The sequence below is a fragment of the Olea europaea genome, chromosome 17 (assembly GCF_002742605.1).
Source record: "Olea europaea var. sylvestris chromosome 17, O_europaea_v1, whole genome shotgun sequence".
Taxonomy (NCBI): domain Eukaryota; kingdom Viridiplantae; phylum Streptophyta; class Magnoliopsida; order Lamiales; family Oleaceae; genus Olea; species Olea europaea.
Genome location: NC_036253.1, coordinates 9,952,348 through 10,024,436, shown reverse-complemented (window position 1 = coordinate 10,024,436; position 72,089 = coordinate 9,952,348). Strand labels below are relative to the sequence as shown.

At 32.5% G+C, this 72,089-nt stretch overlaps 3 protein-coding genes across 4 annotated transcripts; 2 read left to right on the top strand and 1 right to left on the bottom strand.

Annotated features, from left to right (window-relative positions):
- The first annotated feature begins 19,215 nt into the window (after positions 1-19,215).
- LOC111366266 (pentatricopeptide repeat-containing protein At4g33990-like) lies at positions 19,216-25,479 on the top strand. 2 transcript variants are annotated; one of them, XM_022986992.1, is made up of 4 exons: positions 19,216-19,445; positions 21,101-23,617; positions 24,806-25,012; positions 25,102-25,479. In XM_022986992.1, exons 1-2 carry the CDS (start codon positions 19,393-19,395, stop codon positions 23,553-23,555), a joined length of 2,508 nt encoding a protein of 835 aa, XP_022842760.1. In that variant the 5' UTR covers positions 19,216-19,392; the 3' UTR covers positions 23,556-23,617; positions 24,806-25,012; positions 25,102-25,479. The 2 variants fall into 2 exon arrangements, with proteins under 2 accessions (XP_022842760.1, XP_022842759.1); XM_022986991.1 differs by having other exon boundaries at positions 19,219-19,445; positions 24,801-25,012.
- A 7,772-nt stretch (positions 25,480-33,251) lies between these two features.
- LOC111366265 (sorting nexin 1-like) lies at positions 33,252-47,831 on the bottom strand. The gene is made up of 10 exons (XM_022986990.1): positions 47,659-47,831; positions 38,424-38,559; positions 37,758-37,891; positions 37,103-37,174; positions 36,425-36,584; positions 36,062-36,195; positions 35,864-35,932; positions 34,804-34,883; positions 34,060-34,120; positions 33,252-33,986 (listed from the first exon to the last, which is right to left on the bottom strand). Exons 1-10 carry the CDS (start codon positions 47,809-47,811, stop codon positions 33,783-33,785), a joined length of 1,203 nt encoding a protein of 400 aa, XP_022842758.1. The 5' UTR covers positions 47,812-47,831; the 3' UTR covers positions 33,252-33,782.
- Positions 47,832-65,320: 17,489 nt separating this feature from the next.
- On the top strand, positions 65,321-67,553 carry LOC111366263 (NAC domain-containing protein 90-like). The gene is made up of 3 exons (XM_022986989.1): positions 65,321-65,644; positions 65,729-66,018; positions 67,145-67,553. The coding sequence occupies exons 1-3, from the start codon at positions 65,488-65,490 to the stop codon at positions 67,427-67,429; spliced, it is 732 nt and encodes a 243-aa protein (XP_022842757.1). The 5' UTR covers positions 65,321-65,487; the 3' UTR covers positions 67,430-67,553.
- Positions 67,554-72,089: the final 4,536 nt, after the last annotated feature.

Here is a 72,089-nt window from a genome sequence, read left to right as displayed (position 1 = left end):
CTTTACAAAGAAGAGGCTCGAAAGAATATAATATTGGGATTTTAAAAAAAATCAATTTTGACTATATAAAGTTGACTTTGAGCGAGTCAAATCAATTTTAAACGAGTCAGATTAATCTTGATCTAATCGAGTATATTTGATGCTCTCCGTTTAAAAAAAGAAAAGAAAAGAAAAGAAAAATGAAAAAAAGAACTACTACAACAAAATATTACCAACAAGGTATTTTAAGTCCTGTTTGATGGCCATTATTAAAAAAAAAATGTTTTGAAAAGTAATTTTTATGAGAATATGGTTAAAAAGTATGAAAAAAATATGAGTTTACATGCAAAAAATTTTATTGTGTAAATGTATTATTGAAAATGAGTATGTAGAAATAAATTTCAAATAATGATTGCTAGAAGGGGCTAAATTAAAAATACTCTTTACTAGTGGTTTTTATTTATTTTACAAGGCCATTTTGAAAAATGACTAATTAAAGCTCGAAAACGACCCTGAATCCTCTGCACGCCCCCGAGTTAATTGTTTCAATGGTCACTGAATTTAGATCCATGTCTTTGATTGGTCATTGAAATTTAAAATGTCGAGTTTTGATCTCTAAACTTAAGTTCACGTCTTCGATTGCTCACTAAAATTTAAAATGTCGAATTTTTGCCACTGAAATTTGAAAAATAGTGTACGTTATTCACTAGCATAATTGTTGAACTTTAAAACATATCGAGTTTACAGTGAGTAATGTACGATAATTTTCAAAGTTTAGTAACTAAAATTCGATATTTTAAATTTCAGTAAGTAATCGAAGACGTGGACTTAAATTTAACGACCAAAATTCGAAATTTTAAAATTTAATGACCAATTAAAAATATGAACCTAATTTCATTAACCATTGTAACAATTAACTCCACGCCCCAGTTAACTTGACGCAATACCCTTCACCACGTCTTCGGATAGAAACCCTCCCTTCCATGTCAGCTTCCGCGTGGTACTTTTTAAATTAGCCAAGTCAAAATGCCATTTTTTCACTTTGATCAAAAAAATTTGCCAATCTTCAAAATGACCATTTGTTGAGTAAAAGACAAAAATATCCTTAAGTAATTTATACAATTACAAAGATAGAATTTTGTTTAAAAAGACAAAAATACCTTTAAATTACAAATTAAAAAACCTAACACTTTTCACTTTATATTTAATTATTTATTTAAAACACTTACTCAAATAAAAAAATTAATATTTAATTTAATTCTTGTTTAAATATTTAATTAATTAATTATCTTAATCGATTATGTATATTATTTATTTAATATTTAATTAATCTATTTAATTATTTATTTAATCACTTATTTAAATAAAAAAATTAATGTTTAATTTGATTTCATATTTAAATATTTCATTAACTAATTATCTTAATTGATATATGTATATTTAATTATATCTTTTAAACACTTACTCAAATAAAAAAAAATATTTAATTTGGTTTCTCTTTTAAATATTTCATTAATTAATTATCTTAATTGGTCCTTATTTAATTATTTATTTTAAACACTTACTCAAATTAAAAAATTAATATTTATTTTAATTCTTATTTAAATATTTCATTAATTAATTATCTTAATTGGTCCTTATTTAATTATTTATTTAATCACTTATTTAAATAAAAAATTAATATTTAATTTAGTTTCTCGTTTAAATATTTCTTTATTAATTACCTTAATTGGTTATGTATATTGCTCATTTAATATTTAATTACTTTATTTTAGTTATTTATTTAAATAAAAAATTAATATTTAATTTAGTTTCTCGTTTAAATATTTCTTTATTAATTACCTTAATTGGTTATGTATATTGCTCATTTAATATTTAATTACTTTATTTTAGTTATTTATTTAAATAAAAAATTAATATTTAATTTAGTTTCTCGTTTAAATATTTCTTTATTAATTACCTTAATTGGTTATGTATATTGCTCATTTAATATTTAATTACTTTATTTTAGTTATTTATTTAAATAAAAAATTAATATTTAATTTAGTTTCTCGTTTAAATATTTCTTTATTAATTACCTTAATTGGTTATGTATATTGCTCATTTAATATTTAATTACTTTATTTTAGTTATTTATTTAAATAAAAAATTAATATTTATTTTAATTCTTATTTAAATATTTCATTAATTAATTATCTTAATTAATTATGTATATTCTTTATTTAATATTTAATTAGAACATAAATCACATGGTGTATGAGAATATTTAACAGAGATGGAAGTTGAACTTTAGGCACGGTCAGATTTACAATCCATCAAACATTATTCAATAATGCCAATACTATATTTTCTCTACAAAATGAAGTCGAGTGAGAAGTTCCCGATTATGATATATTACTCTCTATCCAATGAATGTGTAATATCTATTTAAATCCTATGTACTCTCTATTTATAGTGTGTTATTGATTTCCTCAATTTTCTTTATTTATAGTGTGTTATATATGTAATTAAGAGTAATTAGTTATTTATTATATAATTACATAAACACTAAAGTATTACAAACGTTTTAAAAAAAAATGCTTACTTTTGAAATTATTACAATTACGGATCACAGTGTATATAAAAGAACGCTTGCATTTTAATGTGTATTTAGTTTATTAGCTCTACACCACGTTCAATGCTAAAAATTTAATGTACTTCAATTGGGGTTGTCAATGGATTGAATTTTGAACCGAATTCGATGAAATTAATGGGAAATGAATTTAGGGTCTCAATCTGATAACCCAATCGAGATTCGAATTCGATAATTCATTAACTAAATGAATCAATAGATTGAATTTTGATTCGAATTCGATCTAAATCCAATGAAATTAATGGAAAATGGATTTAGGGCCTTAATCCGATAATCCAATCGAGATTCAAACTCGATAAACCGTTAACTAAATGAATCAAATATGGATATAGGTCATTCCTATCTGATAAATAAATAAAATCTTTATTTTTCTAATTTTTTCAATTTCGGATCGGATACCCGATAACATAGTAAATCGGATATAGATTTAACATTCAAATATCCGTCGAATTATTGGATCGAATCAGATAGGATAATTATTATTAACGAATCGGATTGAATTTGAGCAAATCTGATCCATTTACAGCCCTAACTTAAATGCGAAAATTTCACAATCGCCCTAGTCGATTTCACAAAAGAGGTTGGGCAACGTACCGTCAACAGATGTTCTCTTCTTTACCTCGATCGTGTATGGAGAAACAATGTGTTGTGACAGCAATCTAATCTTCTTGCTAACAATTTGCTCTGGCACGTCAATAATATATTTCGTACAAAGTGCCATCCAAACTCGCGACATTATCTGTCAAGTTGGGGGTCCTTTTTGACATAGTTATGTATATTATTTATTTAATATTTAATTACGTTGTCTAATTATTTATTTAATCACTTAATTAAATTAAAAAGTAATATTTAATTTAATTTCTTATTTAGATATTTCATTTATAAATTATCTTAATTAGTTGTGTGTAGTATGTATTTAATATTTCATTACCTTATTTAAATAAATTTCACAATCTATACAATTATTTCATAAAAAAAAAAAATTCAATTATTACAATTATTTCATCCCCACCACCGACACCTTTTCCATCTCCACTGACATCTATAATGATTCTAATAAAACAACTGTGTACATCCCCACCCCTCCACCGTCACCCTCCCTGTCATCATCTCCACTACTCTCTATCACTATCTGGGACCCCTATCACCTACGTACTGATACCTCAGTGAGCAATTCAAGCTGACATATTAACATTTCACTGAGTTAATGACCATGCATCGAGATTTCCAAATGACGTACAACATAAATCACAAAATGAATAATATGTATTTCAAGATCGTCGAGGAGAGCTGATAACTGTCAGCTTTGTCCTTGGATAGTTGTTGAATGTGTCAATGTCATCAACAACCTCCAAATGAAAGACGTCGATCAACGTTTTCTTGTGATGATACCTCGGTATGCTCTCCAGTATAAACACCATCCCCAACTTCAACTTGTAAAACATATCATCGTATTTCTTGAATGCATCTCCTAAATGTACCAGAGTTACCGTCATAAGTAAGATCGGTGTAACAGGTCTGCGTGCTCCTCATCCAACAAATATAGAACTAATGCGAAGTTGGCAAAGTTATAGTTCGACGCAACTTTGTCAGCAATCTGTCTCATGGCGGTGTTCAAATGGTAATCCATCTTGTAAAATTTAAAATATTTATATTTCTTTGTTATTTATGTCAATTAATTATTTTTATTGCTTAATTAACATTTAAGTTACTTGTTTATTGAATTTATTTCAATTAGTTATTTATTATCATTTAAATAATCATTTAATTATTATTTAAATGTTCACCGAGTTAATGACCATGCATCGAAATTTCGAAATGACGTACAACATAAATCACAAATGAATAATACGTACCTCAAGATCGTTGAGGAGAGCTGATAATTGTCAGCTTTGTCCTCATGGATAGTTGTTGAATGTATCAATGTCATCAATAATTTCCAAATGAAAGACGTCGATCGACATCTTATTGTGATGACACCTCAGTATGCTCTCTAGTATAAATATCCCCAATTTCAACTTGTCAAACATATCGTCGCATTTATTGAATGCATCTCCTAACCGTGCCAAAGTTATCGTCATAAGCAGGATCGGTGTAACAGGTCTGCGCGCTCCTCATCCAATAAATCTAGAACTAATGCGAAACTGACAAAATTATAGTTCGACGTAACTTTGTCGGGAATCTATCTTATAGCGACGGCCAATTGGTAATTCATCTTGTAAAACTTAAAATATTTGGACCTTGTATAAGAGACAATAGATAGAGCATAATATTTGAAAATTAAATAGTTTATTTACTTATTTAAATTGTGTATTAAATATTTAATTGTTAACTATTTATTTAAATTGTTTATTGAATATTTATTTGTTAATTATATATTTAAATTGTTCATTTAAATTATTTATTCAATATTTAAATGTGTATTTAAATTATTTATTTTAATTTTTAATTGAATGTTTAATTGTTTATTTTGAATGTTAATTATTTATTTCAATTGTTTATTTAATATTTAATTACTTATTTTTATTATTTATATTTATGGTTCATTTAAATTATTTATTTAATACTTAAATATTAATTATTTTTTATTTAATACTTAAATGTTAATTATTTATTTCAATTGTTTATTTAAATTTTTTATTTAATATTTAATTACTTATTTAAATTACTTCTTTTTATATTTATTGTTCATTTAAAATATTTAACTAATATTTAAATTCTAATTATTTATTTCAATTGTTTATTTAATATTTAATTACATATTTAAACTAGTTTTAATTATTTATATTTATTTGTTATTTATGTTAATTAATTATTTTTATTGCTTAATTAACATTTAAGTTACTTGTTTATTGAATTTATTTCAATTAGTTATTTATTATTTCAATTCATTATTTTAATTATTTTATTAATAGTTATTTAATTTATTTCAATTAGTTATTCATTTTTTATTTTAATAAACAATATACATAAATAATTAACATAATTCGTGAAATATTTAAATAAACAAATAAAGTATAAAATGAATAATTATATATTAAACAAATAATATACATAAACAATTGAAGTATTATTTGATTCATTAAATTACTTATTAAATATTTATTTAAATATCTCATTAATTACTTTAATTGGTTATGTATATTGTTTGTTTAATATTTAATTACTTATTTTAATAGTTTATTTCATATTTATTTACTTCATTTAATTATTTATATTAATTTCTCATTTATTATAATTGTTTATTGAATATTCAACTGTTTATTATATTTATTTCATTATTTTTATTTTAAATAAAATGAAATAAAAAATAATTAATTATTTTACTTAAATAAACAATTTACATAATTCATGAAATATTTATAAACAATTAAATTCAATATTAAAAAATAAAAAAATGATTAAATATTTATTTAAATTCTTTATTGATATTTATTTAAATGCTTTGCAAATAATTAATTTGATCGATATTTTAATTTTCTAATTTAATTGCTTATTTTTATTATTTTACGAATGTTTAAATATTTATTTAAATTCTTTATGTATATTACTTATTTAATATTTAATTATTTCGTTTAATTTTTTTACTAACACTTATTTTCATCATTTATTTTAATATTTTCATTGCTTATTTTAATTATTTTAATAACACTTTATTTAATTATTTATTTTTAATTAATGTTTAAATACTTTTTTTAATTCTTTATGCATATTGCTTATTTAATATTTAAAAATTTATTTTAATTGCTTTACAGAAATTTAATTTGATTAATATTTTAATTTTCTAATTTAATTGCTTATTTATTATTTTACGGATGTTTAAATATTTATTTAAGTTTTTTATGTATATTACTTATTTAATATTTAATTATTTCTTTTAATTTTTTTTACTATTACTTAACATAAAATAAGTAATTAAAACTAGATTGCCAAATAATAAATATTTAGATAAATAATAAAACATTTATATTAAGCATTTTAAAGAAATAATTTTAAATACATAATATACATTAAAATTAAACAATTCAAATAATAATTAAATATTAGACAACAAAATATAAGCAATTAAAATAAATAGTTAATTTCAAAAATTAAAGGAAATAGATAAACAAGTAATTTAAAAAAAATATATTATGGGCCTAGATAAGGGTCAGGCGACCCAATCAACTGGGCGCACAAACGACCCAGTTGACTGGGTCGTCTGGACACAGTTGAGTGGCCCAGTCAACTGGGTGCTCAGACGGCCCAAACAGCCCAGTTAACTGGGTCATATGGGTGAGTCTGGGTCGTCTGAGCATGCCTAAACGGTCCAGTCAACTGGGTTAAGCAGCTCCTTTGTGGAGATCGTCGGAAAACTTTATTTTCGACGATCTCTACTCCATTTTCCTCCTCCCAAGCTATTATTCTTATCCAAAAAATCATGTATTTTTCCAAAAATCAACACATGTATACAAAATCATGTTTTTTTTTCCAAAAATCAACATAAAAACATTAAATATGGGTCGTCTATTTTCCCTTTTTTATCAGTGCAATAATAATTTTTCTCTTTCCTTACTATCTTCTCTTTCTTCTTTAAATAGTAAGGGTAAATTTGAATTTCTCTTTATTTTTAATATTTTAAACATTTTTACTTTTTTTTCTTAATTGGTCAAAGGCTTTTTGAAAAATGGTCGGATCAACAGGCTACTAGATACTATTTCCTCCAGCTTCCGCCCATTCTTGCTCCCCCTCCTCATTTTCTATCCAATATTAATTATTTTTTCTTCACAATCCTTTTTTTAATACCTAACCACATTTTGCTAAATATTCCTCTGATTTTTTTTCAGCCAAAAATCTCTCGTCGATGTCACTTAAGCTGTTCCATGAGAATCTCGTCTCTGGCAGGTGAATTCTGTTCTCACTTTCTCTGCTCCCCGTGTGGATACGCACAATTTGAGATTATTTTTAGTTTCCTTTTTTACCGTCTTGATAATTTAGTATTGATTTTCTTTCTTTCTTTCTCTTTTCTTTGTTCATAAACATAAATAATGTGAAAATTTACTGTTAATCAAGTTTTAGATGTTTCTGCTTAGAAATGGTAATGCAATTAATCTATAAAAACAATCCAGCTTACTTCTTATATATTTTCTCATTCTTTTTTACGTGGATGAAATTTGATGTCGCTTGTGTTTATTCTAGTTTGAGAAATTGTTGGCAAATAATTGATCACAAATTCTGATCTATTACTTTTCGTGTAGATTTTAAACTGAAGAGCGAGCTTATCGGCACAATTAAATGATATATTTAAAAAACATTTGAATTAGCAGTAGTTGGTAATATTATATCCAAGGCAATAGAGAAAGATGCTTAAAAAATTTCAGCAGTTTCTCAGTGGGGAGGGAAATCACACAAGAAGAAAAATGGAGATGGAAGTATGATAGTCATGATCGGTATTAGGAACTTGGTTTGGAAGTTGATGCTTGATTCCCTAAATAGAATGCACAATGCAGTGGAAATTTTTGTGCCTAATTGTTTCCCTAGCAATCAAATGCCTGTTTTTGTACCTATCTCAAACTTACTACAAGGAGTGGTTTCATAGCACTCATTTTCAAGTCATCTTGTAAATAGAAAAGGAAAAAATATAAGAGAAAAATAAGAATGGCGAGTCGTGCCACATGGGTTTGATAATGGTTAAGATGGAACTAGGCAAGCTAACTTGCTATTAAACCTATCCTACACGTGGTTCAGTCTCCAATTCGAAAGATAAACATGTAATCCTTTTCCATTTTGACTATACACACAAGAAAATTTTATGATACTTATTCGGAAACAAATTCCCAAGCACATTCAAAAACTGTAGAAACTTTTTTTTATTTCTATTAGTGGTAAATACCTTGTAAACAAAGCAATTCCTTGTGATGCATGATAATCTGATGAACCTTAAACCAAAAGCCCAAATATGCCGGAGCAGATGTCAGCTATGTGAAGAAGCATAATGAGGAGTTTGACACTGAAATTTTGTTTGTAAATTAAACCTATATAGAACATCATAGAATTCTAAGAAAAATTGTTTGGATATCTGGTGAAGACAACATGGTAATAGACAAATCTGACATAAGAATCTAGTGGAACTCAGTGTAGCATATTAGTCATTGGTTCCGATCTGAGCTACCAATTAATTTTACTAGTTTGTGGATTGGTGACCCTGAGATTTAAGATTCGACAGATGTGATTCATTCTTTTTCTTTTGCATAGAAATGATAAACCTGGTTCCTTCTCATGAGAGAAGGGGTACACCACATCCTCCTGTTTTCTTCTTCTGTAGTTGTGGTTTAGTTTTTGCCTCTTTGGTACTTATTCCATGCATTGGAGACTTGTGCCCTCTTCCAAAAGGTGGGACACAGATTAACTGTCGTATTAGTGTCAAATATGGGTATTGCAACCCAATTGTCATATTGACCCGGTCCAAAGTAATATGATAGTACAATTACCTTTTCCCTTTATAACAGAATCAAAAGAGTCAGACCAGTTAGTTCCTTATCCAAGAAAATAATGCTTCAAGACATATTTTAATCTGCTGGCTGTTGAGAAAGTCTGTCAATTTCGATACTATTAAATAATAGTATGTAGCGATGGATGTTTAATTCAGGAATTATTAAGCATTGCTTCTTGTTTATGGGCATTTGAGTGGGTGGGTACATACTGCTGATAGAGGTTTCCTTATCAAGCACTTTTTGGTTCATTCTGTGCGTTGTAGCTCTTTTCATATCTCAACCATTATCTGCCCTTCCCTGTTTAATCTCATAGACATTAAATGTGGATATAGGAGGCCTTAAGTGTCATATATTTTTGCCTTTGCAGACAATATTCCTCCAATTCTCAAAATACCCAGTGCTGTTTGACAAATGGCGGATTCTTTAAGTGTTGTGACATTTACCCCTTCTTTCTTGTTAAATGCATTTGATGAGTGTTGACTTCCCTTCATTTTGAGCGCTGATAACCCAAAAATTTCCTCTAATACCCTTCATGAATGCAAACAAGTTCTCTGCATCTGCCTCCAGGGCACATCTCCAAGTGGTAAAAGGGGAGGGTGGAGAAATCCAGTTTTGTTTGAGGCTGCTGCGTCAAGGATTCGAATCCTGAAATATGGATTTGGCTCTTGAGTAAGTGCAAGTGTACAAGCAGCCTTCCACCCTGTACCTTTAGAGGCATAACCTGCGATTTACCTCCCTCACGATGCTCCAGGGCAGGGGTGGTGGGGGACCCTTAAGGTTAGGGTTTAACCTTTTTTTAAGTTCTCTGCATCTAAATCCTTACAAGCACTAACCATATAAATCTCACCTCTCTTAGGTTCTCCATTTCTTTGTACGGTTACTAACCCATCTATATAACCTTGTAGGCGAAATCAAAGAAGGAAGAAGATCAACCTTTGTACATTTTAGTAAGGTTTAAGCCATCTTTCCTTCTTTCCAGCACTTTACAAGAACTTCGTTGCATGTTTTCAAAATGAACCAGCAAAATCATCACAATCAACCTCCATAACCACTAATGTAGCATCTGCATTCCCCGTGGGCATCATCAACCTCATAATAATCAAGCGATCAAAATCAAAACTGGTATCAAATTTATAGTAGCCTGATTTTTCAACTGGCCATGATTTCTCAAAGAATGACACTGTGCACAAACCATCAACTCTTCGTTCGAGCCTCCTAGTTATTTTTTTCCTTCTGTCCTAAACACCCTCTTCTTTTTGCTTTCTGAAATGTCTCCTCTGTAATGTTACCGAACCCAACTCCAGCTGGATCAAAACCATCCAACTCCTTCAACTAATCATTATCTTCATCTTCCACCTCATATTCCCATTCTTCTAATACCAACTAATCCCATCATTTTTATTTTCTCTCAATTTCTTCCTCAATATTATCCGTAAACTCATTATCATCTTATTCAAACTTAATAAATTTATTATTGAATAAGTCCTTTGTATACTCCATCGTCCCCCAAATTTGTTACTACCATTTTTTTCTTCTTGTAATACCTAGGGAGATTTGGATCTTCATCTTGCATGAACAATGCACAAACAGGGCATATACGCTCCTCATCTCTTCTGTCATTGAAAATCAAACTTTTATCATTTTTTTTTTTTTTTTTTTTTTTTTTTTTTTTTTGAAACCCTTCCATTCTTTTTCGCACATTTCTAAACAGTTGCTTCACTACCTTTTACACATAAGGCAATGCACTCTTTCTTACATTTAGCCCTGCAGATGAGTAATTTGACAAGTGAGTTTTACGCGAGGTGCAAGAAAATGATAGAAATTAGGGAGAAGAAGAAGATTTACTGTACCAAGCTGAAAGCTAGATAAAGGGTTTGCTTCAATATTTCTGAGAATATTTACCGTACCAAGCTGAAAGCTAGATAAAGGGTTTGCTTCAATATTTCTGTCTAACAAAAAATATAATTTCATTGCGACAATTGTTGTTCATAGAGAGGCTGTTGACAACTTTAGCCAAAAAATCTTTGGAAAATTGTAAAACTAACTTTTACATTTTTTTGATCGTGGATAAAATAAAAAGTACTTTTATTGTAAATAAATTATGAAATTGTAAATAAATAAATAAATTCTACTCTAAATAAATATTTCAACTTAGATTATATTCCCACGATCCAATAACCTACACACTGTCAATAAAATCAGGCAAGCTAATGAAATAACGAATAAAGATTGAATTTAGATAAATGAACTACGCTCTTGTAGGTTTTAAAACATACATAAAAAAAAAAAAAACCAGAAAAGGATATGGAAACAAACTCCAAAAACACAACGAACAAACTCCAAAATAGTTGACAACAATAAAGAACAGGATAACTAGACACACCTTTAAAATCCACATAGAGAGAGATATTTGAATATTGAATATTAATGGTAGCAATTGATGCCTCTTAGGAAAATTCTAAGTCTACCGAAAATTGTTTACAGAATTTATACAGGGAGGTCTTCCTGTGATTGACTGTCTCTCCTTTCTATAAAAAAGGGGTAAATTAGATCGAATTTCTCAACCTTCCAGTTAAATTATGCCATCGTCTCCTTTCAAAAGTTTTGCTCAGTTTATCTTTTCTGCTCCACTTTCATAACACATAAGTACTGTTGCTTAGTTATAAACTAGCAATGTTGTTTTTATTAAAGATTATAATCTTTACTCCTTAATTTTATTTGCATTTCTTTGGTCATTTTTTTTAATAACGTATACTTTTTAAAGTAGTTCCTATTGATTGTCTGGACCTGATAAGTGTCCTTTTTTGATTTTTTAGTTAAGCCACTCTAGATGGCATGCTTTATCAATAGCAAAATAAATGAAGTACAACTTAAGATGGAGCTTTGCCTGACATCTTAACTAATTAAAACAAGGGTTCACGATGGTCATACTTCTTATCATGTATAAAATCGTAGTGGTTCACCTTTCATATTCTGTGCTAGATGGTGAATGTGTGAAATTATGGCCATATTGAAAATTCGAAATATCCATTTGCATCATCTACTTCACCATTGACATAACCAAAGACATCTCCATCATGATTACTAATATTCCACCATTACTTCCAGTTTTAGGGTTTCTTTTGATATATCTATGGAAAGAGAATGCGACAAACACAAGCACCTGATGCTACTGCATTCTGTGGTTGGTGCTGTGATGTTGTTTGCTAAATAATTTATTATGTATAAATGAAAATTGTTCTATAGAAAAAATTAGACGACGCCACAGTAGGATTAAGAAAAATCCCAATGTGAATTCTTGAAAAATCGGTTTAGATTTTTGTTAAGCTTCTATATTGTGTTTTATAGGATTTAGCCATTTCTTTGAGTCTCTTGGTTTTCCTTCAATAGGATTAAGAAGAATCCCGATTTGAATTCTTGAAAAATCGGTGTAGATTTATGTAAAACTTCCATATTGTGTTCTACAGGATTTGGCCATTTCTTTGAGTCTCTTGATTTTTGCAAGCCATCGGAAGACTAGAATATATGCTATAAAAGGATTTGCAATGATTATTTTGTGTACGGAGTGTTACAATCATTCACTTTTTCTCTACTAAACAATAAAAGCATGTGGCTGGCTTGGGTAATACAAGACAGTTTACAAAGAAAAAAAGATTAAATTTTGAACAAATATACTGTCCAATACTATGTACCAAATGTGTACTAAGAAGACATTATTTTGAAAGTAGGTTGATTCTTAGAAGATGGATAAAGGAAATAGAAGTTGAAAGGAAATAGGTTCGTTGCTTAACATTGTTTGAACACCCTCTTATGGACTCACTTGATCACAAATCGGAAGAATTAGAAATGTGCAAGTTTATCCGCTTCATTTGGAATGATATAATTTAGTCTCTCTGTATGCTAAATAAGGGGAATTTCATCCTAGCGTATTCATAGCAAGCATGGAATTGAGGATATAGCTCATGAGAATTTAACACAGTTAACGCACTAACATTTACTTCAAAATAACACAGTTTGTGCATTGCACGGGTAGAGAGTAGTATACATACAAAAATGGGACTACAATTTGTTTGACCTTCTAGCCTCCATTAACTTATTGATAATTTTTCCTTGGTATAACATTTGAATATAAGACAAAATGATTCTAAATTATATTCTCATTTTTTATTTTTACTTTACAATATATTTTTATCACAGTTTTTATATTTTATTCATCACACTAATATATCACAACTTTTGTTTAGTGACATACATATATGAAGATAAAATTCGGGAGAGAACTTTTATTTTCCTCACAAATAATGTATAGTAAATTGGTCTTTTTATAGTACAAGGAGAATACATGGAAAAAGAAAAAATAAATCTCCTACAATTCTTAGGGGTGGACAAAATGTCCAGACCAAACGAAACCAAATCAGAACCAGTTTGGTTGTACGAAAAAAATTAATGGTTTTGATTTTTCGAGCTGAGAACCATTTGGTTCCGGTTCTAATGCTAGAACCAAGAACCAAACATAATTTATAATTTTATTTTTTTGTATGAATCTAATTTTATATTAATGGAAGTTAGTCTAATAGCCATTATTTTTTACAGCCAACTTAACGTGTTTAGCTCATTAATTTTTTTCTCTAATAGCTATAGCCATCGTCTCACTCTGGTTATCGACGCCACCTTCCAATTCCAATTCCAATTTGTCTCTCAACATTCATCGTCTCACTCTGGTTATCGACGCCACCTTCCAATTCATCATTGTATTTGTCTCTGAGGACACTTTGAATTCTGAGGTAGTGAGGTTTGTTTGTTTATAAATACATATAATTTCTAAACGAAAGCTGACCCTTTTGTTGAAATTTCTTCATTTTTTGAATTTCTCAAAACTCACCTTCACAGTGCCTCGGTAGAGGAAGATAGGCAGTACCACCACTACTTTTCCAATTTGCACACAGACATCAACATCCCACACCAATTTTCATTTAGGCAGTGCCACTTTTCCCTATTTGTGCACGGACATCATCCCACATTTGGACAAAGGATGAAATTGAACTCGATATTATTAACTTTAATCGAGCTACAGTGTCCACAAGGATGATCGCAGGGTTGACACAACACACGCGTGGGAGTCAAGATTATTTTAGTCATGGGGAGATCCACGCCTCGACTATGAGTGCGCGGTCATCCACGCAATAACCAATGCGGGTTGAGTGGTTTAATTCTATTAACTTTTGGCAATGATTTATTCATTTATATTTTATTTGTTAGTTTAGACTTTTATAATCTTGATTATTGATAATTTGAACTTGTTAAAAGTTTGATACTTGTATGTTTTATTTAAGTACATATTACTTACTTATAGATATTGTGCAAGATTGAAAATTTTAAGTAATAGTACTAGTCTACTAGAACCAGACCAAACCAAATTAGAATTGAATGGTTCGATTCGGTTTGGTTTCACTTCTTAAAAAAAACTATTCAGTTCCATTATCAGCAAAACCATTGGTTCATGGTCCAGTTTGGTTCTCTTAGAACCAGAACCAAATGGAACTACGTCCACCGTCAATTCTAATAAATCACAATATACTATCCATGATAACTGGAATAAAATGCAATTTTTACTCAATCAATTAGGGATTTTGACACTCCCCTTCAAGTTGAATTGTAGATGTTAATCATATCCAACTTGAAAATGAAATCATCAAATTTCTGTCTAGGTAGTCCTTTGGTGAAAACATCTACAACCTATGTTTGTGTAAGAACATACATCATGCAAATGGTTCTTTCGTCAACATTTTCCTTAATAAAGTGTCAATCCACGTCTACGTGCTTTGTTTCGGTCATGCTGAACTGGATTAAGGGAAATGTTGATTTCTGCTTTACTATCACAGTAGAGTTTGATGGCCAACTTTACTACGACATTTAATTCTTCCAACAGTGTTTTCAACCACTGTACTTTGCATTGGTCCCAAATCCTTTACCTCAAATTCAGTGGCAAGGCTTCTCTTTAGTCTTTCCATTTCAACTATATTATCACCTGTCAAAATAATATCATAGACATATACTATTAGAGTCATTTTAGTACCATCTTCAAATGGTCGAAGAAACATGGTGTGATCTGACTACCCTTAGCGATATCCCTGACTTTTTAGTACTTTCGCAAACCTATCAAACCATGCTCTTGGCGACTGCTTGAGTCCATAAGGATTTTTTCAGCTTGCATACTTGATTTCTTTCATTTACCTTACAAAATTCTAGTGGTAATATCATGAATACTTCTTCTTCCAATTTCCCATTTAAGAAAACATTTTTAATAGCTAGTTGCTGAAGTGGCCAAACCAAATTTGTAGCTAGTGATAGAAGAATTCGAATTGTATTCAGTTTTACTACTGGTGCAAATATTTCTGTATAGTCAATGCCGTAAGTCTGTGTGTATCCTTTTGCAACCAACTGAGTTTTATACCGTTCTATTGTCCCATCGGCTTTGTCTTTCAAGTTAAAAACCCATTTACATCCAACGGGTATTTTTTCCTTTTGACAGATCCATCACTTTTCAGGTCTCATTTTTTTTCCAAAGCTCGCATTTCTTTCAAAACTGTTTCTCTCTATTTTGAAATTTCCAAGGTTTCCTGAATGGTTCTTGGGATCATTGTACTGTCAAGATGAGTGGTAAAAGCATGAAATCCTGTAGTTAAAGCATTATATGATAAGAATTTTGAAATATGATGTAGAGTACATGACCGTGTTTATTTTTTTGAGAGCAATGGGTAAATCCGTATCCGATATCTCTAAGGTTTTTTGAGGTTCTGGAGCTACGATCTGTTCTGACTCTTTTGATACTTCAGATGTGAGATTTTCCAAGTTATTTGATTTTGGCTTTCTTAAATAAACCAGTATATCCTTATCATTCTGTTTTTCTACATCTCCTCCTGTATTCAAGTTCCCTTCTATCATTAGCATAGTAGATTCAGATGGTAGGACAAGTTCAGGAGATGAGAGACTGAAGTCAAAGAACCAATCTTCATGCAAGGTCTCCTCCCGAAGAGAGTTGTTGGTAAAGTATGGAGTATTTTCAAAAAAAGTAACTTCAAGACTTACGAAGATTTTCTTCGTGGAAGGATCATAGCATTTGTAGCCCTTTCGTGTAGGAGAGTATCTAATCAAAACACATTTAACAGCTCGGGGATCTGGTTTACTTCGGCGATGAGAGTGAATATGAACGAATATAGTACAGCCAAACACTCTTGGGGGTAGATTAGAGCTAAGTCAAGAAGTCGGGAAGTATTTCTTAAATTTTTAGATTGGTGTCTCGAAGTTTAGGACACGACTGAGCATTGGATAGATTAAATAGGTGGATGTGAGGATAGCAAGCCCCAGAACATCTTAGGCATATTCATAATACACATCAAGGCACGGGCAACCTCTAGGAGATGTCTATTTTTGTATTCAACAATCCCATTTTGTTGAGTAACTTTGATGAATTATTTCAGGTTTTTGAAGGAAGTCACCCATGATGGTATTAAAGTATTCCATGCCATTGTCAGTATGTAAGATTTGAATTTGTGTTTGGATCATGGAATGAAAGTTGATAAACACGAGACGGACATCGGATTTATCTTTTAGTAGGTAGACCCAACTAAGTCAGATGATCATCGATAAAAGTGAAACCATTTTCTACTGGTACGATTCGGGACTCATGAGGGTCCCCATACATCGCTAGGAATCATGGTGAATGATTTTGATGGTTTGTATGAGGATTGTGGAAATGATGTGCGTTGATATTTTGTAAGTTCACAAATTTCACATAGAAAATTAACTTACTTTTTATTCTTGAAAATAGAGGGCAATACACGTTTCAAATATTGAAAGTTCAGATGACCCATTCTAAAATACCATAACATAATTTCACTATCACTAAGAGCAGATGCAAAATCACAAATTTTAAGTTCACACTGGTTACTCACATCAACCTTGTCAAAATAGTAGAGTCCTTTACTTTCTTTGGCGTTGCCAATCGTCTTCCCAGATGATGGATCCTGAAAAATACAGTGTGATGGAAAAAATTTAGCGGAGCAATGGGAAGTTTTCGTTAGCTGGCATATAGATAACAAATTGCACGATAAATCCGAAACATGAAGGACTGATTCTAAAGTTATAGAGTCAGAAATTTGAATACTTCATTTTCCTGCAACTGTCAAAAGAGAACTGTCTGCAATCTTAACTTTAAGATTACCAGCACATGGTGAATATGTAACAAACAAATTGTAAGAGTCTGTCATATAATCGGATGCCCCTGAGTCAATAATCCATGGCACTTTAGTGAGTGAGTTAAAATTTCAGGCTCTAAAGAAATTACATTTGTGAGCCAATGAACCTGTTAGATGATATGATGAAAATTAGTCCAAATAAATTTAATCCACCAAAAAGAAGAATAATACAACAACCCAAACTAACTTAGGCTCAACAAATATTGGCCCACACCCTATTAAAATAAAAGCCCAACACACACCAGAGAATTGTGGACGACTGACGAAGGAGTCGAGTTGAGCGATGCTAGATGACTGCTACACAAATATGCTCTGACCAAGACACAAAGCTAAGCAAGCCAAAAATTCGAAGAACGCACTACACAGAGGTGTCGACTCAATACCAAGAAGAAACCACGTAGAGGGGAGATCGAAACGACACAACGACGTTGCCAATGATTGGAAGAAAATGTGTTCCAACCTGCCTGGAGAGAGCTCGACCTGAGGCTTCGAGAGAAAACACCGAACAGTGCTACCAGAACCTGAAAAATGCAAACTTGAGGACGGAATCCACACAGCCACCAACAATCGAAGAGGAAGACGCCGATTACAAAAAAAGAAAAACAGAGGTCCGAGTGAAAAAAATCACAGCAAGTAAAACTTTTCCTTTGGCTCTGATACCATGAAAGATAAAACACGGAAGAGAACTTTTATCTTCTTCACAAATAATGTACAGTAAGTTGGTCTTTTTATAGTGCAAGGAGAATACATGGGAAAGGAAAAAATAAATCTCCTACAATTCTAATAAATCACAATATCTTATATATGGTAACTGGAATAAAAGACCATCTTTACTCCGTCAGTTAGGGATTTCAACAATATGTCCTCAATTCTTTTGCCGTATTCTTATGATTTACCTTCCATTATTTAACATATCTTGTCATTGATGATATTTTTGTCATAAAGTCCATTAGGAAAGCATGACAATACTTAATTGCTCTTTGTATATTAAATAAAACAAATATAAAAGTGCGGCAAAATATTTGTTCCGCATTTAAAAACACACTCACAAAATATTCAGACTGAAATGATTACAAAGACTAAATGTGCTAATAATAAAAGATTGAAGATTAGAATGCAAGAAAAAATATCAAAATGTGCTAATAATTAAATATTGAAGATTAGAATGCAACAAAAATATATAGATATAAGTGTCACGATAAATATTTAATACAATTGAAACGTGATACAATAAAATAAAAATATAGTAACAAATACAATCAGGCATCCTTTCATATATCGAAAGAGGAAAATAACCATTAAAATGACACGTGAGGTTTCTTTTGGGGACAAAAGTTGTCTAATAATGTAAATGAAAACAATAGAAGAAAAATAGGATATTATATTCACATCAGGATTTTTATTTGTTGTATTATGCTTTTTTATCTTAATCTTTCATTGATAACAGATCTAATCTTTGATAACGATTTTCATCCAAAAGGTTTGTTTGGAGGGCTTATGTGAAAGTGAGTTAAAATGTATTTCTATCATTTCAATACACAAAAACAAAAGATTTTTGACAGAAACCATCATCAAGGGTGAAATATGGTAATTAATAGAAAACAATTGTTGACCTGAACTTCAGGATTTTGCTACTTTAACATGAAAAATGTAAACAATGGATTACATAATATGATATGGATGAAAGATATTTCATGAAAAAGTTAGTTATGTTTTAAATTAGTGCATGGTGGAGTACCATGTGACATTACATAATGATGAACTACGTAAATCTTGATGTAAATGTAGTAACATACTGAACTTTATAATAAAAAAATGGTGAGGACTTAAAAGCAATTAAAATATGATGTTAATATTATATGAGAAAAGGAATAGGTCACGTCATCTTCTTCCTCAAAAGAGAGTCTCCAGCTGGCTGCCGACAACCGCCGCAGCAAATGACGTTCGAGGCCGCGCCGCCTCTGTAATCCCCCATGGCCTTCTCTCAAGATCAAGTCTGATAAGGACACAACTGATCCGGATGACCCGATTAAAGAATTTTTGAACCCCAATGTTGCTTACGCTCTTGGGCCGAGAATCAGTACATGGGACGAAGACCAAAAGGTATGGCTTCAGAAAAAAATCCTGAATTCCTAAATTATGTTAATGGCAAACCTCGGATCTTACTTGTTACTGGCTTTGAAATACCACTGGAATACGCAAAAAACTCAATAACGCCGGAATACCATTAGCACCAATTTTCATCTTCTGAGATATTCACTTTCTTCAGAACATCAATTAGGAGTCTAAAGATGGATGATATTTATTCCGTCTCCAAATTCCAATCCAATTTCTCCAATTTTGAACAGTTATTCCGACTTCATCATTTGCCCCACTGTTCAAGGATAATTACCCTCACCTTTTTGTTCGGTTTCAAAATTTGGATTGGAAATTGGTGACTGCAATGGCAGATGGTTGGGTGGTGGAAATTTGATTTCGCCATTGATGAAGAAGCCATGGTTTTTACTGCTGATAATGAGATGGTTGGGTGGGTAGGTTATTTTTGTCTTTGACAATTGACATTATAGGTGGTGTCGACGGTGGTAGTGGTGGTGCTGGTGGTGGGTGGCCACCAAACAAGGACTAAGCCTTAAAAAAACTCTCTTATCTATCTTCCCCAAAAACCCCATCGCCTGTCGAAAGCCCTTACTGGTTCACACACAGCCACCGCCATCCTCAACCTCTTCAAAACCCCACCTCCAATATTTATATGTACAGTAACACGTTTATACAGAAAGCATAGAAAAACCCAAATCCGAGTTCTTGTAGAAGAAAGATGAATTCTTGTTCCTCAAATTGATTAACCAAAACAATGGGGGGCAAAATGAGGGTTTAAGTTTGCGTTTCTCTCTCAAGACATTTTATAGGTTTGTATTATCTTTTTGAAGTATGAATTTGTTCATGTTTTGACTGAATAATTTTGCTGCAATGTTGTAAGCATCATTGTAATTCTGCTTGTCTAAAATCTGCCCAAAGAGTTTTCTGTTTTGTTTTGCTATCAATGTCTCATTTTGCATATATTTATTAAGCGTTATATCTTTATTATGTATAAACTCATCTTTCATTCTGTTCTTATGCATATTATATAAAAAAAGAAGGAAAAAAGTTATGGAATGAGACGGTGTATATCATTTAGTTTCTGTTGGCAACTTAAAATGAAAGTAAAAGGATTTGCACTAAAGAAGTTTGGCTTCACCAGTTGTGTGTACGTAATTGTAAAATATATATTGTTATACTAAAGTAGATAGGTTTTGACAGAAACTTGCACTTAAAGTTAAGTCAGTTAAGTTGAATTATTCTTATATTTGTATTAACAGCCCCACAGTCATTCTTATGGAAATAATGAAGTTTGAAAACTTGTGTGTTAGTATTAAATGCTTATTGCCAGCCAATTTTTAGGAAAGGGTTGAATGTTTAACTTTTGAACATTGTGAGATAAATATATTCTCTTGCATGCCTTGTTAAAAAAACGCTTGAATTTGAGACTATCTTTGAATTTTTTCAATTCAGATACAATTTATGTTGCAAGTAAGGTAAATTTTGCCCTTTGTCATTTTTGATGTGGTTTATTTGGTTCAAAATTTTGGGTTTGGACAATAGACTTGTGCTTTTAGTTTCAGCTACCATGCATTTCCACCTATCAGTCTCTGGTATTATCCTACAATAAAATACTAACTGATTATATTGGGTTATTAATATTTATTATTTTGTATACTCAGATTGCTGCCAACTTGCAAAAGCAACCTTTTTCCAAAGTCTCTGCTGACCTTTTCAACTCATTTCCGCTTAAATTCCACTGGTGCGAGCTGCATAGTGGCTTTATCAGATGGCATTGAGCAAAGAAACGGCAAGTTTGACTTTGAGCGTTTATTCAATAAATGCACTAAAACTGGTATTGCCAAATGCTTGCACGCCCTTCTCATCGTGTCAGGGATGGTCCAGAGTATTTTCAATGCCACCAAGCTTGTTAATATCTATGCCTATCTTGGTGATGTTTTGTTGTCTCGAGAAACTTTTGATCAAATACCGAGAAAAGATACCTATACTTGGAATTCGATGTTATCATCTTATGTCCGGAACGGCTATTACCGTGAAGCGGTGAATTGTGTGAATGAAATGTTATTGGCCTCTAATGTTCAGCCTGACTTTTATACTTTCCCTCCTGTGCTGAAAGCTTGTCGTACAATACATGATGGAACGAGACTTCATTGCTGGGTTGTCAAAATGGGTTTTCAATGGGATGTGTTTGTGGCTGCTTCTTTGGTGCATATGTACTGCCGTTTTGGCTCTTTTGATATTGCACTTAAACTTTTTAAGGACATGCCAACTCGTGATATGGGTTGTTGGAATGCTGTGATTTCTGGGTTTTGTCAAAATGGGAATGCTAATGAGGCTTTGAGTGTCGTGGATGACATGAGATTGGAGGGTGTAGATATGGATGCGGTGACTATTTCCAGTATTCTTCCAATTTGTGCACAAAAGGATGATATATTACATGGGATGTTGATCCATTTGTATGTCATAAAACATGGATTAGAGTTCGATGTGTTTGTTTCCAATGCGTTTATTAATATGTATGCCAAATTCGGTAAATTGGAGTGTGCTCGGAGGATCTTTGATCAGATGGTTGTTAGAGATTTGGTGTCGTGGAATTCAATAATTGCTGTATATGAGCAAAATGATTGCCCGCATGATGCGTTGATGTTCTTTTACGAGATGCTGGGAAATAAGTTTCAGCCTGATGTACTGACACTGGTCAGTTTGGCTTCCACTATAGCTCAAACCAGGGACTCATTGTCTGGCAAATCCATTCATGGATTCAGTATTAGAAGATGTTGGATAATGGAAGACACTATAATTGGTAATGCTGTTGTTGATATGTATGCTAAAATAGGTGCTCTTGATCCTGCGCGCAAGGTTTTTGAAGAACTTTCTTGCAAAGATGTGATCTCATGGAATACAATGATAACAGGTTATGCTCAAAATGGTCTCGCAGATGCAGCCATTGAAGTGTACCGCATGATGAAAGATTGTGAGGACTTCACTCCTAACCAAGGGACATGGGTTAGCATTCTACCCGCTTATGCTCATATTGGGGCCTTGATTGACGGGATGAGAATTCATGGGCAGGTGTTAAAGGTGGGTATTGACACGGATGTCTTCCTGGGTACTTGCCTCGTTGATCTATATGGAAAATGTGGAAGACTGGGTGATGCAATGTTTATGTTCTATGAGGTGCCAAGGGTAAGCCCTGTTCCTTGGAATGTCATAATATCATGTCATGGACTCCATGGACATGGTGAGAATTGTATGCAGCTTTTTAGAGAGATGTTGGATGAAGGGGTGATGCCTGATCATGTGACCTTTTTGTCATTATTGAGTGCTTGTAGCCATTCGGGTTTGGTTGATCAGGGCAAGTGGTGTTTTGATGTGATGCAGCACAACTATGGGATGAAACCTACTTTGAAGCACTATGGGTGCATGGTGGACCTGTTTGGTAGGGCTGGTCAATTGGATGTGGCGTATAATTTCATTGAGCGTATGCCTATGAGACCTGATGCTTCTGTATGGGGAGCTCTTCTTGGTGCTTGTAGAACCCATGGAAATGTTGAGCTGGGTAAAAAGGTCTCTGATCGCTTGTTTGAAGTTGATTCAGAAAATGTTGGATACTATGTTTTGATGTCAAATCTTTATGCAAAATTTGGTAGATGGGAGAGGGTGGATGAAGTGAGATCACTAGCTAGGGACAGAGGACTGAGGAAGACGCCTGGTTGGAGCTCGATCGACCTACACAGTAGAATAGAAGTGTTTTATACGGGCAATCGAACTCATTCGCAGCATGAAGAGATATACAAGGAGTTGGCAATTTTAAATGCCAAAATGAAGAGCTTTGGTTATACTCCAGATTATAACTTTGTATTACAGGATGTTGAGGATGACGAAAAAGAGAATATCCTCACAAGTCACAGTGAGAGGTTGGCTATTATGTACGGAATTCTGAATACTCCTCCTAGAACTCCCATTCGAATATATAAGAATTTGCGAGTATGCGGTGATTGCCACAATGTGACAAAATTCATTTCGAAGATTATGGAGAGAGAGATCATTGTCCGAGATTCTAACCGCTTTCATCATTTCAAAGATGGAATTTGCTCCTGTGGGGATTATTGGTGACTCATAGTCTGCCATTTCTTGATTGAGAAAAAGTGATGATGTCATTTCCTTCAGGTGCTGAGGTAATGAAATCAATTCTGAATTGTAGTTTTGTTTTCCTTCTGAGTCATACCTCTCTTCATGCTTTTTGGTTATGTCTAAATGTGTGTTCTTAATACGACGCGTTTCTTTAAAATACTTTAGTTTTAATGACTTCATATATTCCCAGGAAATTCCTATTTCTAGTTATTAAATAATATTCAATTCTTATATTTCTTGATCTCATTGTTCTTGAACTTTTATGGTGATTATCTTAACCTTTTTCTTTTACATGTATGACAATTTGGCCCCAAGTTCTACATAACTAACCAAGTTGATCCAATTATTCTAAATGTGGATAATACATGAGAATTCAATCTGCAAGACTTTTTATGCAAACAATGCACATTTCATTATGTCGTTAACATATTATTCTCTCAGAGATTGAATATTCTGGCCCTTCAAAAGGTTTTGCTTTTTCTTTTTTTTCGTAAATTTATTTTCTCCTCCAAACTTAATATTCTTTTCAACTTTTGAATACATTCATTACTATTTTCTTTAAAAAAAAATTTATCGTTTTTTAAATTGGGGTAATAATCTTCCTGCTCTTTTGGCTTCTTCGACTCGTCTTCCAGCTCTCTTCATGGGGCAATCAGAAAAGGAGTCTTTTTTTCTTGTAGTGCCTTCCATTCCACTATTCTGATTGAGAAAAATTCTTTTCCAAACGACCATAATGAGATTAAAAACCATATTGTCGAATATTACACTGATTTAGGAGTCAGTTTATCAAAAAGCCTATAAATTCTTGGCTGTTTGTGGGTAATTTGTTCTTGTTTTGCTTTGCATTTAAGACTTTGACTTGTTTGTCCTTCTGAGTTCTGATCTGCAATATTTAGAAGGATTTATATACCAAGCTTTATCTTCTGCAATATTTAGTTTTCATTGCGGTTAGAATATCATCTCTTATTTTAATTTCGTTTATATTTCTAAACTAAATTTGCTGCTTATGTTTGGGTGAAGTGTTTAGTGGCTTTTGTAAAACTAAAAAGTCTCATGTATCATAATATACTTCAAATGATTAGAGCTGTCATGATCTGGATGTTTGTATCCAATTATCTATATGTTCTATTACTATTGTTACTTGACTTTTTCGTCTCATTTTCATTGGAACTAGATTAGATTTTCGGTTTCGCTTAGACTGAATATGCAGGCTGAAAAATGTTTCAGGACAGATGTAATAAGCACCATTCTTATGGTGCTCAGTTGGCAAAGTCGAGTAATTGCACGGAGCCTGAAATTGGTATTCAATGGGATTAGACAGTTGGGACTTTGTCCATTTGAGACGAAAACGAAGATAAAGAGGAGTTGTGGCTCGAACTCAACACCATCAATCAATCCTGCTTCATTACTAAACCAAAGTTGTTCTTCACCAAGCCACAGTAAACTCTCACTCCCTCTCTCTCGCTTCAATGTTTCTTCCTCGAATTATCATTTTCTTTGTTCCTTTACTGATGCTCTTTCTTTTCAGGTTTGTCTTGTACAATCATGAAGTACATGACGAAGGTTTGGCTACATGGACCTCTTTTTCACTGAGGTAAAGAAGTTGACTCCTCCTAATGAATTATCTCGTGTAGTGAATGTTGGACGAATTTTGTGAATAGTGACGCCAAAATAAGTATAATGATGGTGACAAAGCCGAGGCAAGAGTTGAACTCTTTGTCCTTAAGTCGAATTTGCCCGGCAACGGTGCCTACGGATTTCGGCAATCGACTCCCAAGATACAACGGCTACACTTTTATTTGTAGCACTCCAAAACACAAGTACAACGAACTAAATTTAGGCTTATGTATTCTAAGGATGAAATGAAGGAAAATCAAAATAAATGAAATGATTTTGATTTTGGATAGAAGAGAGGATGAGAGACGTTTTGCATATCAAAATTGTGTGGAATAGGACACCCAAAGGGTTCTATTTATAGACCATGAAAGGGTGTGGACGAAATGGTTGAGGTCAAATCATGCACCCTTTCCAAACAATGCACCTTTATGAAAAGGTGTCTATTCACTAATGGTTGAGGTCAAACCATGTACCCTTTCCAAATAATGCACCTTTATGAAAAGGTGTCTATTCACTGATTTTCGTCCTTTTTCGTAATTTCTCATTCATCCGATATTGGTTTTCGAAATGCTAAATATACCCTTCAATACATGCAGAGAAATCAAAATTCTCTTTCGGGGGCGTTGCCCCCGAGCCCCCCGCGACCTGACCGGACAGGTCGATCCCCGTTTGTGCTCCCCGAAGCGGCGAAGTGGCAAACAATTTTTGCCTAAACGGATTGAGTCGAGCTTTTGAGTATTTGGCCGAAGTCGATACGAAGTCACTTTAATCGATTTTTTCAATTCTTGATTTATTTAACCAATATCCAACAGTGAAGCGTATAATTATTATACATTTCGAAATTGAGAACTTAAATAGTTCGATTTGAAGTATATATTTCAAAATGTACAATTAAATTATTTTGCAGTAAGTTCAAACAATGTCTGCTCCGTTTGACTTGAAACGGAGATAAAAATTAATGCAACTAGGATGAAAATCATTGGTGAACGGAAAAATATATTTGGAATAACGTAGAATTTTTCATTTCTACAATGTAAAAGGCTAAAGAAAAATTTAATATTGAGGGCAACACAGAATTTAAGTTAGGATGACGGATTTCACATTGCATGCTAGAATATAGAACCAAGTATAGTCTAATAATCATAACTCAAATATTTCGGTTTTGTAATGAATCATATTTTCTAGACGACAGTATTGTGGCTGAAACTTACGTTTAATCAATAAAATGAAACATTATAACATATGCAATAGGAAGACAATTTTGATAGAATTTGCATTTATATATTATTTTTCGAATTTTTCTTCCTTAGCTTACCTAATTGAACATTGAGAATAAGAGTGCTCGATTGTATCACTAAACACTGATATTGTGTTTGATTAGTTTTATTTTTCATAAAAAATATTTTTTAACTTTTGATCATGTGTTTATATTTTTCTAAAAAACAACGAAAATATTTTCTTTAAAGAGTGGTGATTTTTATTTTTTCAGATAATTCACTCTAATCTATCTTCTTTCTCATTTATCCATCAATAAAAATGGATGGGAATAATACATAACTCTTACATATAAGAATTACATTTTAAAATTAACAAACTTGTCCAACTATTTCAAAATTTTTCAAAATTTATATGTTAATTTCAATTAATATATGAGTACGTTTGAATGCCAATATTTTTCATTAAATTTTATTTTTTACTTAAATTCTTACTTTTGTGTGTTGGTTATTTTTCTACTTTTAGTCACGGAAAATATTTTTCTACTTTTAGTCACGTGATCATATTTTCTTTGAAATTAAAGAATATTTTCTTTAGGTGGAATAAGATTTTATTTTCCAGTGAATTCACTCACTTTCTCTCTCTTATCTATCCACTCTTTTTCATCTATTCACCAATAAAAATCGAACAAACATAATATTTTATAAGTTGAAAATTAAATCACTCAAACATATTTAATTGATAATTTTCATGCAAATAAGTTCTAGACAATTGAATTGCCTGAAATTTATTTTCTTTCTATGTAAATTGCTTGCAATAAAAAACACTCTTATATATAATTAATTGGAATTAATTATCCCCACCCACTTCCACCAAATTAATAACATCCCACCCCACGCACACGGATCCCACCCTACACGCCACCCCCATAATTTTTTTTTTCAAAAATTGAAAACTTTTCTCGAGATTATACCCCACGACACACTGAACCAACTTGTAAAAAATTTTCAAAAATTAAAAATCATTTATGAAGATTGCACACCACCCCAAAACCACTTACACCCACGCCACCCCCAAGAACCTCACCCGCCTCACGTGTAGAAATTTTTTAAAAATTGAGTACTTTTCTCAAGTTTACACCCCACTCTGGAGCCATACCCCACCTACACACACACCTCCGCCACTTCATCCCTAACTTGTAAAAAATTTTCAAAAATCAAAATATTTTATAAAGATTACACCTACTTTTTATAGAGATTTCACGCTACCCTCATGGAATTATCCCAGATTTGCGATTATGATATCTGTGATCATTTTTTTTTTTTTTGTGACAAGACTTGTGTTATATGTAATCAATTGTGACCAAATTTGTCTTCCGTATGACTGAACGTGATTGTTTAATTTGCGACCGTATGTAACCAAGTTACTAACTTGGTGTTATTTGTAATTCGTTGTAATCAGGTTTGTGTTCAGTGTGACTGTATAATTTGTGATATCCAACTAAGAGCATGTTTGGTTGGGATTTTAATCCAATTAACATCAATTTTTTGGCCATTATTTCACTATTCCAGCCGTCATTTTTGAATTTTTCTCTTACGAGTAGGACCCACTTTATCTGTAATGATCAAAAAATCAATTAACAAAATTCCTATCAAACAAGCACTAAGTCACTAGCATGTGTTATCTTTGATTATTTGTGACCATAATTATTTTCAGTGTGACTAACTGTGACAAGTTCAACGTGACTGTTTGTGATCATGTCAATTTTAACTGTGATGGTATGTGATAATTTCACAATCGATCACAATTAACAAAAATTGGTCACAATAAACACATACTTTGTCATAGAGTGTCACCATAAACATATATAAACACACCGCAGACTAGCACCATAATCTACCACCAATCACCACTGCCATAACCTCTAATGCACCGCCACTACTCCCTTCAACTCAAATTGATGATTATAAATACTACATTCACCTCAAATATTACCAAACATCACCAACAATTAATACCACAGTATAGAATTCTTTCTTTAAAGGCACAACTAAGAATATCTGTGAGTGTGATCGATTAGTAATTTAACATCATCTCTTCTCAATTCTTATTTTCCTTTCAACTGATAAACTAATTTTCTATCTAATAATAATCCACAAACAAATATAGTTCTGATTCTAATTTTACTTTAAACTAATTTCAATTACATCTTATAAAAAATAAAAATATTATTATCTAATTCCATACCACAACAAATAATTACAAAACAAACCGGAGAGAGAGAGAGAGAGAACTTCTAATTTTGGACAATGAGTCCAAAACAATAGTAAATTCATTCAACTATTTTAAATTTCAAAGGTCAATCAAGCACAATTGCACGGCAACATATAACACATGGTTACTTGAAATCTGCTTTGTGTAGGAAGTTGCTAGTAGAAGAGCTCATTTTCATTACAAACATTTCTTCCACATTCAAAGAACAAAAATATATATTTTGGGGTCATGGAAGACAATACAAAGGATATATGTTCTTCCAACCCACTTTCAACACAAACCCTACACACGCTACCAAAAAGTCTCCCCCATTTCCTATAATATTTCAGAAACATATAAAACGTTCACCAGCAATCTCAAAATCGAAGTTTTGTGTTCCAAAACAAAAAAAAAGAAGAAGAAGAAGAAGAAGAAGGGGGCTTGCCGAGTAACCACAACTACCTCCTCTACCAATAACCACTGTTAGCTCATCATCTCGCACCACCACCATCGCAGACATGGCGGACCCATGGGGGGTCACATGACCCCCCAACTCTTTGAGATTTTTTTTTTTTAAAATTTTTTGGTGGATAAGTCTTGTTTGATATCTATTAAAATCTAAATTTTAATCTAAATTAAATTTAACAATTAATTTTAATAACATATTTAATAAAATCCTTAACTTTTATCAAAATATACTAAAATCTGATTTTAACCTCCATTAAACAGAGGCAAATTCACAATAAATTTGAATTTTTTCTTCTTTACCCTTACTCTTTTTATTAAAACCTTAACCCTTCTAATTTTTTAAAATTTGTCTATAATTTTTCTACAAATTATCACATCTACCACAAAAATTTAACATATTCAAGTATCAAAATAATTCAAAAATCAAGAACAAAGTATTCGATTTGTCCATAATTTGATTGTGTCCCGACTAAAAATTTCTGGGTCCGCTCGCAAACACAACAATGCACCAGATACAGATTCGTGCACACCACCATACACACGTACACACCATCACACAAAGATCCGCACAACCTATTTAGCCTTCAATCGTCACCAAAGCCTTCGAATCCGTCCATCACCATCAGTAAAAAATCTCCCCAACACCCACTCACCTTTGATTGGAGGCTCAGCACCTCATGTATGCCTGCGTCCTAAAATCAGCAGCAACTATCGCATCAAACAAACCCAAAATCGATGGGAAAATGCATTCAATTTGTGTACTAATTAATGCACGATTCATGAGGAAAACACTAAAAAGAAGACAGCATAATGAAATGGGAAATTAAAATGGAATCTGGGCTTGTGGGGTGGTATGGGGTGATTTTTGGGGAAAACATGAAAAAAGGAGAGCTTAATGGAGGAGAAATTTGACTACTGAAACCTGCGCTGGACTAGGTGGGTTGGGTGGGGGGTTTGGAGGAAAGGTAGGGAAATTGATATAACGAAATTAATAAAGGTTGAATCCCAACCTTGAAAACTCCTACTATCCCGTCTTTGGAGCTTTATGAGGGAATATATGAAATTTATGTTTCTAGGGTGGGGGTAGGTAATGAATAAATCTGATTTTTGAAAAGAAATTGTTAATACCTGATTTATGAAATAGAAATTTCAAAAGAAGGGTTTGAGGTAATTTTCTCTAATAATTAAGGTGAAAGTTGCACATGGATAGGGCGTTAAATGGGCCGAGTCATGTCGCTCAACTTGTACACTGTTAGGCTCGGCTTGTTAGGCGAATCGACTCCTGCTGGCGATGTGTCAATTTCTATTTTTTAGAAAAAGTTGTATGTCATTCATCAATTTCCTGTTCATGAGCTCACAAGTGGCTTGCACGATTTTCGCTTCTCGAATCTTGCCTGCTATTTACTTTGAGCATAAGCCGAGCCAACAGACTCATGGCTCGTTGTATCCAATACCATTAGTTTAGATAAAATAATGAGGTGCTTAGAATATATACTTCATCCCTCTCATAATGATATTCTTCCCTCCACTAGCACGGATTACGAAAAATGTTATTAATATAGCTGAACATATAAATTTTACTTATATATTTTTTAAATATACTCCTACATTAAATAATTATTTAAATATGAATAGTTCTTTTTGATAAACAAAACACATAAATAAGGATATATTAGAAAATTAAGAAATTAATTATACTCTCAAATAACATATAATTTAGGATATACGAAAAAAAGAAAACAAGCTTAGGACAAATAGGGTATCAATACATTGTTTGGTGTTACATCATATACGTTTCAAATGGTGAGAGTATCATGACTATACAAAATCGTGTCCCTAAACGAAGTAAACAAAGGGGACAGTGAACACAACAGGATTAAAGCCAAATATTCTTCGTTATTCTTTACCTCAAATGTCTCCAAATCAGTGACGTTCTCCTTGAACATAGCCAATTGTTGTTCTAAAGATCTGCATTCTGTCATGTTATGAGAATACAACCTCTGCTTCAGGTACAATTTGCTTGTCAGACTTTTAATCATGTGCAATTGCTCCATTTCAACCACAACACAACTGATGTCTTCTCCTTCAATTTTGAAGAATATTGTTAGAGAGATGAAGATGAATCTGTGGAAGTGCCTTCCGATCCTTCGATTATTTCTCCTATATTTTCCAAGTTGTGGGAATTTTGTCAAATCCTAATAAACGCATCATCTAAATCTATCGCGCTAATACAGTTCGCATCTTCACTTGCCACAATGAAAATATTTTATTGCGATTCAAAAGCAAAATTTCATATTTCATAGTTGTCATTGATAACAAAAAAAAAAAAGAACCCTCAAACAAAATCACAACCAATAGCTCTGATACCACTTGTTGGGAACCGAGAGACAAGTATGGCATGATATGAAGTATTGATCTCACAAGTAAGAACAAGATTAAAGTAAGAAGAGTAACTAATAGAGGAACCAAGTAATTTTATTAATTGACAACCCAATGGAGAGAGATACAATTTCATTAATGTATAAACTGAAAGCAGAGTCAAATATATATAAGGACAATCCAAATCATAGAAACAGAGTTGTAGATGAAATAATATGCTCAAAAGTTTCCTTATATCGATATCTTTAAGTCCAATACAATTCCAACTCCCAATAAAGCTTCCAAATAGAATTTCAATTAGAATTTGTCAATAGGCTTCAAATAGAATTCGAAAAGCATTCAAATAAAATTCTTCTTGATGCGCACTTTAATTAGAATTCTCAATTATTTTTATCAAAGAATTCAGGTCCACCCAAAATTCTAACAAATAATTTCTATATATTTTCTTTCTATACAAATTTCATGCTTGAAATCAGGTGCGTTTGATTGGAAAATTTTCATGAAAAATGACATTTTTCACCCAAATTCCAACTTTTGGAAAGTTTGATTGTCATTTTTTCCATAAAAAATAAAATAGTAATAAAATAAAATTCCAACCTTTGAAAATGTCTAATTTTTCTTATTTTTGAGGAAAATATTTTCTTTGGAGGAGGTGGATTTTTTATATTTTCCTTTTTAGGAAATATTTTCCATACCAATCAAACATACCATTAATATTATGTAAATATCATCTAGATTGATGCATAACATATGAAATAACATTACTCTTTATTAAATGATTGTCGTATTCATAAACAACTTCTCATTTGATTTTCTACTTAAAAAATGAAACCATAGTCGCCGCAAAAAGTAATAAACTAACTAAACCAGAATTCTCTATAGTGCAAATAGTCTGTTAATTTATTGTATCAATATTTACAAACATGAAGGCCTTCAATTGCACGAATAGAATGCAAGAACATGGGAAAAAAAATGATATTTATTGTGAAATGTAAAACTAAATCTGTTTAAAGTATCTTCAAGAAATTTTTAATTTTTAAAAGAACATCTATAAATTTAAAGAGTATAAATTATTAAATATTTCAACTACTACTTCCGATATGTATTTATTATTTTTATCTATCCTTTACTTTCATCAACTTCCCCTCCAAATTATTATATTATTTTTCATTTTTTTTTATGTATATACTATTTAGTTGGTCAAGACATGGAGCATTGGAATTTAAAATATTTTGAATGTATTTAATTATAGAAAGTTGATTTGACACTCTAAATTTGAATAACCAAACCCACTCTCTATTTTAAAATGTTAATTTGAGTAATCTCTTGTAACATAATTTTAAAAGTTAACTATTTAAATTTGAAAATATTTCACATTCATATACTCTTTTAGAGATGCTCTAATAATGTACTAACAAAGAGTAGTTCATTCATTCACCAAAGTAGAACACTTTACCGTTAATTGATCTCCATTCTTTAAAAAATTAATTTTTCACAAACCCATTTTTAAATTTCAATAACAATTCTTTCAATAAAATAACTTTACATGTAAATCCAATTTTTTTCCCTACTTTTCAGTCACACGTTCTTCAAAAAATCCAATTACAAAATCTATTTTCTTAAAAAATGTGGTTCAAATGAACACACACTGTATTCAAAATAATAATATAGTGAACAACGAAATTCAATTAATAAAGTCTAGTCACTTGACACGGAATGTCACAATGCCCAATCTGAAAGAGTAATATCGAAATCAATTACTTCCATTTATCAAATTGCATCCTTCACCAATGTGAAAAAGGACTAGACTCGTTCAAACAAGCTTCTAACAAGAATTTTGAACAATCTTCTTTAAAAGCATGTCGCAAACTCAACCTGCACGAATGCAGTATAAGATCATCCTGGACGATGACAATCAAATCTGACTAACCAAACATGACATCATGAAAATGTGCCACGAGATTTTTGCCTCTACAAAATCAAAACATTTATTTTGTCACATTAGTAAAGCCACGAAAGACATTATATGTTCACCAAAATGAATTGAAGAGAAGGTATAATTAAGTAATCAGATCTTCACATGCAACGAGATTAGAACTTCAGCTTTCACACTCCGCTCAGGGTCTGTACAACAATTTCTAACTCAGAAATGTGCCACAATTCACAAAACTCGAGCAGCAGAACCAACTACATGAGCCGGGATTCACGTCGCGAGACATAAGACATCCACATGCTCTTCTTGGACGATTCCTTTTCTTTTAGGCATCCGGGATCTTGCTAGGAGCAAGCTTCAAGCTTGGGAAGAAGGCTTCGCCATGCTTCAGCTATACTTTTTGCTTGGTGTGCTTGGCCCTTGGCAAGTTCATGAAATGCAACACCCATATCAACAGTTTTTTGCTCTTGAAATCGAGCAATCTCTTCGTTCATTAACTTCACAATTGTCTCAAATTTTCGTTTTGACTCCTCAACATCAGCTTTTAGCTGTATCATTACAACCAATATCAGCTGGACGATTCCAGTAAGTTGCAGAACATGCCAATGCAAACTGACTCACCTGCTCATATTCGCGCTCGGCTTCAGCCAACTTCTCTGATCGCATTAATCTGAGCTTGTTCCTGCCAACTACTATGTCAGATCAAATAGAACTAGATATAAACTGCCAACTGATATTCAACTAATTAGATCTTCAATACCAAAAGCATGGAAGAAGTCAATTAATTTGTTCATTTTTATAAGGTTGTGTTTGAGCCCCATTTTTAGTAAAAATAGGTTTTGTATTAGTGATTTCTTGGAGAATATATGGTTAAAAATTAGGAAAAATGTTGGATTTACGTGCGAAAATAATGTATTGAAAGAATGTGCGGTTGAAAATGAGTTTGGGAAAAAATGAATTTAGAATGGAACTCAAACATGGGCTAAGAGAAATGGCGTCACATCATAATCCTGTACAATCTACACTAAATTAGGAAGCATTAATATCATGAACAAATATCAATTCCTTATGTGATAAGTGATGACATAACTAACTGCAATTTGTTTTACAGGAGGAAAAATATCTGTAGTGCCTTGTGACTTTTAATCGTTGGAACCATTTTTGACGTATGAAATAAAATGTGTCTTCCCGAATTCACACGATCGAGTTTCCCAAAATGATAAGATATGGCGCTACTTGTACATGTTATCCAGAGCTAAACAAATGGAGCTGAATTCGGACAAAATCAAAGCAAAAGCAAACTTAAAGAGGTTCATGTCCAAGCATGATTGAGGCCATAAGCAAAAGGTAAGGTAAGAACCATACAGATCAATTTCCTTAAACTTGATTGTTTCCGCCAGTTCACAGTGGAGCCTGAAAGCATTTGCTCTCTCTGCTATTGTTGCCTATCTCAGAAATAAGAGAGGAGCCATCAGATTCATAACGTCAAAAAGAGTGAAGGATAATACTTGCACATGTTAGAGGTGCTACTAATAACCCATCATCATTATCTTCCCGCCAAGACAATCATCCATGATTTTCTTATTTCCATTGAATGCTCATTACTGATTGTGGCCCAATTTGACCCACATTCTTTTAAAAAAAATAAAAATAAAAATAAATAAAGGTTTTAAAACAGTGATTTGACATCACTTCAATCACACATTCTTCAATAAAATAATATTACGCGCAAATCCAAACTTTTCCTTATTTTTTAACTACGAATTTCCCATCAATACACTATTAAAAAATGCAATCTTATGAAAATAATGTGGCTCAAACAAGGGCTATAAATCAATATTTTATTACTTCACACAGTAAACTTAAACTTGATTGTTTCAGCCAATTCACAGTGGTGCCTGAAAGCATTTGCTCTCTCTGCTATTGTTGCCTATCTCAGAAATAAGAGAGGAGCCATCAGATTCATAACGTCAAAAAGAGTGATGGATGATACTTGCACATATTAGAGGTGCTATTAATAACCCATCACCATTATCATTCCGCCAAGACAATCATCCATGATTTTCTTATTTCCATTGAATGCCCATTACTGATTATGGCCTTGTTTGACCCACATTCTTTTTTTAAAAAAAAAAAAAAAAAAAAAGGGTTTCTTAAACGATGATTTGGCATCATTTCAACCACACATTCTTCAATAAAATAATATTACGCGCAAAGCCAAACTTTTCCTTATTTTTTAACACACATTTCCCATCAATACACAATTAAAAAATGCAATCTTATGAAAATAATGTGGCTCAAATAAGGGCTATAAATCAATATTTTATTACTTCACAGAGTAAATTCCATCTATTGAATTCTGCAAATGATTCAACCAATAGACAACACATTTTTTCTAATTAAATAAATGAGGCATAAAACTCACCTTTATAGACTGCACAGCTCGAACATAATCTTTCAAAGGTTCTTCAAAATTCATCAAGAGGTGGTGAGCCTAATAGCATTACAGAATATGCATTTTATCGCACAACTCATCGACTTAGGAAATCTTTAAAATGCTAAACAACAGTGGATGATTAAGAGCTAGCTAAATTTAATTGCATAATTACAAAGCATAGCTTGCCTCTCTCTGCAGCTTGATGGACAACATCTCAGATTTTGCCCCAAGCTCAGAAAATGCCTTTCCAAGAGAATTTCCTTCACAGTTGCCAAGGAGCTTGACTGCCTTACCAAAGTCTGATAAAGATTGACCTAACTCTGCATTACATGTAGAAAGCCTGGTATCAGATACTAAGTTGTTAAAACATGTAGATGGAAGAAGGGTGAAACCAAACAAAAATAACGACGGCGAACAAAAAATGTGATATGATCCATTAATGCTGCCAATATCTTGGAATGTAGTGAGGAAAAGTGAGAAAACAGTAAAGGAAATTAATAATTAAAATATAAAGCATATTGGATAATAAGTAGTCAAAGTCAAAAATACCCCTGTGTCTCTTTACAAGGCGGTATGCATGCTTCTGAGCTTCAGCCAAGTGATCTTCAAGCTGAAAAATATAGTTCTTTTGTTTCTCATACTCAGGATTTGATTCTTCAACTGGTTTTTCCTTTCCAAGTACAACATCACTCACTTTAGATTGTACATCCTGTCAAATTAAAAAGACAAAAGATAGATAATCAAAGAGAATCCATTTTTAAAGGGTTATAGTCCAATAGGCATTGCTGAACTGGCTGGAGAAAATGATCAGAAAAAGATAGCAATCGACAAGGATTCTTGGTACTGTAGTCAACAATAAGGATCTCTAGATAGTAGGATATAGTTCACATTTGCTAGATGAGAAAAGGATTTTTCTTCATTACAAAACGTAGATAGTATTCTTTTGCCCAAACACAAACACAGACAATAAAAAAAACATAGAGAAAGAGAGAGAGAGATGTTGACTAGCACCGGTTAAAAATCACATTTTTTGATTGTATTAATGGGCAAAATCATGCAAAGAGTTGCTAAAGCCCCTCTTTGGTCAGAGCAAGAACAAACTGAAGTTCTTATCTGTTGGCAGAGAGTGATCACTAAACCTCAAACTAGCATCTCTTTCCCAGGTTTAGCCAACTATATCATTTATATTTCTGATTGTACAGCTTTCTCAGCCCAGTGACAGTTTACCTTGAAAATTTGCATAAAGTCTGCTGGCTTCTTGAAAATACCAGTCTCCTGAGACCTTGCTCTTTCCATCATCTACCGATTAGGCAAAAAAATTAAAATAAAATAAAAAATAAAAGTGAATCAGATGAAGTACAAAATAGTAAAACACGACAAACAAATCTAGAAAAAGAGAAGGAAAACATATTTTGAGTTGTCAACCTAGTCATGCCTCAATGTAAACAGGATCACATCAGCAAAAGCTGAGAAGTAATTTCAAATCTTTCTATAGTATGATAAAAAAGTGTAACATGTTTCCCTCTCATTCACTGTTAGAGACAAATATGATTATAGATGATAGCTATATATAAATCCTCATGATAGTTTCACTTTCCACTTTGCATACAGAAGCTTATTTGTCCAGAAATAGCATTGTGTTCAACAATTTTTGAACCAATAATGTCCACAGCTTAGCTTTGATGAAACCCTAATTCCATCAAACGCATAATTTCCCACTCCTGGCACATTGATATTCCACAATCACTGAGACACATATGGCCTTCACCTTTCCAGATCATAATTTGCTCCACCATATGTTATATGTAATATGATCAAACAATTTATTCCTGTTAAAATGTGTACAGCAGATAAATCAAGCCACTGAAAAGGGATATCCTACCTGTTCATCTTCCAACAAAAACTTTCTCAAATCCTCACTTTGCTGAAGCTCGTGATGTGAGGCTATCCGATTGATAAATACATCCAGCGCTTGACGCCTCATCTCAATGAATTCAGCACTAAATCTGAACTTCTCTGTCATATTACAAGACACCAATTTTAAACAACTCTTAAGTTTCAAAAGCTTCCAAATTATGCAATGTCTTCTATTCAAATCAGCTTCACACCGCGTGCACTCACACAAAGAATTTAACAAATGCATCCACAAAATGGAAGTTAATAGTGAATGTCTGTCCATGTACAGGAAGCTATTGGCTATATTTTAATTCTGTATAGTGTGGGCTATCACAAATGAGTTTGTTTAAATTTCATAGATTACATGAAGGTATCATCTTTCCTGTAGTACATAAACAGATGCTACAGGTAACCATAGGTCACAAAATAAACAAATAAATAAAGAAAAAGGTTATCGTCATGAATCTGTTTGACCGGATGGCAAGACATACAAAATAAAAGACGTTGATGAACCTCAAATATATCAAACAAAAATTGTATTGTCCATATCACTGGATCCTTCTATTATTAAGGAAGAAGGTAATGATTAAATAACTAAAATAAACATTTATTCAATCGCTGAGGTGAGAGGAAGGAGAATTTTCCTTATTACCTACTGTGCTTTTCTCTGGAAGGGGAGGGATGAAGATACCCTTGTACTTTTCAAAAAGGCGATCACGTAACCAAACAAAATCACTATATCGTCGGATAACAATTTTCTCAGGCCCCTGATATTCTGGAAAGTTTGTCTGCAAAACAAGTTTCTAAAATTAGTAAATATAGGTGCAAAGACAAAAACTTGAAATTAGATTAAACAATACATGCCATTGTATTGAAAATAATGGGAGGTACATTCAAAAGTCAGTACATCTAAATGATGAAAAGATATAAAACGCCACCTAAATGTGTTATATTTTGGTCTGTAGTTATAACAGATAAATCTTTCCAGAAACTAAGCCCTCGTTTGCCCCCATTATTTGGTATTATAATTTTTGGAGAATCTGTGATTGAAAAAGAAGGAAAAGTTTTTGATTTACGTGTAATATCATTTTATGAAAGACTATGTGGTTGATAATAAAAGAAAGAAAAATTATAATGTGAAATAATAAGGGCCAGATGGGGGCTAAGTGTGGGCAATTTTCAGAAAAATAACATTCATAAATGATATAATACCCCAAAAATTGTGTGTAAACGTTGAAGAGAAACCGTGGAAATCGATGACTCGCATTAACAAGATTTCAAGATATCTTTGTTGGCTACAAGTTTCAAGACAACCACTTTCCACATAAATCTGGCTCCTTGCAAGTCCAGACATCTTAAGACAAAACAATGAGTTACTTGTGTAATTGCTCCTTTATTGACCTTTTACTTTATACATTTTTTATAAGTAGATTACTTGAGTTCAAGTTCAAAGAACTAGGATGCCTTGACGTCTAAGACACAATAGTATAAGGTGGCTAATTTTTTTCCTTGGACGAATTAACTACTTCCCTGTACAAAATCATCACCAAAAGACCTTATAAATCATTTTCCATTTTTTTTTTTAATTAAACTTGTGAAGAACTATAATTGAATTTTACAAGTACTACAGCATCAGCCTCATCACTCAAGGGATGCTAAGTTTGAAACATCAAGTCACCCTTCGGCCTTCATTATATATTGACAAGTTCTTTCCATTTCATGATGATTTGATGGATTACTTCTGCTACAAAACAAAAAACAGAATTCCAATTTTGGAAAAAGAGCCTATTATCACTAAAAAAAGACTATTGACAACTCTACAGAGTGGCATATTCATTCTGACAGAACAGGTGCAACTGGAAAAAATATTGTGAATTAACATGAAATTGCTCGAAGAAACTTCATAAATTTGACACAACGATATTAAAATCAAGAAATCTAAGGGCAGTTTTGGCATGACTTTTGAGACTAAAAAGTTGCTTTTGGTCATGTTTGAATAATTTTCTGCAAGTGTTGTGTTTTGACTAATTAAAAGAACTTTTAGAGGAGGCTAGTCCAAAGTAGCTTCTTGAAAAAGTTCTTATACAAAAAGTAAAAGCAGAACCTATCCCAAATAGGTCCTAAGTCAACTTTGAAATAGAAAATCTCAATCTGTCAAGATTATTAAGCTGAGGGCACTGCCTAAAAATGCATGAAGAGTTTATTGTCTAAGGTACCTGATGCAACAAGAATAGGGCATTAAAGTAAGTTGATGATTAGTTGATTTACTAAATAAGATAAGAAATACAAGCACAAGTACACCCTAAACAAGCCTAACACCTAATTACTGATAATGGGTTTGTTCATTTACAGCCTAGGTAGAGTAACATATGTGCTACTAAGCTCAACAGAATGAGAATCCAACTCAGCTTCACAAGCCATCCATTTGCGGCTCAAAGCTTGGCCTAATTGAGCTACTGGTTAGATTCATTTGCAATCTTACCTAACCAATATATTTAGATATTTTTGCATTTAATAAGATTAAGCCCTTGTTTGAGCCCCATTCTTCTGAAAATTCAATTTTTCAAAACTCATTTTCAACCTCACATTCTTCAATAAAATAATATTACACGTAAATTCAAAATTTTTCCTTAATTTTTAACCCCACATTCTTCATCAATCTACTATTCAAAATGCATTCTTTTCTCCAAAATGGGGCTCAAACAAGGGCTTAGTCCTAAAGCATGTACTTATCTCGTTGACTGAAGTTAATATGGTATCATATCAGTCAATCATCAACTCTAGCTCTCACAAACCTGCAAATATATCACCAAATCTTAGTTTTCCAAAAACTCTAAACAACCAATAGACAGAGCCTAACCTGAGGCAAGGCCCAAGAGGCGGTCGCCTCAGGCTCATAATTTTGGGGTCCTAATTTTGTTTTGTTTTTGTTCAGTAAATTTAAAACAATAGATATTAAAAACTTTTTTTTTTTTTGATAAGTAATCAAATGTTTTATTAATCAAAAGGTAATACACAGGAAGTGTATCATACACTTAAACAAGAAATAAACGTCATGAAATTAGACAACCCATCTATGTGATTAGAAGCTACAGCATTAAACCAATTATACAATGTCAAATAAAATAATTCTCTAAATTGCTCTAAAATCTTTATCTGATCATCAAAATAGCGTCTATTTCTTTCTCTTCACACGCACCAAACAATGCAGCTTGAAATAAGATCTCAAACAAGTTTACTGTCCTTGTCACGAAACTTTCTCCTCCATGCCTTCAACATATCTTCCATACGCCGTGGCATCATCCAATCCATATGTTGAGAAGCCAGAATATTATTCCACAGCAAATGAGTGCCATCACAATGCAGGAACAAATGGTTAATCGTTTACCCATCCTTTCTACACATATTACACCAATTTGTAATATAAAACCCCCTTACTCAAAGATTGTCCGCCGTTAATACTTGTCCCCTCACTACCGTCTATATTAAAAATGCCACCCTTGGAGGCAATTTACACTTCCATACCATCTTCCAAGGGAATAAATTCTCTGCAGATCCCAAGAGGGTTCTAAAATAAGTGCCAACTGAGAAAATGTCATCCCTTGTCACCGTCTACCTGATGCGGTCACTCTCACCTACCCTAATATGCACTTCATACAAAGAGGTCAATAGCACTGCATAATCATCCACTTCCCAATCTTGTAGTCCCCTCCCAAAAACAATGTTCCAGCTGATGCTCCCGTTATGTGTATCTAATACATCATTCACCATAGCAAATGACATCACGGCAATACGATACAAAGAAAGAAATCACTTCCTTTGCGGTTGATCAGTACACCAACAATCATCCCAAAAGCTGATAGTATTGTCATTCCCCACACCGAAGGTCACTCTATTCCGAAAGTCACTCCACCCTCGTCGAATATACCGCCATAAACTTACCCCGTAGGTACCACAGCTCTCAACTGAACACCATCCACCTTCCAAAATGCCATATTTCTCTTCTATAATTTCTCTCCAGAAACTCTCCCTCTCCACCCCAAACCGCCATAACCACTTACCAAACAAGGCCTTATTAAACAATACAAGGCTCCTCATCTAAGTCCCGCAACCCTTGTGGGAGAACAAACTACACCCCAATTTACCAAATGAAATTTTCTCTCCTCTCCTAACCCTCCATAAAGGAACTCCCTTTGGATCCTCTCTAGTCTCTTAGCCACTGTAACAAGAATGGGAAACAAAGACAAGAAATAAGTGGGAAGATTCGAGAGAGTAGATTTGATAAGAGTAAGGCGACCTCCCTTTGAAAGGTACATACGCTTTCAACCCACTAATCTTCTCTCCACCCTTTCCACTATACTGTCCCAGATGTGTTTACTTTTGAACCTTGCTCCTAATGGGAGTCCAAGATACGTCATAGGCAACTACGCAACCCTACAGCCCAATGTAGCAGCCATCCTTTCCACATTATCGACCTCTCCAATAGTGATGACCTCAGATTTCCCCAAATTTATCTTCATTCCAGATACGGCTTCGAAGCATAGAAGCAAATGACGCAAGTTCTTGAAGTGCTCAACGTCTGCGTCACAAAAGATAAGAGTATCATTTGCAAATAGCAAATGAGATATCTGCAATTGACCAATCCTAAAGCCCTTTAACAAACTTTCCCCCACAGCCTTTTCAACCATTTTACTGAGTGCCTCCATTACAATAACAAATAGTAATGGAGACAAAGGATCCCCTTGTCGCAAACCCCTACTATTCCGGAAATGACCTTCAAGAGTGCCGTTTACCATAACTGAAAAAGAGACAGTAGAAATAAAAAATTGAATCCACTGACACCACTTAGCCCTGAAACCACATCGCCTGAGCATATACAATAGGAATCCCCAGTTCACGTGATCATAGGGCTTTTGAATATCAAGTTTACATAGCGTCCTTGGAGCCCCTTGACGTAGTCTTGAATCAATGCATTCATTTGCTATGAGAACTAAGTCCAAGATCTATCGCCCTTTGACAAAAGCATTCTGATATTTAGACACCACTTTTCCCAGCACCTCCTTTAATCTATTAGCCAAAACCTTTGCAATAATCTTATACACCCCACTTACTAGACTAATAGGTCGAAAGTTCTTAATATCTGCCGTCTTGATTTTTTTGGGATCAGCACAATAAATGTGGTATTAGAGCTTTTCAAGAATCTGCCACACTGGAAAAAGTAAGCAAAAACATCCACAATGTCCGATCGTATCACATCCCAACAAGCCTTGTAGAATGCGAAGGAAAATCCGTCCAGTCCTGGGACCTTGTCATCATTCATACTGACCACCACCTCCATAATCTCATCCTCCCCAAATGGTCTTTCTATCCAACTGACATCCTCCTCAGAAATAGTGGAAAACTCTAGCCCCTCAAGCTCTGGCCTCCAATCAAACTGCTCCTTATAGAGGTTTTGGTAGAAACTCACCATTTGGGTACCAATATCCTATGGGTCCTCATAAGTTACCCCATCCACCTTCAGCATAGAGATACGATTGTTGCACCTGTTGGAATTGGCCACCCTATGGAAAAACTGTATACACTTATCTCCCTCTCTCAAGCACTTGACCCTAGATTTCTGGCGCTAAGAAATCTCCTCCATCTCCACCAACCTCTCCAACTCTCCCCTTAATTTTTGACGTCGCTCCCTCTCGTCCCCTCCCAATCCTCGACTTTCCTCCTTCCTATCGAATTCTTCTATTTCTGAGGTGCATTGATTTTTACGCCAGTTAACATCCCCCACCTCCTCCTCATTCCACCTTTTGAGGTCTCCTTTTAAAGCCTTTAATTTCTGGTTCAACACATAACTGGGGGACCCCCTGAACTTGTAAGAGGCCCACCAAATCCGTACTCGCTCCCCAAAACCGTCCATTTTAAGCCACATCTTTTCAAACCTAAAAAAGCCTTCTCCTACTATATCCTACATCCCCAGACAATAAAATTGGGAAATGATCTGAATACACCCTCCCTAATCTCCTCTAAGCAACGTCCGGGTACTTAGCCTCCCACTCCGCACTAATCAAGAACCGATCAATTCTAGAATGAACAGGTAGCTCCCGATTAGATGACCAAGTAAAATCTCCCCCCATCAAAAGCATATCCACCAACATATTCTCCCTGATAAAATTTGAGAAGTCCTCCATAGCCCCTGTTAGTCTCCCGCCGCTAGACCTTTCAGTAGGAAAGCGGACCACATTAAAGTCACCCCTATGAACGTTGGGAGATTCCACCAAGCATCATACCTGCCAATTCATCCCACAATCCATCTCTACTTTCATCGACATTAGGCCCATAAACTCCTATAAGCATCCAACGAAATCTGCCCCCAATATTTGTAAATGAAAGGGATAGGGAAAATAGCCCTTCACTAACCTCCTCCAACTGAAAGACTCTAGTATCCCACATAATTAGCACCCCTCCTGAACCCCCAATAACCCCCACAAATTGATACCCAATATGCTATCCCCCCCATAAGCTACTTACAACAGCCCTCGAAACGATCTCTAACTTTGTCTCCAGTAAGCAAACAATGTCAGCCTTCCAACCCCGTAAGAGATTTCGAACACCTAACCTTTTACCAGCTTCATTAAGCCCCCTCACATTCCAGCTAACTATTTTTGGGATCATCTTGACGCACCGTCATCCCTCCCCATCAATCCTCTTCTTGACTCACCACTCCTAATGTCATAATTAACCAAGCATTCAAGCCTTTTAAGCTCACGGTCACCCTTTCTTCTTGTCTAACTTCCTGGTGTATCTATCCCTTATTCCTTGCTCGCCTCAAACTCCTCAAATAATTGCAAGAGCTTATGTTCACACCCGTCGCAGGACACCCCCACCATTTTGCTGAAGTCCAAAATTATTTGAAGAGCCTAGCTCGATGGTGGTGGTCTAATGTCAAGCTCACTCATTTCCACTATCTCCCCAAAGGAAAATTGATCATATTGTAAGTCCTCTTCCTCTCCCCGAACTACATCCCTATGTATATCCTCCTTTTTGGAGCCCTCCACCCACACAACCAACGCTTTATCACTCCCTGATCCCCCTCATTTATAGACTTAGAATATCTCCTACAGTAGGTATTCGTAACCATCGTTGCCAAACCTATTGCCCCTTGTTGTTTCTCAATTGCTACATCCAGTTTCTCCGACTCCAAATTCATCAAACTCGGTTCCCCTTCCTTGTCCCTCACTTCCACCTCCGCCCCTCTACTTTGTACTTGGGCCTCGCCACTTGACTCAGCCATCACCTCTATAGTGTGGGCCCTCTTCGATTTCAACTCCTTAGACACCTCATTAGCAACTACATTTCCATTTGCTGTATAATCATCTGAGCCCACTCCACACCCATTATAACAAGAATTTGGGAAAATTATATTTTCAAATAGTGATTTTTTAAGAATGTTTGGTTAAAAAAGAAGAAAATTTTTGGGGTTACATGTAATATTATTTTCTTGAAAACATCTGGTTGATAAGAAGAGAAAAAAGAATTATAATTTTAATGGGGCTAAACAGGGGCTATAAAACCCCAACTAGTTTTTTCATGTTCTTTTACTCAATTTTTAAAAATTTTGCATAATTAGTTCTTAATCTTTAGCACATCTTAAAATCGCTCTCCAACCTTTACAATAAACATTTCAATCCCAAAATCTTTAGTTCTATTCGGACATTTTTTCCTTTGAATATAATACCATAAAAATTAATTTCCTCACTTTAGATACAAAAGCTGTTTTTTTAATGGCGGTAAAACACTATGTTTAGCACTTAACCCAATCTTTCAACTTTTCATTTTTTTTCCTTACATTTTCAATTTCAAGTTTGAAATAAAAACCTTTCCTTTTTTACAAAAAAAATCTAACTAAGATTTGATTTAATGCAGGACTATATACTCTTGTTTAGTTCAGCTAGAAAAGTTGATTAAAATCTACGTCAAAATCAACATTTCATTTTAACCACACATTTCACCCACAACTTTTCAACTGTAATTCCATTAGTTTTTACCAAATTCCAATAAAAATTCGATTTTTATCTAAATAAGACAGGTGCATAATAAGAAAGTTGTGCAAAATACTCATAAAAGACTACTATGTATCTCATGGCAATTTGTTTGCAAGATGTAGGAATATTTGTTTGCATTACTTTTGTATTTTTGTGCATGGGGAACTATGATTCCTATTTACTTTCCTACTTTTGCAGCAAACCCTTATGAAGAAAATTTTGAATCTACACTTCGATTAAAGGACCCAACTTTTTGAATATCAAGTCCTGTTCATCATTTTATTGTTAAGTTTAAGTTAACACATTTAGTTTCATAAAACTCTAAACCAAAAAATTTGAATGCCCAAATCCTAAAGCTCGCATTAGGCTCCGAAAATCTTAGGTAGCACCCTATCTATTTATATAGTCAATGAATCTCAATGTCTAGAAATGAGATATAAGAATGACAATGGTTGACATTAGTGACATGACTTCTAAGGCCACTAATTAAAATTGTTCTATTACTTTTCCATTGCAGTCAATTAAATTTTAGGATAACAAGCATGTAACTTTAAAATAAAATCATTACCCCTTTCATCACCAATTTCCCTTACATACTGATCCTACTTGTATCCTCCTTTATGCTTACATCTACTATAGAAAGAACAGTCTACTTCACAGTTCACGACTTTAATTAGCTCATATAATAAAAAAAATAAAAAAATAAAAATAGTAGAAAGTCAAATGCAAGTTAATCTATTGAGAAGTCCAGTAAAAATTGAAACTCAAATATACTCAATGAATCAAGTCTCACCCATGTAGGATTTCATAGATATATTAATAGATTAAGGACTAGTCCTCTTATAGCGAAGACTACCTATTGCTGAATTATGGATCAACTCAACGTTTTCAAACCCTTACTTGTAACCAGCTGACTTAATAGAACTCTAACTAAAGCTAGATTAACATTGAGTTATTTGCTGAGTTGGTGATTTTTTCATCGAGAAAACCAAGTCTTCAAGCAACTCTCTAGTGGGCATATCTAAAGGACTTCAACGCATCAAATTTAAGTTATTTAACTGCATATACACTTAGACAGGAAAACTCAGTAATGCACAAAAAATTTCACTTGCAGCAAGCATCCCTTCATCATATCCTCATATTTTTAAGCCACCAGTCCATTACAATTATGTTTCAGGTTATGTGTCCAGTCATAAAAACTACTTGGGACAATGACCTTATGTGTACAATGCCATTCGTAAGTTCTTATGTATCATTTGTCAAGAACAGTGATGTTATTTGTCCAGTATATGTGAAGAGGAGGTTCAAATTCACATACAAGACTCAGGTCTTTCAGCCACATAAAGCATGAATTCAAATTAGGAGAGAATAGGAAACCATCTACTTGGCTACAGACAACAAATGAACCAGATATTTATATATTATTAACACCCTGGTTAATATACAAAGAAACTTCTGCACCACGTTGCTCATAGATTATCATGATGATGTCCAACAGCTGAAACGTGAAGACTCCAAAAGTGAGTCTCTTAGCCTTTCCTTGACTTAGTTTTGGATGATTACAGAAGCAAAATTTGTCTTGCTCTATCATCGTTGTCCATTTGCAACAACTATAGAAATCCCATTTCATGTGCTCTCTCTTGAATTACACGGTAAAAACACTTACAGGTCCAGTAGTTACATAGAATGTTCTATTTATCTAAACCAGCTGTAAGGTCAGTTCTAGTCAATATTCCAGCTCAAAAAATAAAAAGCAAAATACAATCAAAACCCCAATATCATTCAAGCCCTAATCCATCAATCCTGAAAATTGTTGATTGACATGCATGCTTGCATACACAAAAACACTACCTTGGTGATAACTTTGTAGGAGATATAAGCCTGGACGCCATTGCCCATTTTAGCTGGATCAGTGACTGATACCGTTAAATACGGCGCTTGTGGCGACGGAGATCTAGGGCTTTGCACCACTGAACCCGATCCACTTCTCTCCAGCGTATTCATCTTAATTCAAAAATTCAAGAAAAATTACATTAATTCAATCTGATTGTACAATCAAATTGTAAAATTCTTTGTAGGAGATATAAGCCTGGACGCCATTGCCCATTTTAGCTGGATCAGTGACTGATACCGTTAAATACGGCGCTTGTGACGACGGAGATCTAGGGCTTTGCACCACTGAACCCGATCCACTTCTCTCCAGCGTATTCATCTTAATTCAAAAATTCAAGAAAAATTACATTAATTCAATCTGATTGTACAATCAAATTGTAAAATCAAAGGACTCGTATTTGAAAGATTATTGAATAATTAATTTTCTTATAAACAATGGTATAATTAAGAGGGAGGAAGCATATCAGTTATTACCGTCTACTTATGGATCGAGAATTTGCCTCGCGAGAACTCTAATGCCAGTATGCTAAAGGACAGGGAGGGAAAAGGCTCCTGGGAAGGGAACACTGGATATTTACCCGCCGGGCACTGTAGATTTTCTATTGTCCGCCCAGTGCCCAAGTCAAATTATCCTTTTTCATTTTCTCCTCCTTTTTTTTTTTTTGCCTTGGTTCTGGCTTTGGTTTTGGCTTTTGGTTATAATTTAAAAGGATTAAGAACTTGTTTTGGCAATTATTCTTTCTCATATTCATTTTCAACCACACATTATTATAATAAAATATTCTTCATATATATATATATATAATTCTATCAAACAAGGGTTAAATTTGTGCACTCCCTATAACAATTGATTCCCAGTAGAATCAACCTGCTTGTATATTGATTTTGTACAACTAGATTGAAAAATGCATTGATTTGATGTAGGTAAACTCGTGAGTCTTAACACTTTTATTCATTGTATTAATTTTTTAATTTTTTTTAAAAGATTGTCCAACATACCGCATATATCATTTAATTCGTGTTTAGCCATTAGTTTAATTAGATAATTCTCTTTTCTTCAATTGGTAGTTCAAATAAAATTTATGATTGTAAATTTAAGCACATAATAACAAGATTCTTGTGGAATCTATATCATTATTTTACTGGTGATGATTCGTACACTTGCGAAATAGCAAAAAGTAATAATGATACCAACCGATTATAACATTAATTTGAATATTTTAATTTATTGAATTTATATATATATTTCCTATTCTTATCGCCTAGTGCATGACACGGACGACTACCATGAATTTAGCTCATTTTGATTCAGTAATTGAATGTACATATCATTAGACCGCAAAAACAGAAAGACAACACCACGGAGCATAAAACGGAAATTTATTACCAACATACAATAGAGGATTTCATAACTCCTACTGCTAAAAGAGCTTATTCAAGCATTGTCGCAACAAGGATAGAGGTGAATAATTCTGAAATTAAATCAAGTACGATTGGGATGCTACAGAAGAGGTAGTCGTATTGACAAAGAAGACTATTAATGTTACCCAAGCCCTAACTTACGCATGAGAGCATTGTGGATGAAATCATCCTAGCATTGATTAATTAATTTTGGGTTGAAAATTCCATTTAAGTAGTCTCCAGAACAAGTCATCTACGTGCAAAATTTTCAGCACTAGCAAGTACTTATAATCAGGCTGTGGAAACCATTTCTAGCTAGTTTTAATGCACACGTTTTGTGCGTTTTACAATTATCGATAACTTATTATCCACGTATTTCGTATAATTATTCATAATTTATAATCACTTAAATATAAACATCTGGATGAGTTTTTCTGCCATTCTTTCATTGGAATTGGGCTGGGCTTGGTTTCTCTTTGTTGGGCTTGTATGGCTTACTCTTCGGCCCCTTCTTAGTACTAATGATAAGAGTTCCGACGTAGACATTAATAGCTCATGGGAAAATTACACAAATAGGCAATTACTATGGCTATTTTTAAACTTGGTCAAAATTTGAATTTAATCACCTTTCAAACATACATAATTTTCTCTTAAATAACTGAAAGCAAAGTTCGTCACATTGTGTGCTTGTTGCTCACTCTAACACCTGATTTATAAACCCTGTTAGGTGTAACCCTGTTAGGTGTAGAATAAATGTTTGCTAAAAATTTAAGTCAAAATTGATATTTAAATTTAAATACACATTTTATAGAAACACCAACTTTTTAACTACACATTTCTTCAACTTTTATTAAAATTTACCACAAATATAATTTTTAGCTACATCAATCCTAAGGACTAGATAAACCGAAATTAATTTCCTTAATGCAAGTCTTTTTCAAAATTAATTTCCTTAATGAAAATTTTTTTAAAAAAAAAAAAAAAAAAAGTAAGACGAGGGAGAGAGTAATATTAGATTTACTCTGAATTGTCCATTCATTTTCCATATATGAAATGGTGAGGAAATAAACAGAAGGGCTAAACAAAAAGTCCTAGTAAATTAAGGGAAACTTCAGGCAAATGAAGTTGGTTGGTGTTACGCTTCTTCTAAAAAGGTCCCATGTCATCATCAACGTGACAGTCAGCTAAGCAAATTAACAAGGCCAACACTTCACGTTACCTCTTATCTGGTTGAGGTGAGGTCACATTCAAGGTAGTTGAGGCGATGCATGATTTCAACCGACCATGTCATGGTCGACATCTATGGCCTAGGCGAAGTGCCACGCGTGCTGTAGGGTAATAAAATGGACCTCCCATATCACTTCTTCCAAAGAGATAATTTTTGCAGGATTTATCTACGATTGATTGATGTGACATCTCTACAATAAGCAACTAAAATATCAAATCGTTAGTCTATATTTCAAATATTAGACTAGGCTTTAGGGTGGCTGCTCGTCAAAAGCATTAAATGTTCGCCAACCTATGATGGATGGAGTGATCCCTAGGAAAAGACCTCAACTATCAAGGTAAAGCCACGTGTCACTTCATCTAATTATTATCATTTTTTTCTTTTTCTACTACTATGAAAATTCACACATTGTGTCATTTGAAGATAATGCAACTTTAGATACTCAGAGCTATAAATTTGCTCTCTATATACTCACTTTTTACCCTCCCTAATTTAACTTCTATAGGCTTAGTGGCCCACGTCTCTAGCAAGTCTCACTTCGTCACTTAACATTGATTGACTTGATCGTCAGAGTACATGCGATTGCCTTCCCCACTTTGAATAAGACCAAGTGTGACTTATGGTTTGTCCAAGTGTAAAGAACTAAAGACATACGTGAAACGAGAGGATCTGATATCTATTAGCCATGACACCCTTACAAAAAATGAGGTCAACAGTTGAAAATGTGATTTTTAGCCCAACTTAAAAAATGAGTTGATTGATATTAGTTCTTATATATCCTTCTTTTAGAAAAATAAAAGAGAGAAAGCACGAATTTACACGATTTGACAAACTCGTTGATGTGCAGGAGAGGATGGGAATCAATTCTTTAATCAAATCTCTAGCGCCCGTCTTGTACTGATTTTAAGCAAAAATGGATTCTTAGGCGTCAAAGTGTGGACAATTAAGAAATAATTTGCATTGTGTTGCAAACCAATGATGAAATTGTTGACTTCTGGCTTATCATCTCAGCAACCAATCGTTGTTGCAATGATCCGATCGATATGCCACTTCATTATGATCATACGAGGAAATAATTAGGTAGGATTTGGAGAAATGCAAGAAGGGGCAGAATGACCATTTCGGAAGTCTACTCGGTAGAAGTCGAAAGACAAATTTAATAATGAGACATGAGAACTAAGGGTCTGTTTGATTGCAAAGATGAAATTGAATTGAATTGAAAATGAATTCCAAGAAATTGAATTACCTAGATATTGTTTTCTTGAGAATTGTAAATTATTGTGTTTGATTGGGATAATTTTTCATGTGAAAAATGTTAAAATAAAAGTATTTTTTGATCTCCGTTTGATTTTGTTTTACATGAAAATTGTCAATTAAAGGGATAGATTTTATTGGTATTAGGGATGAAATTTGTTTCCATTGCCAACACACAAAAAAATAAATAAATAAAAATTTCAAGAAAGTCATTTATCTTTTAGTGTTCGTTTGACTTTGTTTTACATGAAAATTATCATTTAAAGGAAAAAAAAATTTACAATAATTTTTGGAATTTGCTTCCATTGTCAACACACAAAAAAAAAATCGAAAAAAAAGTGCTACAATAATCAAGAATTTCAATTCTTACCATTTTTGTGAAAATTAGAATTCAAGGAAAACCAAGAAAAGTCCATATTTCAAGACAACCAAGAAAGAGAATTTCATGGAAAAAAACCTACAAACACGACAAAAAGTGAAAGTTGGAAAACGAATTTTATTTTCCATGGAATTTGAATATCTATCAAACGAACCCTAATGTCATTAAATTTATTCAGAAGAGAAATTTGGAGTTAGAAAACATACGAAACAATATGCTTGACTTCAGAAATTACTTTTTTGAGAATGTGAACAATTGACTTAAGATTGACCCATCATCAGACTTCAATCAATTCTAACCATATTTTTCTAGGAGAGCGAAGTGGGAATGACGGAATAAAATGGATTTTGATTTATTATATGGAAAGCACAATTAGAAAAGGTGAAGAAAAGAATATAGAACGTATCCTAAAGAAGAAAAATAATGATATTTACAGTCGTTCACTACAACAGTCGTCCTATGTGATATACACATGACAGATGGTTATTTGATGCATTAATAAATAAAAAACTACCACATTAATGCATCAAATAATAACATGTCATGTGTATGCCACGTAAAACGACTACCGCAGTGAGCGACTACGAATAACGTTACTCAAAAAAAAAATGTAAAGCTGTTTAATAGAGAAAAATAGTTCCTATTGCCTTGAAACTTCCTACACAATTTATAAGGTCATTGACGAACTACATGTGGACGTAGAAGAAGGTAACTTCTTAAAGGTCCGTTTGGTTGCAAATATGAAATTTGGGTGGAAAGAAAACGAATTGCAGGGAATTTAATTGCCTAGAAATTAGTTAATTGGAAATTGTCAATTATTGTGTCTGATTGGTATAGTTTTCCAAGTGGAAAATTTAAAATAAAAATATTTTTTGGTATTCATTTAGCTCTGTTTTACATGAAAATTGTCAGCTAAAGTGATAGAATTTACTGATATTGAGGATAGAATTTGTTTCCATTGACAAAAAAAAGTCAAGAGAGTCATGTATATTTTAATGTTCGTTTGACTTTATTTTACATGAAAATTGTCAATTAAAGAAAAATATATTTCTTACAATTAGGGATAAAATTTGTTTCCATTGCTAAAAAATAAAAAAATCGACAACCTACCTAGAAAACCAATTCCCACCACTTCCTTGAAAACCAAGAAAATCAACACTTCCCAAGAAAACTAAGAAAATCAATTCCATGGAAAAAAAAATGCTATCAAACAATCAAAAAGTAGAAGTTGGAATTTGAATTCCATTTTCCATGGAAAATAATGGCCAATTGGCCTTAGAATAAGTCATCGCTCTTAATAATTTTGAGTTTTGTTGTAATTGTAGACAAGGATGGTTTATTTAAATTTGAATAAATTCAAGAAATGCTCAAACATATTTATTCCTATTCTTTTGAGGTAATTCAGATTTCTATGAAAATTCTTTGCTCTATATATCCGCTTGTATTATTTATTTTTAAAACCTACATGATATCAGAGCAATTAGACTCTTGCGATCAAAATAGAGCTTCATTTCAACCAAAGCCTGATTCTAGCCTAGTTCTCCTCTTTCTTTCTTTTTTCTTTTTTGCCCTTTTTCTTTTTATCAATCAAAAACAGTGTTTTTTTTTTTCAAAGTATTATTTCAATCTTTTCAATCATTGATCTTTGAAAATATCAGATATGATCAGTGGTAGATCCAGTACTCGGAGAGCGTCGAGCGCTGGATAAATATGTTCAATTTTAGGGATTTAATGCAATTAGAAAGATTCGAACATATGGTCTTCCTTTAAATTATACAAAACATGGTTACTATGTCATCTGGTGAATGTTATTAATATATGTAACAAAATTATACACCTATTTGATCATCTTTTTATAAAATACATTTTTCGTTTTCTTCTTTTCAATCACATTTTTTTCAATAAAATAATATTTCACGCAACCCAAAAACTTTTCCTTCGTGTTTAACAACACCCCCTTCATCAATTGTCATATTTAATTTTACTTAAACAATAGGATTGAAACATGCTCTATATATGCTCAGTTTTAGCAAAATAATTGTCATATTTAATTTTTATTCTTTTATTGTGGCCGATGATTAATGGTCAATGACTGCCTATGCTCACTAAAAATCTTGGATCCGTCATTAGATATGATAATATATGGTTAGACAACCATGACAGGAGCTATGAGGAGCTATGAGGTGGACTTTGATTAAGCCACGACGATCTCCAACTCAGATCAATTCCAGCCATTACAAATATCAGTTCACAAGCTTAATGGTAAGAACTATTTCAAATGGACCCATTCCATGAAGCTTGTTATCAACGACGAGGGTAAACTTGTTTTCTTTAATAGCGAGATCGACTGTCAAATAATTTTAGCGACGTACAATCAAGTATTTTTATTTGATTTGATCAAAATTTTCAATTGTTCGAAATGACTAATTGTCAAAAAACTTTGAGACTTTTGTCTCGTAAGAGTACCCATTGAGTATTTCTTAGTTTTATTAATCGGTGGTGATATATATCATTTGCTCATACTTATCGCGCGCTTTCGCTCCTTGATCAAGAGGTTGACCAGGTAGAGCCGAGTTGGCTCACACGAAAGTAGTCGACATCCAACGTATGGACTAGTCAAAAAATTAATTTAGTTTAGCTAAATATTATTTTCAATATGACTTTGAAGGCTAGACTTTGAAAGTATATCGTTTGTCTTGGCTTAAAACTCAACAATTACAATTTGTTGAGGGGTCAAAATTACTAATGTATGTCAAAGTCTATACTTTAGAAACTACATTTCTGGACCGACCATAGTCAATCCATTAAACCATACATATGGCGACTGTGGGATAAATGTTTACTTCTGTTATTCCGAATAGCATCTCGCAAGCAACACAAAAGTGTATGCTAAACTATGGTGCATTACCGGATACATTTCTTTCTCAAACACTTCTCTGACAACTTCATCGATAGTATTTTATTAGATGTTCTCTACTTAAACTAGATTAGTTTAAACCCTCTACAATAGGGTTTATACTTCGTAACAAGACGCACTTTGATATGAAATGAATTGAAATTTTCTTCTTGTAAATTCTTTCTATTATCTCCCTCTTCTCTTTCTTCCGATTATACATCATTGGCACACCATCTAACGCACATCTATTTTACAAGTATTATCTAATGATGTACTGTTATTAATATGTTAAAGTAGTAATAGATTTTCTAATTATGTAATGTTTAGAATGCGTTGACATGTAATTGATTGTATATTGATGTTTAAAAAAATGAGGAAAGCTAGAAGAAAATATGAGAAATAACATGGAAACTTCAATGACAATTACATAGAGTTTTAGTGCCTTTTTGATTCCTTTCCATTGGATGGAAAATGAGTCTTGAATAATATTTATAGGAGAACGTGTGGTTAAAAAGTGAGAAAAGTTTTGAAAGAATATAAAGAATATTTTATTTGTGAATATGTGATTAAAAATGATCCTATTACAAACCATAAAATAAATTAATGGGAATCAAACGTGCCCTTAATTTGTTTTATGAGCCGTTGAAATTTCTTTTACGAAATTGATAGATTCCAATACATTTTGACATTTATAGTTTTGTTTGTTTATATTAACAATTAGGGTAATTAACACATAACGTCTTTACCTTTTATTATTATCATGGAAAACGTCATTATCTTTCATTTTTTTGATATTTTCACCCTTATTTCAGCTTTTGTTTAGGAAAAAGGTTATTTTCATCCATTTTTTCAATTAAAAGCTGTGAAATGACTAATTTATAATTCTATTTAAATGAAATAAAAAAAGAAAAAACTAAGGTAGTATTTGATTCACCCAATTCCATGGAAATGGGTGGAAAACATTTTCCACCCAAAATGTAGTGTTTGATTTACAAGATTTTCCATGGAATTGGTTTCTAGTTTTTATTGGAAGTTGTGCTATTCCTTGATTTGGTAGAATTCCAATTCTCACCATATATGGTGAGAATTGGAATTCCTGGCTACTGTAACGATTTTTTTTTCGTTTTTTTTAGGCAATAGAAACTAATTCTAAGAATTATTGTAAAAAAAAAATATTTCTCTTTCATTGATAATGTTCATGTAAAACAAAGCCAAACGAATACTAAAAAATAGATGATTTTTTTGAATTTTTTATTTTTTATTATTATTATTATTATTATTATTATTTTTTTTTTTTTGCTTTTTGGCAATGGAAACCAATGTCATCCTCAATACCAGTAAATTCTATTCTTTTAATTGATAATTTTTATATAAAACAAAGTCAAACGAATATCAAAAAACACTTTTATTTCAACATTTTTCACGTGAAAAATTATACCAATCAAACACAATAATTTAAAATTTTTATGAAAACAATTCTAGACAATTCAATTCCCTGAAATTCGTTTTCCACATAATTCAATTCCATCTTTACAATCAAACGGACCCTAATCATAACTATAGTCTTAAAATTTTTAAAAAAGTGCAAACAAGTCCCAAATAAATTAGTAAAATGATAATTAGCACATAAAGTCTCTACCTTTCATTATTATTGTGAAAAACGGGCATACTTTTCATATTTTGGCATTTTCAACCTTAATTACATCTTTGATTTTGCAAACCATCATTTCTATTAAAAAATTAAAAATCGAAAAAAAAAGCACAAATGAGTCCCAATTAAATTGTTAAAAAATTAGAAATTAAAAAAAATTCTTTTTTATTAAAATAGGAGGGTATATTCATCATTTCGTTGCTTTTATTGAGAAATTGGATGAAAATTGATAGAAATGATGATTTACGCAATTAAATGTCCAATTAAGGGTGAAAATGTTAAAAAAATAAAAGGTATGGACATTTTTCACATTAATAGTGAAATGTATGGACATTATGTGCTAATGACCCTTTTAATAATTTATTTGAGACTTGTTAGAACATTTAAAATTTTTTTGGAAATATGATTGTTTAGTTCTTTTTTTTTATTTAAATAAAAAGGTATATTCGTCATTTCATAGCTTTTGATTGAGAAAATGGATGAAAATGATCTTTTGTGCAATGAAATGTGGAAAATAATGGCGAAAATGTCAAAAAAAAAAAAAAAAATGATAAAAACGTTTTCCACAATAATAGTGAAATGTAAGGACATTATATTCTAATTACCCTTAACGGGTAATATTTGCATGTACTTTTTGGTCAAAAAAATAATGTTTTATATTTTTTTAAATAGGTGATAAGTAGAAAATATCTCTACATTTCAATATTATTATGCAGAACGTTCTTATATTTTCATTTTTCTTCATATTTTCACCCTCGTTTCCACATTTCATTACCAAAAAGGTCCTCCCATCCTCTTACCGTCAATTGCTCCATTAATTCAATACAAAAAAACAGTTTTCTTTTCAAACACCAAAGGTAAAATATCAGTCCATTTATTCCCTTCTTCTCACCTTCAAAATAGTTATTTCATGAGTAACAGTAACGTGAATATGAAAGTAATTTATAAAATCATTACATTAAATAAAGAAAAAAATGGCATAAAGAAATTAGTATTTCACAACAATGGATGCTGTAATGGTGGATCACTAATAAAATTTAGAATAGTAGATGAAGATATAAATTGAATAGGTGGTCAATGAATTGGCGATATTCATTCTCATTTTGTGCTTATTAAAGGTGTATCTAAGAGGTAAATTGAAAAGAACAACTGTAAATTTGATAATGTAAAGTACATATCAAATTTCAATAATGAATGATACATTTGGCTCAATGGTGAATTTGAACTAGACATGTTCATTTTTATTTTTTTTTAGCATGGAATTTACCTTGTAATAATAATCCCTACGTAGTAATACATTTTGGAAAAACATCCGTACCTTTCAAACTATTTGGCATGAAACCTCCTTACCTTTTTAACTTAATATGAAAACCATCCCTATTATCTTTTGTGTTCAACCTATTTATACATAACAACTCAAACTACTTAAGTACACCAATTCGATCACAACAACTCAAACATAATTCAGACAATAATTAATCAAAATCCCAACAAAAAAGGGGATTAGTGGTGAATTTAGGGTATTCGCCGAAATCTCTACTATGGTCCTACTACAATAGCCTTGGAGCACTTCTCTTCCCTCAACATTTATCTTGGTATTCTTCTGAATTTTGTGGCTCTGATTGCACCCTTTAATGGAATTCAGCAAAATGAGTTCCCAATGCAAGATTTTCCTATCTTCAGTTCCATAATATCATGATCATTTCCTGCAATATTTCCATTCTAATAAAGGAATTCAATGGAGTAATTGATAGTAGGTGGATGGAATTATATTTTTGGCAATGAAATGTGAAAATAAGGGTGAAAATGTTAGGAAAATGTAAGGTAAGGATGTTTTGATAATAAAATTGAAATGTATGGATATTTTGTGCTAATTATTGTTTTCTAAATTATTATGTGAAACAATACATTACAATTTACAATTCAACAAAGTATAACTTATATATATATATTTTTAAAATACAATATAGTACTATGCAAACAAATGCACCCTTAGGTAATTATAGTTATAAAGAGTCACGTGATTAGAACTGATAAATAATAGTGTGTGCTAATTAATCCTAGAAAACCATCAATCTAATATTTTAAAACTATATTAATTGCATATTTAAAATTTAAACTTTTAATGTATAGATCAACTCGTCAACTAAAATTAATAATAATAATAATAATAATAATAATAATAATAATAATAATATTATTATTATTATTATTATTATTATTATTATTATTATTATTTAACTATTGTAAATTTATAAAGCTGGCTTATCACATAATTGAAACTGTCTATTTAGACATTAAGATAATCAAAGTTAGATGACCAAATCATTAAATTACTTAACATTTCTCTTGGAATTGGTAAAAAAAAATCTTACGATTTTGACGACCACGTTGAAATTTTTGTTATGTGGGATCCAAATTCACATTCCTAATAATTGACTTTTGAATATGGAAGACCTGAAACCATAAAATGTTTTAAATTCTCAAGTAATGCTACCTAACGTCGGTTAATGTCACATAGTCTTTATCTGATTTAACCAAAAAAGTTATTAAGTTAAAGTCAATAATTAATTTTAACCACTCGTTTTCATGAGATTCATAACTTTTCAATTATACATTTCATCAATTTTTACGAAAATAAACTAAATATCTAATTATCTAAATCAGACAATGGCTATTTGACATTAATTAATAGGTCTAACAGCTTGTTTGGTTAAGTCAAAGTCAAACAATCAATATTAATCACATCTTTTATGTGTTCCACAACTTTTCAACCATATATTTCAAAAATTTCTATCACATCACAATCTACTAAAAAATTTAATTTTAATCCATACCAAACATACACTAAGCCCCCGTTTGACCCCCATTAATTTTTATTTCATTACATTTTATTTTTCCTTTCTCCTATTTTCAACCACACAATCTTTCATAAAATAATATTATACGTAAATCGAAAAAATTTCCTTCTTTTCAATCATTCATTTTTTTTAAAAAATATTATTCCATTCATTTTCATTTCGGGACCAGACGGGGCTAAATCTAATTAATCAAACTAATTATTATTTTTAATTCAACGGTAGATGCTAGACATATAGCATCATTCAATTTCCGTGTAGAATATTGGAAGTTCCCAAGAACTTAAGTGGACCAGTCCCATCCCTGTCACTTGACTCACTTTTTCTCATTTTACTCGGTTGTCACCTCCTTTAATGCCCACTCATTGCAAAACCGTTGCACAGATTCTATCTTTAAATACATTTCCTGACGTGAAAAAATGCACCACGACAGTGAGAGTAGAAGGGTCTGACCCTGTCCATGTAAGGCCGAGCTGGCTCCCACGACAGTTGCTGGCCTCCAAAGGATGGGCCAGTTAACAAATTAGGTTTGGTTTAGCTAAATGATATTTTCAATATGACTTTGGCTTATGACATTGTACGGTAGACTTTGAAAATACATCGATTGTCGTGACTTAACAATTACAATTTGTTGAGGGGTCAAAACTACTACAGTTCCCACAAAGAACAGTCCACTTTCTGGACCCACCATTGTCAATCCATTAAACAATAAATATGGCAAAGGTAGGATAAATGGTTACTTTCTGTTTGTAAAAAATTATGAGTGTAACCCTCCGTTTTAAATTTTCAGACTTAGAAATTGTCGCCGTAGGATAGGTCAATCCTAAAAATATATCTTAATAATCCTATCTCAAGTAAGATAAACTTGGTATTGCGATTGCAATTGACAGACAACCTCCATAGGAGGACGAAATCAAAGTGTCTCGAGGCTTACCAAAAACTCACGACGTCGTTCTAATGGCAGAGACCTAGGGCCTATATTGTCATATTACCCTTTTTCACTCAATAAAAAAGTTAAGGTGTATTTTAAAATATCCTATATTTATATAATCTAAGTTGTGTAGAATCAATTTCACCATTTCGACATTCAATGGATTTTTTTCAGGAGAGACTCATCAAATAAACTGCCTAGTCAAAATATTCGGTTCCTAGGTAAGTTGAAAGGGTCACAACAATCCCACTGAAAACCCATTTTTTATGGACAGGACCTCTCCATATCAAGTCTAGTTTGGTTGATTGATCCTTTCAAATTATGAATAACTAAGAATTTATTCTTAATTATTTAAAGTTCTTCAATTTTTAAATCTAATTTGGAAATATTGGGTTTTGATAAAATTAACTCTTAATTATACGATGCCCAATATTTTAACTTAGATCCATTTAACAAATTTAATCTCATTTAATTCAATCTTATGTGCATGAATAAAATAACTTAAATATTTTTAGAAAATAAATAATATGCATATGATACGTTAAAATTTAAATGTGTAGGAACAATAATAATCTATATGGCATGTTATATGCATGTGAAGATTATCAATGTAATTATTTAGGGTACAATTTTTTTTTTTTTCAATTATTACCCAACACACTGGCTCCACCACATTAAAGTCCACACATTATATAAATGATCATACTTGAATTTAAGGGACTATTGTTACATGTTGACACACTTGGCCGACCCACTGGGGCTCATGGCCCATTCATGCCGAACCACGTGACATCCTAGCCGAGGCTCCCAGGCCAATAGAAGTCAACCAACATACCGAGACAACACCCATGACGTGGCCCAAACGTTGACGTCGAAGTTAATAGGCTAAGGTGGTTTGTTTCGCCAAGGCCCATCATACCGAGGCCCAGACGCCCTAAGCAGTATTCCTTTCCAGAGATCCAGTCTTACATAAGGATCATTCCTGATTGATTGATGTGATTCCTATTATAGAGTACAAGCGTCTTGTCTTGTTAAAGTAGCGACGAAGCTGCCGATTAATAAATGTGTAGCAAGTTAGGAAATCAAGAGTGATGTTTATAATTTGACATGTAAACTTACGAGATAAGGCCACGTGTACTCCTAATCGAGGGCCACAATCTAACTTCTAAAACTATAAATACTCCTCCATACATCTCTCACAAGAAAAATGCAAGATTAAATACAAGAACCAAGATTACATATTCTTTACTCTCTTAACACACTTTATTAAACAACATGTTTACCATCTTGCAATACAATACTATAAGAATTCATACTTTCATTCTACAAATATCGATTGATAATTATTGTACAATCGTTATACAAACATCTCGCGGGATTCCAAACGTTCTTGTCCCACATTGTTGAGCTGCTCCCACGTTCTTGATCAGTCCATTTGAGACTGCCCATATGTCTTAGCGTGTTGGATTAGGCTTACGTATGTATGGGTGGGTCCAATATCTGTTGACAACATTTTTTGGGGTCAACAGTAATAATTAATAAAGACATACATTAAACATAAGCAAAATAGAAAAATCTTGGTTGGGTTCCATTGACCTAACAATTACAACACGTAAAATAAATTACAAAAGAATTGAACCTTGGGGTCATGGTTCAAAACCTAGTTGGGGCAATTTTATTTTTTTCCCCCTCCTTTTTGCCTCCGCTCCACCCACCATCGACTGCCGCTGCCGGACAGCCATCGTTGATGATAGTACAGACGTCGACTACCTACCATTTTTTTAAATGAACTTTTCCATAATTACTTAAAATTCATTAAAATAAAAAAAAAACGAAAATTACATCAAAAGCCTAAATTACAATTGATCCAGGAATTGAAAAAATACAATCTAATCCATGTAACCATATAAATAACGACCAATTCATTAGCCAAACAATTCATCAAATGAAAAATAATAACCAAATATATGCTATTGTGCCTACACCGTACCTTGATTATCACATAATCAATAATTAAATTAATATGATGTAGAATTGTCTCTAATACCAATTGTTGTTTTTGAAAATCATTTTTAAGAAAAATAAGCTGAAACACGAACAATCACATCGTATAAAAAGGAAAAAAAATTCTTTTTAGTCAAACAATACATATATTCACTTAATCAACATTTCATTAGGGAAGATATGAGAATTATATTCAACAATCGTCTAGGATGTAATTTTGAACTCCTCCTTTATAACCATCAAACTTTCAAAAGCTCCACAATTCTTTATTGACGTATTTCTAATTACAAGGAACTGACGTGTAAGAATTTTAGATTTGAGTTTGATTCACATGCTCACTTTATGGTTCACTTTGTGTTATCAACACATGAGATAAAGTGAGGGAAAAAAGAAAAAGAAGAAGAACACTTAGAAAAGTATTTCACGTAAATCTTTATCTCCTTTTGAGTATCTGATTAGTCCTATCTATAGCTGGTAAATATAACTTTATTTAATTCTTTAATTAACAATTTAACCAAAAAAATCAAAACTATCCCAATACTAGGAGGTGGTGGTGCCACTTTATTGGAAGAAAATATCTCTCTCCCATATCCTTTTATCAGATAGCTAAATTTTGAACAATTCAAAATTAAGTTAAAATAAGGGTTGTTTGATTGTAAAAATGTAATTTGGGTGGAAAAAAAAGAATTTCAGAAAATTGAATTGCTACTTATTGTACTTGGAATTGTCAATTAAATATGTTCGATAGATATAATTTTTCACCTAGAAAATGTTGAAATTTTGTATTTTTTGGTGTTTGTTTGACTTTATTTTTCATGAAAATTATCAATTAAAGGGATATAATTTGTTTTCATTGCCGAAAATAAAAAAAGAGAGAGCTGGAAAGCCCATTTCCCACCAAAACCATGGGAATTGATTTTCCAAATAACCAAAGAATATCACTCGCATGAGGGGGAGGAGGAAAACAAATTGCCGGGAAAAATTTTGCAATTGAACAACGAAAAATGTGGAAAATGGAACAAATCAAACAGGGCCTAATTAACTTTTCAAGTGATTGAATTTAAATACCACATGGACACTCCATGTTTGTAGATAATACTATGATCATTATCACAATGTATAATTTCAAATTAATTTAAATAATCATATTGTTTAAAATAAAATTATTCCAATTAAATAATCTAACCCAAATAAAATAATGTTCATGTTATTTTAACATAGCCGACGAGAGGAACCATGGATATTATAATTTTAAGCTTCAATAATAACGACAATCAATTAAGACTTTAATTAACAAGTCAAAATTATTTATCCCAAATTACTCCACTAAAAATTTGAAATTGCACTCTTGAAATTATAAAACAGATTATATTCAAGAGATTTGAATTGTCCACCGATATAGTCATTTCATATAGATCAAATCTCCACAAGCGGTTCATAATTAAAGTTATGTATTTATCAGTTGGATTCTCATGCTTTTTTTTTATGAGCATGGTTACGGATCTTCATGCTCTAAATATGAGTAACTAGGTTCTCAATATATGTAAATTCATAAATGTGGCACATCACACAATCAAAACCGTCAATTTAGTTAGGATCATAAAAGTTGGATGACAAAATCATCAAATAATTACTTGATATCTCTTTTCAATTAAAATTGAAAATAGCTCACGATTCTAAAGATAGTGCCTTATATGAGGATAGTCGTACTTTGATGATATTGAATGTTGCTCTGCCACGACCGCTAATACGATATCATTCGGGTATGTCAAAAATCATATGAAAGTTATAAATGATCAATAGAAAATTCGTCACTCTTATATAGTAAGAGATTATAGTCTACATTTTATTTAGTTAAGTTGATAATGAAATCCTTGACCAATGCACATTCATAAGTGAAAAAGGAGTTTTCAACTTATATTTACTTAATAGTGAAATGAAAGATATCGATAATCAAAATTGACGCGCTTCCATATCTCGTAATTGATTGGATCATATTAATAAAGGGATTATAATTTCAAGGTAAACGAACAAATTTTGTCGTACCACGTGACATTTTCCGTCACATGTATTGCCTTGACACATTGTTAGATATCAATCTAGGACGACGGATGTGAATTAATGATAAATGAAAAGGTGTGTTTTAATTTATCGATTTTGATTAGATCAAAAATTTAATTCATGTCGTTATGCATCGTGATTAGGAACCTAATGAGTGACACACTAAAGGAAAACTAGAAAAATGAGATTTACCAATTAATTAATTAACAAGTATTAGGCTAATTAATTGATGGACCAAATTTAATTAATTGGATTGATTAAATATCAGACCGAGTAAAATTTATGGGATGGGTCAAGCCCGTTTGGACTCATATTAATAAGCTGCTAGGGTCTAAAAAACTATAAAGAATACAATTCATATTTTTGCTATCACAGGAAAAGTAAAAATCTTAGTTCTCACAATCTTGTTTTCTGTGTAGATTTTCATTGGAGACTGGACAATTAAACAGTTGTGGATTGCAGATCTGATGGTTTGAGTTCAAGAAAAGTAAAGGAGTTTACAGAATTAAATAAATGTATAATTTCTATCTAACACAAAGCAAATTCTTGGTGAAAATTAAAATTTTGTTTAAATTTTATTATGCATGATTAAGTAAATTCGCAACAGCTTTATAGTGATTTTATTTTAAATTAAAGTCAATAATCAATTTTAATCACATATTTTATGGGATTCACAACTTTTCAATCATACATTTAATCAATTTTTATCAAAATCTATTAAAAATATTATTTTAATCCTCCATCAAAAGGGAGCCACATGAGTCTACGTCTAATTTGACTTACTTCTAATTCATTTGTGAATGCTAGATAGCATCTTTCAAAATTCCTGGTATTCATGTGGAAGTTTCCAAGAACGCACTTAGACCAATCCCCGTCCCTTTCACTTTTTCCCGTTTCACTCGGTTGTCTCCTGCTTCAATGCCTTCTCATTGCAAAAACCCAGCAAAGAATCTATCTTTAGACTTTAAATATATTTCCTGACCTTCGACGCGTAAAATACACCACGTTTCTGCAATTATCACTAGGAATCAGCACGGAAATGAGATGAAAAGAAGAAAGATATATAATGTTATATATATAGGGAGAGATCAGGGAGAGTTGTAGTAGTAGTAAATTTCAATAATATGAGTGAAAATCTTCTACCGGGTTTTAGGTTCTATCCTACAGAAGAAGAACTAATCTCTTTCTATCTGCTTAAGAAGATACAAGGCAAAGGGCAAGAACTGGACATGGTTATACCAGTTGTTCACATTTATGATTACAGTCCATGGGATCTCCCACGTAATGCATATTCACTTTTTTTTCTCTTGTTTTTGCATGATTTGTCTTCTTTCTAAATATTGTTGGGTTTTGGAAAATCCATAGAATATGCTGGAGAGCTTTGTCGAGGAGACCCCGAGCAGTGGTTTTTCTTCTTTCCAAAGCAAGAAAGGGAAGCACGAGGAGGAAGACCTAATCGGCTTACGATGGAAGGATATTGGAAAGCCACCGGCTCTCCGGGAGACGTGTACTCGTCAAATGGAACCATTATCGGTAGGAAGAGAACAATGGTTTTCTATGTAGGAAGAGCTCCTAATGGAACAAAGACTTCATGGAAGATGAATGAGTATAAAGCCATTGAATTAGGTGAAGCTTCATCATCTATACAGCCACAGGTGTGTGTTTCACTCCCAATATGTATATGTATTATATTCCTTTCTTCTAATTAAAAATAAAAATTTAAATAGTATTTATATGTAATATATACCTTGCTTCTAATAAAAACATTGGGTAATGTTTAAATTTTTTTTTAATAAAAGTTTTTAGCAGATTTTATTAAAAGTTTGTGAAATATGTATGATTGAAGATTGATAAAAATTGTGGATCTGGATGGTATTTTGTTAAAATTAGTTGTTGACTTTGATTTCAATTTTCAGGAACTCTTAAAGCTATTCTGAACAAGCACTAAAGATTTAGGATGAATCATGGCTTCAAAGTGAAATCTTAATTGAAATTGATATTTTTACTAGCAAAACTATGAAAATGAGTGTAAATTGTGTGCTGAAAACTAGAAGTGGAAAGTAAAGCTGTGACTAATTTATTAATGATTTATAATTTATCATTAAACTTCATTTTCAATTATATATTTTGATGGATCTACAAGTAATATCTATTTATACACCGTTCATATCTATTTATTTTATATATTCTTCCCAAAAGAGGCTTGAACTTATGGTTCAATGTGTATTTGATAACTGCCTTTCTGGGAGACAATCATGCATGTTCAATGAACTAAGCGCAAAAGAGAATCAGAATGGGAAGAGGAAAGAATCCATTTTTATCTCCATATACGTTAAAATCAGCAAATCTCAAGAATTCATGTATAATATAGCTATACATGTTAGGGACAAAAACAAAATTAAAGTAAAAAATTAGGGGATTGGAAGAGTGGGCTAAACCCTAAATTGTTCCCCATTTATAGGGTTAGCCCACCCTAATATTACTCCCTATTTGCATAGGGTTTTTTGTTTTCTTTCATTCCCTATATGCAGATCATGTATAAGATAGAGGGCTGCTTCTTGAACAATTCCCTGGACATCCCACAGGCACCCCCCAATAGGGGAAGCCACATTACCCCTGGACGTTCAAGGGGTTGTTCAAGGGGATTTATCCTATAAGATATGGTTTCTTTGTACATCAACTATTTCTCTCGTGGTGTCAAGAGTAAATTGACTTCAAATAAATATACGAAACGTAAAGATTTGAATTACTTCTTTTTAACAAAATTATCGTTTCATGCAGATAAGTGAAGAATTCACTTTATGCCGAGTCTACAAACAATCAAAATGCATAAGGTCATTTGACAGGCGGCCATCACAGGCGGCAGAAGGTGGTCAGCCCGTGATGCACCACCAGCATGATCATAATAACGAGGGAACGACGACAGTATCAGATATTTTTTCGGGTAACATTTCCCCCTCAGAAGACCATGCTGCTAATTCTGATAACAACTGGGATAATATTATGGCTACTGGCGATGGATCCTTATGGGACTGGGAACAAGTGAACAAGGATTGGTATGATTAAAAAGTTGTAAAAGATCCAAAAATGAAGAAATGGAGAGTGTACAAGTAAAATTAATGTATCCTTTATTAATAAAGAAGCAAATAATTGATTATCGTCCATGGAATGGATTTGCTCTTTTCTCACATTCAGTTTCAAGTAAATTTTTAATCTGGTCTGCTACTCGTACAGGGCAATTCGACGTTCATTTCTCTGACGGGATAGTCGGCACAAAGGGACAAAAATTAGGTTTACTCCCACTTCTAAGTTCTAACATCAAAGACCCCACTTCCATAATTAAACCGAGTATTATTTCTCGAGCATTGACCAATTTAATTGTACAATAATGAGCTCTCCCTTCTTGGAAAATATTGCAGGTGGTGGTGCTACAAGAATTTGAGTTTTGTGAGAATAATGGTAGGTAACAGTATTAGTGCATGTGACAAAGTAATAAATTAAATAGCATTATTCTCTTGTTATTAAGATGAAAATTATGCCATCTAATTCATAAAGCCTTTTGTTGACCTAAAAAAAATACCTCCCGAAACCTCACATGTTCAAACAAACCTATACCTGCACACTAGCTAGGACAAGCCGTTAGACACACGTGACCTTCTCCGGTGGGGTGGAGCCGACCGCACGTACTCTAACAATCAAGTCAATCGGGGAAGTAGTGTATTAAGTGTGGGAGGGCCTTAACGTGAGTCCCAATATAAAAAACAGGGCGCAGTTTCAGGGAAAATCATGAATATAGAGCAAAGTTATAAGGTATTAGAGCCTAAACTTGCATTACCTTTCAATGACACTAAGTGTGAGCTTTTATAATATGAGATAGTGAGGGATGACCGTCAGATGAGAAGATACGTGGCCTCATCCATGTGGGCATAACTTCCCATCATGAGAATCAATCAATCATAAGATTTAAATGGTAATATCAACTTGCCTTTCATAACTTATTGCCTACGGCCATAGATTCAATCAAATAGGTTGGTTGTGGCGACGATGTCAAGGAGTAGTCAAATCAGTCGCGTTACTAGATTTGATATAAAGGATCTTCTATCAATTAATCTTTCTTAGCATCGCCCCTTCTATTGGGGCTCCTGCGTGATGGTTCAGTCTTAAGAGTTCGACTGTTATGAGGTTGGATAGAACACGGATTCGATCATAAGAAGCTCATCCCTAGGGTTTTGGCTACAAGAATATCTCACACGATCGCCTTTGTGGGTCCACTTCCCACATGGCACGAGTTTAGGTCTTTGTTGGAAAATGTATAACAATATTCCCCAAAGTCCATATATAGTTATTTATATAGTGTGTGGACTTGAAGGTTACGAGAAAGGAAAAAAGAAAAAGAACACTGTATAATAATAGTCCCCAAAGTCCATGTATGGTTATTTATATAGTGCGTGGACTTGAAGGTTAGGAGAAAGGAAAAAGAAAAAAGAGCATCTATATAACACTAGTCCCCGAAGTCCATGTATGAATATTTGTTTAGTACGTGAACTTGAAGAGCGGGAGAAAGCATTTAATTAGAGAGGGTTTGCTGGGGTTTAACTGACGGGGCAATGCTTTGGTTAGAGACGAGCCTGCTGTACTGGGTGGAAGCCCTAATGAGGTTTCAAAGGGAAGAGGCGATGCCATTGGGAGAGGCGAGCCTGCTTGGGTAATATGAACGTTATTGGCATTTATTACCACTAATTGCTATGCTGTCGCTTGGTATTCCCAAAGAAGGGTGTTTTATTTTCAAAGTATACCGTCAAACACATGTAATGATCTGGTCCGTAGAAGTTGGAGCGTCGGATATAACGAATGGTGTGGATGCGACCGCAATGTAGGCGGCCAAGATCTTCGAAATCTAACAGTTGAAAATGTGTATAGTTGTCCTTAAAAAGGCCTAATTGCTTGGATGCTTAGCATTTGAAATAAGTTGTTTAACTTTGTGCGTGTGGTGTGTTTAATGAAGGTCACCTTCGTGGATCCGCCTGCCACATGGCACGAGTTTTGGTCTTTGTTGGAAAATGTATAACACCTTTATCAATTTTCATTCGAATAGAACTCTATCGCAGTACTTGACAACTATAAATAAAGTCATCTACGTGATTATCTGGTACTAAGAAATATGATCTTGTAAATTAAGTTCTCTCGTTTTCTATTGTTATATGTTGATGTTGTCTTAGGCATCGAAGAGGATATGAAGAAATATCATGCACTCCTTATTGTATGAATTGTCAAAGAAGAAAATAAGACAACTAACAAGTCAATTTTTTACTGTAACAAATACCAATGAAGTTTTCGAGTCAAGAAAGATGAAATTATGTTGACAAGAAGAATATTGTCATGAAAAGACCTTTTAATGATCCAATTAAAATATGAAGTGGTTTTTTTTTTTTTCTTTTAAGAAAATTAACCTTTTTTAATTAGGTTTTCAAACGTTTTTTCGATAAGAGAGGGGGAAAGGGGGTTTAATTTTTTTTTTTTTCTTTTAAGAAAATTAACCTGTTTTAATTAGGTCTTCAGACGTTTTTTCGATAGAGAGAGTGGAAAAGGGTGTTGAAGGGTAAAACAAGTTAAAGGATTTCATTATTGGCCAGTGTGAATGTCAGTTTAAGTCATCCAACCACCGGAAATTGATCAATTCAAAGTAGTTTTCAATATTCAAGTCCATTCGAGTTGATTTCCAATCTCAACTTTTGAATTTGCTTCAGCGGAGTGAATTTTAAGAAAATTTGATTTAATATAATACTCATAACTATGACTATTTAAGTTTTTTAATGAAATAATGAAACTAGAACAGACTAATGAGGAAATTTATTCAAATTTTGTTGCCACTCATATATCAAGACTGTGTACTTAATTGGACGATATTTTTATGATAATTTTCCAAATTAATTGTGGCTAAGGGCATTCTTGGAATTTTATCGCCAATTCTGGGTGGCACTATCTATGAAGGGGTAGAAAATCAGTGCCTACTAGCTTTTATGAGCACCAAATTCAGATAATTTAAAAATCACCCAAAATCGGTAGTGTAATTTTGATCGGTTCTCTCAACCCATCAAATTAATAAGTTTAAAAGTTTCTCATACTCTCTTCTAATTTTACCTTTTATAAAATAATTACAACCAATAAATTTTGTTCACATCTAACCTGTAAATAAAAATATATTAACTAAAAAAAATTATTTAGAAACAAAAAATTACGTTAAAATTATAAACATTACTTATTTACAAAATAAAAATTAACTTATAGTTGTAAGGTTTACTTATAAGTAAAAATATGAACTTAAAAATTTAAATACATATTTAACTTTATTTAAAATTTTAAGTTAAATATTAACTTATATGTAAAAAAATTACTTTTAAGTAAAATATCACTCTTGAGTAAAAAAATTCATCCAAGAAACTATAAACTAAAAATTTCATCAAGAGACTTATATGTAATTTTTTTTTATTTTTAAAAAAAAATTAGAACCGATGAATAACAAACTCTCAAGCATATGTTGGAATTTTTAAAAATTTCTACTAAAATCACTCAAAATACTTTAAAAAATGTTCATGATTAGTACCCCGAAACTCCCAAGTAGACCCTAAGTGGTAGATTGATAATAATTAAAAATGTCATGCACAGAGTTCATATGCCATGAGAGAATTACTAAGAGTCTCTTCAATGTATTCTATGGATGGTCATTTAAGTATCTCATATATAAACAGATTTTTTTTTAAAAATCTATGTGACATTGATATCTAATAAATAGATGGTTAAGTTTATATTTCATTTTTAACGGCTTTTCAAATTTTAATTGCTAATGTAGATTCAATAAGAAGAGAAAAAAATAATAGTCAGGGGAGGGGGAATAAGAAAATGAAGAGAGAGAGATAGAGAAGTTTAAATTTTTGTTACATTACTCTGTTAGAGTGTCTACTTTTATTAGAAGAAAAATTTATGTAGGACAGTCATATATGTAGGTAAGATCCTTCACTTGATGACATGATGCCATTTCTATAGTAACTAGTCTCATGCTTGTGCAATGCACGAACTGTATTTTTTTTAAGGTAACATTAGTGTGTAGAGCGTTAAGGGTTGATAGGAATTTGTTCTTTGGATTAGGTTAGCAAAATTAATTGAATTTGAAAATGTAAATTTTCATATGATTTACCTATACGATATAGTTCATTTGATGAAACACAATTGTAAAGTTCAGTAAAGATTTGATCCGATCGATGGGTCGTTACAAAAATTTCAATTCTTTCATGACCTTGAGACCGATTCAGCCCTCACTTAATTTACATGATTTCATAGATCAAATCCATGCTTTCATCCTATGGTCTAGAACTACATGCAAAATAATTTAGTTATGTCAAGTTTCTATGCCTAAAACTGCAATAGTAGTTTTGTTTACACGATATCAAGAACTTGCGTAATAAATTAATTAGATTAAAAGTCAGTAAGTCTTGGAAGAAACATATAATAGCAAACGAAAAACTATATAATTATTTAACTTGAGAGGAACATTTTTCCGTTAGAAAACATAGCAGAATTAACAATAAGAATTTGTAAATTCTACACTCGTTAATTCTTCACACATCAAGCATCTCTTTATTTCAAAGATTGCACAAAGGAACTCTCAAAAGACAAGATAAAGAATAACAAAAGAGCCAAGAATCACAGGAAGAGCATGCTTCCAACC

Coding starts and splice junctions, on each gene's coding strand:
- LOC111366266 (XM_022986992.1), top strand. CDS start 19,393: ATGTTGCTTACGCTCTTGGGCCGAGAATCAGTACATGGGACGAAGACC. Junction 19,446..21,100: donor CATGGGACGAAGACCAAAAG/GTATGGCTTCAG, acceptor TTGTATACTCAG/ATTGCTGCCAACTTGCAAAA.
- LOC111366265 (XM_022986990.1), bottom strand. CDS start 47,811: ATGAATACGCTGGAGAGAAGTGGATCGGGTTCAGTGGTGCAAAGCCCT. Junction 35,933..36,061: donor CCATCAAGCTGCAGAGAGAG/GCAAGCTATGCT, acceptor TAATGCTATTAG/GCTCACCACCTCTTGATGAA. Junction 33,987..34,059: donor CCGAGCGCGAATATGAGCAG/GTGAGTCAGTTT, acceptor GTAATGATACAG/CTAAAAGCTGATGTTGAGGA.
- LOC111366263 (XM_022986989.1), top strand. CDS start 65,488: ATGAGTGAAAATCTTCTACCGGGTTTTAGGTTCTATCCTACAGAAGAA. Junction 65,645..65,728: donor CAGTCCATGGGATCTCCCAC/GTAATGCATATT, acceptor GAAAATCCATAG/AATATGCTGGAGAGCTTTGT. Junction 66,019..67,144: donor CATCATCTATACAGCCACAG/GTGTGTGTTTCA, acceptor CGTTTCATGCAG/ATAAGTGAAGAATTCACTTT.